This window comes from Zea mays, chromosome 5, assembly GCF_902167145.1.
Source record: "Zea mays cultivar B73 chromosome 5, Zm-B73-REFERENCE-NAM-5.0, whole genome shotgun sequence".
Taxonomy (NCBI): domain Eukaryota; kingdom Viridiplantae; phylum Streptophyta; class Magnoliopsida; order Poales; family Poaceae; genus Zea; species Zea mays.
In genome coordinates this window covers 219,467,807-219,528,754 of record NC_050100.1, presented here as the reverse complement: position 1 = coordinate 219,528,754, position 60,948 = coordinate 219,467,807, and the positions used below count along the sequence as shown (strand labels likewise).

The following is a 60,948-nucleotide window of genomic DNA, read 5'->3' as shown; positions in this document are numbered from 1 at the left end:
ATCTAATTCTGGTCCGCACTCTTTTCCTCCCGGGGGTGAGGTTTTTAACGAGGCGGAGCCATGTAATATATGTCTGAAAAATCCCCCGCAAAAACATGCGTCGAAAAAAGACCGCAACGACGGCCTTCGACATTCGACCAATACGAGGTCACCGCGAGGCTCAGCGCTAGCCACCCTCGCGTGCGACAAATCCGTGCAGAAGTCGCCCAAGGGTGCAGCCGGACTAGCACAACAAGTGCGAAAAAACCGAAGTCTACCGCGAAGACTATACGTGCAGAAGTCGCCTAAGGGTGCAGCCGGACTAGCACAACAAGTGCGAAAAAACCGAAGTCTACCGCGAAGACTATCCGTGCAGAAGTCGCCCAAGGGTGCAGCCGGACTAGCACAACAAGTGCGAAAAACCGAAGTCTACCGCGAAGACTATCCGTGCAGAAGTCGCCCAAGGGTGCAGCCGGACTACCACAAGTGCGAAAAAACCTAAATCTACCGCGAAGACTATCCGTGCATAAGTCGCCCAAGGGTGCAGCCGGACCAGCACAGCATAACAAAACACACCAGACCAAGTACATAACGCCTTCGCAAGCATAGCCAAGTGTGCGGGGGCACACAACCTCATCACACAAGCCTTTACACATGTACAAGCGAGGGCACTACACTCTACATCGGCTCAACCTTAGGAATAATTCCCATCTCCCTATAATTAAATAACATTATCCTAAGCTCCTCACCCGCAAAGAGACTTCGCAATTCCCCCTCACCCATACTCACGGTGGCTGGCAAAGACAACAGTTCCTGCCGGCCAGCCCTACTCACACGAAGCTGATCTCCATCCGCCCCACTCACTCTACGTTTCGCAACCGCCCTTCGCCGCCGGCGCCCGGTGCTCGGACCAGGCACATCACCTGTGTCGGTAGTGCGCGGCGAAGCCTCTGCCGCTGCCACATCCAAGGCCGCAAAATAGTCCAAGTCCTCCTCCGTCGACTCCTCAGTCCACTCAACTGAGCTCCCAGAGTCAGCAAAATCAGAAAACTCAGTTGCAGACCCATCACATTTATTACCACCATCCACGGTCGAAGCCGCCCAAAAATTAGTAGTGGCGGTTGCGTGCGCAGGCCCAAAATCTTGAACCTGCGCAGCAACCAAAATTCAGCAACATATACAAAATTCCCTAACTATCTACACCCACTACGCCACCTGCGAAGACCCAGCCGTTGCGGGAGCCTCCGCCGTTGCCTCCGCTGTCGCCTCCACCGCCATCGTTGCAGGATCTTCAGCCCTCGGCGCAGCGGCTGCGGGGGCATCAGGCGCGCCTTCGGCGGTCTTTGGGAGCAGGTCCCCGCCGGCCGCAGCAGATGCGGGGGCATCCGGAGCGCCTTCCGCAGGCTCCGGGGGCGCCTCCAGGGCGGCCACGGACACAGCTTCCACCGGGATCGACTCCGGGTCGGGCAGCGTGCTGTTCAACGCCCCGAAGTCATCCACTCTCTCGCCACGCGCCGCCTAAGACACAACACACAAATTCAGCGAACCCACACATAGCCCACATCCAGCAAACGCCAAACAAACGCCAAACGTTACCTGAGCCCTCGCCGGCTCGGCCCGCTCCCTGACCACCTCGCAACCGTGCGGACCCCACATCCGGTCATAGATGGCACTGGCGGATTCCTTCACTACGGGGTCTTCAACCTTGTAGATATCTCGCTCAAAGTCTTCATTGGCCTGGTCGAAGACCTCGAAGTGCCGGCACCCTTCGCGGGAGAGCGCGTTCATCGCCCCCTCGCAGGTGACCAGGGAGGCATACGACATGAACCCCTCCACGATAGTGGGGAGCGCCTGTAACTCCTCCTGTACCCACTCCAGGCAGCGAAGTCCGGACTCTCGGTCCGGCACTTCGAAGTCACCAGTCCGCGCGCCCAGCTTATGGTACGAGTCCATAAGCTGCTTGCGCGTCCGTTCGGCCTCCGCGCGCGTCGCGACCTCGGCCCTCTCCACGCGGCTCTCTAGGGCGATGAGCCGCTCCTGCAGCTGCTCGGCGCGCTCCCTGGCAAGATTGCCCTCTGCCCGAGCCAGATTGGCCTCCACCTGCGCAGCCTGCGCCTTGGCGAGGGCCTCGTTGGTCTCCCTCCTCTCTCTCGCCAATTGGCGCCGGAGGTCAGCCTTCTCCCCCTCCAGCGCGGCCACCTTGTCCGCCAGCTTGTGGCACTTGCTGTCGGTGGCCGATTTTTCACGGACAGCGTCCGCATGTTGCGTCCGAAGTCTCTCGACTTCGGCAGACACAACTGCCGTGAGGGCCCCCGACGCCGTGCGGTTGGCGAAGTCAGCCACCTGCAGAACACACGTAAGACCGAGAAAAAAAAGAAAAAAAGAAAAAAAAGAAACGGAGTCTAACTCAGCGGACCTGACTTAGCGCCTCCGTCACCTCCTTCAGCCGGCGGGACGCAGCGCCCGCCTCATCCCTGACGGCCGCCAGTGCCGACATCTCGCCTCCGGCACTAAGAGCACCGCCCTTCGCCTTCGGCACTACGGCAGCCGCCACGGTCGCTGTGGCAGGCGCAACAATAGCAAGCTGGCCCTCGTCCGACCCTGCAACGTTTCAACGAATTAAAAAAAACGAGCCAAGGGCTTACCACCAAGATAGTCCTCCACATTGATATCAGTGGCGAAGTCGGCGACGCGCTTGCCCGACGACGGCAACTCTCGGGCCGCCTTCACGACCTCCGACACCCTGCTGGACGGCGGCACAGCCTTCGGCGCTTTGGAACCACCGGCGCCTGCCGCCGCCTCCGGCGCCTTGCTAGATACAGGGCCGCCCGGCTTCCCCGTCAGCGGCGGCTTGCCTCCGCTAGGGGCAGCAGCCTTCACAGCCCCCCGCTGCCTCTTCGACCGGGCTTCATGAAGCCTGACAACCGCCTGACGCTTTTGTGCAGCTCCCTGGCGATCCTTGTCCATCACTGCCGACACAATAGCAGCAATATTCCGCCCGTAAGGAAACACTTTCCATTCACGAACCATGCGAGATGTAAAAAAGTCTTCGCCGGTCGCGCGGGGGACAGGAACATTCCTAGGCCACCAACCCCCGGTAACCCTCAGCATCCGCGCCGAAGACTCCCAGAGCTCGGGCGAAGACATCCTTCCCCCCGGGGCCGCGCAAGTCCTCATCAGCTCTCTAGCAAAACCATCGGAAACCCCAAGTCCTCCCATAGCAGTACCTAATTTCCTCTTTTTAGAGGATGGGGCGGCCGCCAGCGCAGGATCGTCTCCGACCTCCACCACCGGCTTCTTCCCACGGCGGTCCACATCGTCTTGGCCGGGGTAGCCGCCATACGGCAGTTGATTCAATTCAAAAACCCTGTTCAAACGGTCGTTTGACCCGCGGATATCCCAGCTACATTGGCCCTCTGTCCTCGGCACGTACCGACCAACGAGCCGCACCGCCCCGTCCTCCGCCTCACGCACAAAGGCGGCCGGATCGCGGTTTTGCAGATTCAGTGCGAAGGCAGGACTTCGCACCATCTTCCCACCATGGGAAGGCATCTGGCGAGGGCACACTTCGCCCAACGCCCAGCCATGCGCCAAGGGCCAAATCCAGTACGCCACAAATTCTTCAACCAAATCGCGCCCACTGCTCAGGCCGGCGGCGCACCGAAGGGCCCCTTCGTCCGCATCCCCCTCCGCCACCTCAAAGGACGGGTATGCTGAGTAAAAATGTGAACACATCTCGAACACGGGGAGCCCCTCATGGTCTTCGACGGTACCCTCAGCGACGTAAAACCAAAACTCATTCCAGTTGCCCCATTTGTTGCGGGCGCAAGGAACCAACTCGACTACCTGCATCGTGGTCTTGCCGGTCTTCGGCGTAAACGTACAGGACCCAAACTGGGCAACTTCATCTCCAATCATCCTCTTCTGCCAGTGCAGGCAATAGTACTTCACAAAGACTTCGACTGATGGCTGTCCGCCGTACGAAGTCGTCGCCCAGACATACTTCGACAGAGCCACCACGACATTCGGAGTCAACTGATGTATTTGAACGTTAAACCTCCGCAGTACTTCGCCAACAAACCGGTGTGCAGGCAGGCGGAGACCGGCGGCGAAGAACGCCTCGAACACAACCAACTCGCCCTCCGGCTCGGGGACTTCCTCCGTCCCCGGGACACGAGCGACTCCACCGCCAAAGTAACCCAGCCGCTGCATATCTTGCACGCGGACCGACGACATCCGCGACACGCCAAAATTCACAGAATCGCCGGCGCGCAACTCCTCCGCCACCAAACTACTCTGTGTCTCCTCAGACGAGGCGTATACCGGCGGCGAGGCGTCGGCTGGCGGTGTACCAACAGCAGAAGAAGAGGAGGTCGGCATCGCTACGTACCGTCGACGGCGGCGGGCGGTCTGCTTCACTCGAGCCAGATCTCCGGCGAACAAAAGCAAGGCGGGCAGACGAGCAGTAAGACGGTGGAAAAAGGCGGCTAGGGTTTGCACCGAGCGCGGAAAGTGAAGTTCAAAAAGCACCGACCCCGCCCCCTTTTATAGACAGGGCGCGGCTCTTCGGGAAACCCGCAATCCGACAGGGCGCAGCGCTTCGGGAAACCCGCAATCCAACAGTACGGTGTCAATCAACAGTCATGTCAAAAACCCCCGCGGAACCACTTCAAGCGAGGGCAGCGTCTCCGCCATCTAGCGACGTCTTCGGCACCAGGTGACTTTGTCGAACTGGTCTCTCGGAGGGCAAATGTTGGGGCGAAGGCAAAGACGCCACCCTTCGCTCGAGGCCTTCGCTGCAGTCGCTGGTCCGACGGAGGCAAAGCAGGCCTTCGCTGTCAGTCGCTGGTCCGACGGAGACAAAGCAGGCCTTCGCTGATACGGCGCCAGACGAAGGCCTGCGACATCGTCATCCCACCAAGCGGCCTCGTCCAGCTCAGAGGCCCACGTGTGATCCGGCCCATTGTAACAGGCCCCGCGTGGCCGCTGCGTGTTACAGGCCTAATTTGCAAAGGCATTCCTGTAATTACAGTCTGTAACCCTGCTTTATGGGAATATTCTGGGGATAATCTAGGTATCCGAGGGCACATGCATCCTTAACACAAGGCGCTGGGCGCTCAGACACCTATAAATACCCCCACACAGTGCCCGTGAGGGCGCAGATTAACAGAGCTATTGCCATCTTGCACGAGAACCCTGTTGACGTTATTGTTCCCCCTTGTTGGATCCCCTTGCAACTGAGAGCAAGTTCCAACAGCTAACAAAATGCGAATAGACTCTAGCCTAGCCACAGGAGCAAAAGTCTCCTCGAAATCCAAACCTGTGACTTGGGCATAACCTTTTGCCACAAGTCGAGCCTTGTTCCTTGTCACCACCCCGTGCTCGTCCTGTTTGTTGCGGAACACCCACTTTGTTCCCACAACGTTTTGCTTGGGACGTGGCACCAAGGTCCAAACTTCATTTCGCTTGAAGTTGTTGAGCTCTTCCAGTTAGAAGTTCATACGAGGTCTTTTTGAGGAGGCGATGAAGGTAGACCCGATTTATGGCGTGGCAAGCTGTGTTCACAGCTTCCGACCAAAACCGCTCGGGCATCTTGAATTCTCCAAGCATTGTCCTCGCCATGTTGATAAGCGTCATGTTCTTCCTCTCTACCACATCGTTTTGCTATGGTGTGTAGGGAGTGGAGAACTCATGCTTGATTCCTTCCTCCTCAAGGTACTCCTCCACTTGTAAGTTCTTGAACTCGGACCCGTTGTCGCTTCTTATCTTTTTCACCTTGAGCTCAAATCGTTTTGAGCTCTCCTTAGAAAGCGCTTTAGGGTCCCCTGGGTTTCTGATTTATCCTGCAAAAAGAATACCCAAGTGAAGCGGGAAAAATCATCAACAATAACAAGACCATACTTACTTCCCCCGATGCTAAGGTAGGCGACGGGTCTGAAGAGATCCATATGAAGTAGCTCCAGAGGTCTTGATGTGGTCATCACATTCTTGCTGTGATGAGTACTTCCCACCCGTTTACCTACTTGACAAACTGCACAAGGTCTATCTTTTTCGAAAAATACATTGGTTAGACCTAACACATGTTCTCCCTTTAGAAGTTTATGAAGGTTCTTCATCCCAACATGTGCTAGACGGCGATGCCACAGCCAGCCCATGCTAGTCTTAGCAATTAAGCATGCATCTAGATCGGCCTCCTCTTTCGAAAAATCAACTAAGTAGAGTTTGTCGTCTAGTACACCCTTAAAAGCTAATGAACCATCACTCCTTCTAAAGACAGACACATCTACATTGGTAAATAAACAATTATAACCCATATTACATAGTTGACTGATGGATAATAAATTGTACCCGAGCGATTCAACTAAGAACACATTAGATATGGAATGCTCAGATGAAATAGCTATCTTTCCTAGTCCTTTAACCTTGCCTTGGTTCTCATCTCCACAGATGATCGAATCTTGGGAATATTTGTTCTTGACGTAGGAGGTGAACATCTTCTTCTCCCACGTCATGTGGTTTGTGCATCCGCTGTCGATAATCCAGCTTGAGCCCCCAAATGCATAAACCTGCAAGGCAAATTAGGCTTGGGTTTTAGGTACCCAACTCTTGTTGGGTCCTACAAGGTTAGTTACAATAGCCTTTGGGACCCAAATGCAAGTCTTGTCTCCCTTGCATTTGGACCCCATCTTTCTAGCAACCACTTTTTCATTTTTACATGTAAGTACATACTTAGTGTTGCAAGCATGAAAGACAGTAGTAGGTTTATTATACACTTTCCTAGGAGCATGAGACACAAAATTTCTCCTAGGCCTATCATTGAAATTAGAACATGAAGCAATCATAGCATGTGAGTCAAAAGCATTATAACTCCTATTATAATGAGAATTTCTAGAAAATTTTCTATCATGGTACATGAAAGCATGATTCTTTTGACTACTACTAGACATAGGGGCATTCCCTTTCTCCTTGTTGGAAATGGGAGCCCTTCGACTTGTTAAGTTCTTGGCTTCCTTTCGAAAGCCAAGTCCATCCTTAATTGAGGGATGTCTACCAACGGTGTAGGCATCCCTAGCAAATTTTAATTTATCAAAGTCATTTTTGCAAGTCTTAAGTTGGGCATTAAGACTTGCCACTTCACCATTTAATTTTGTAATAGAAGTAAGGTGCTCAACACATGCATCAACATCAAAATCCTTACACCTATTACAAATCACAACATGCTCTACACATGAACTAGATTTATTAACTACTTCTAGCTTAGCATTTAAATCATCATTAATACTCTTCAAGATGGACACAGTTTCATGACAAGCGGATAATTCAGAAGAAAGCATTTCATTCCTTTTAATCTCTAAAGCAAGAGATTTTTGCACACTAATAAACTTGTCATGCTCTTCATATAAAATATCTTCTTGCTTCTCTAATAATATATTCTTTTCATTTAAAGCATCAATCAATTCATTGATCTTATCAACTTTAGTTCTATCTAAACCTTTGAATAAACTTGTATAATCTACTTCATCATCACTTGAAGTAGTATACTTAGGGGTATCTCGAGCGCTTACCTTTTTCTCCTTTGCCATGAGGCAGGTGTGGCGCTCGTTGGGGAAGAGAGATGACTTGTTGAAGGCCGAGGCAGCGAGTCCTTCGTCGTCGGAGTCGGACAAAGAGCAATCTGAATCCCACTCTTTGCCAAGGTGCGCCTCGCCCTTCGCCTTCTTGTAGGTCTTCTTCTTCTCCCTCTTCCCGCTCTTTTCTTGTTCCTGGTCATTAGCATTATCGGGACAATTTGCTATGAAATGACCAGTCTTACCATAATTAAAACAGGAGCGCTTTCCCTTTGCTTTGCTCTTGTTGGGATGCTCCTTGCATCCTTTTAGCGCCGTCTTGAAGCGCTTGATGATGAAGGTCATCTCGTCTTCGTTTAGCCCGGCAGCCTCAACTTGTGCCACCTTGCTAGGTAGCGCCTCCCTGTTGCTGCTTGTTGCCTTGAGTGCAACGGGCTGGGGCTCATAGATGGGCATTGGGTCGTTCAATGCATCATCAACGTATCTTGCTTCCTTGACCATCATACGCCCGCTAACAAACTTTCCGAGTATTTCCTCGGGCGTCATCTTTGTGTACCTGGGATTTTCACGTATGAGGTTCATAAGATGAGGGTCAATAACAGTGAAAGACCTGATAAGTCGGATGACGTTGTGGTCCGTCCATCTCGTGCTTCCATAGCTCCTCCTCCTGATCTTGTTGACCAGGGTCTTGAGCCTGTTGTACGTTTGCGTTGGCTCCTCTCCCCTGATCATGGCAAACCTTCCTAGCTCGCCTTCCACCAACTCCATTTTGGTGATCATGGTGGCATCGTTCCCCTCATGCGAAATCTTGAGGGTGTCCCATATTTGCTTGGCGTTGTCCAAGCCACTCACCTTGTTATATTCATCCCTGCACAACGATGCTAACAAAACAGTGGTAGCTTGTGCATTTTTATGAATTTGTTCGTTAATGAATACAGGGTTATCCATACTATCAAATTGCATTCCATTCTCAACTATCTCCTAAATACTAGGATGAAGAGAGAAAAGGTGACTACGCATTTTGTGACTCCAAAAAGCGTAGTCCTCTCCATCAAAGTGTGGAGGTTTACCATGAGGAATAGAAAGCAAATGGGCATTGGAATTATACGGAATACGAGAATAATCAAATGAAAAACTTGAGTTAACCGGTTTCTTTTTCTCGTCGTAGTCATCGTCTCTTAGGGAAGAAGAAGACTCGTCGCTGTCGTAGTAGACGATCTTCTTGATGCGCCTCTTCTTCTTCCTGTCCTTCTTCTTATGACTCGAGCCAGAGTCAGTGGGCTTGTTGTCCCTCGGCTCATTGAAGATGGACTCCTTCTCCTTATCATTGACCACCATCCCCTTTCCCTTAGGATCCATCTCTTCGGCCGATTAGTCCCTTTCGTGAAGAGAACGACTCTGATACCAATTGAGAGCACCTAGAGGGGGGGTGAATAGGTGATCCTGTAAAATTCAACAACTAATAGCCACAAAACTTGGTTAAGTGTTAATCCGATAAAACCAATTGGCTAAAGAGTGAGCTCTTGTGAATCACAATAATCACACAGAAAGACAATCACAAGAGACACAGAGTTTTATTCCGTGGTTCGGCCAAGTACAAAACTTGCCTACTTCCATGTTGTGGCGTCCCAATGGACGAGGGTTGCACTCAACCCCTTTCAAGTGATCCAATGGTCAACTTGAATACCACGATATTCTTCTTTGCTTATCTCTTTTCCCATTTGCGAGGAATCTCCACAAGTTGGAGTCTCTCGCCCTTACAACAAATATCAAAGTGAAAGCACAAGAGTAAGGGTGGGAAGCAACACACACAAATCCATAGCAATACGCACACACACAAGCCAAGACTTGAGCTCAAATGAAGCGCAACAAGTTCACCACTAGAACGGAGCTCCAATCACTAACAAAGTCAATCAAGTGCGCGGAGACGGAGTGTGGAAGACTTAAAATGATCAAAGTATGCTTAGGCGACTCTTCCATGCGCCTAGGGGTCCCTTTTATAGCCCTAAGACAGCTAGGAGCCGTTGGAGGCATTCTTGGAAGGCTAATCTTGACTTCTGTCGGGTGGCGCACCGGACAGTCCGGTGCACCACCGGACACCCACTGTAGACGGTCCCAGTGCGGATTTGTTTCCTTTCCTGGCGCAGATGACCGTTGCAGTGCCATGGCAGTTGGCGCACCGGACATTGTCCGGTGCACACCAGACATTGTCCGGTGCACACCAGACAGTCCGGTGCCCCCTGCCGACCGTTGGCGCGCCCACGCGTCGCGCGCGGATTGCGCGGCCGACCGTTGGCGCAGTCGACGTTGGCTCACCGGACGGTCCGGTGAATTTTAGCCGTACGTCGTTGAACATTTTCCGAGAGCGACGACTTCACCGCGGACGACTCACCGGACAGTCTGGTGCACCACCGGACAGTCCGGTGAGTTATAGCCGTATGCCGTCGTCGAGTCCCGAGAGTGGCCTGTTCACCGGAGGCTGGCCTGGCGCACTGGACACTGTCTGGTGCACCACCGGATAGTCCGGTGCACCCAGACCGAGTGGGAGTACAACCAACTCTTCTCCAATCCATTTTCTCCTGTTTCTAGCACTTAAACATAATACATTAGTACTCAAATCAATGTACTAAGTCTAGAAACATACCTTGTTGTATGATTTGCATTTTTTTCCAATCTTTGGCATAAATTAACACTTAGAGAGTATGTGTTGGGCACTTAATCACCAAAACACTTTAGAAATGGCCCAAGGGCACATTTCCCTTTCAAGTAGGAATCTGTCACTTTCTAGATCCTGAGCCCTATGAGCAACTTTATCTTCCTCCACACGTAATTGTAATGATACTCAGATTCTCCCCACAACAAATTCTCCCCACAGCCCGATTTTCAGAAAAGCTGATCAGAAAAAAGCTAAACCAAACAGGCCCAAAGTGTTCCGCTAAAGTCAGTCTAGCCGCCACCCACAGTCGGACAAGCTAGGTGTCTAAAGTTGGGGTAGGCCAGGGGGAAGTTGGTCAGACCAGGTTACCTATTAACGACTTGTCAACAATGCTAGGGCATGTGAAAGCCAGTTTGTCCGAGTATATGCTTGACCTGATTTGTCTAGATTTTGAACTGACCCATTTCTAAAATGGTGTTTTATGTGAGAAATACACAAAACATATTTATTTTCTATTGGGATAAGATCGCCTCACCTCTCCCTATATACAAGAGGATCACGGTCGAAATTGATGTTTCCAACATTCAATCGAATAAAATCAATCTATTATCTCTCTTTTTACCATCGCTTGATCTGACGACCAATGATGGCACTTTGGCCTTGTTGGCCAACCTAGGGTAATCCAACGACATCCTTGCCCCAACAAGCCAGTGCGATCGGTTATCCTTTGGTGATTTGCTCGTAAACCTTTCCATTGTTCCCCATGTAAATGAGATAGAATTGATGCTTTATTTTGTTTGATCAAATCAGGCGGCCAGAGGAGTGAATAGGAGCCAATAACAATTCTTTGCGCTTAGGCAATATTGGATTTCTTCCCATTGTTACACCTTAATCTCCAAAAACTCCAAATGACACACAAGGTATGTGGAAGCACCCACTAGCAATTGAATGTTCTTGGTGATGACCGAAGAACATAGCAAAAAGCTCAAATCGGCTAGCAATAGGTAGAAGGACAATCTTTCACAACCGAAAACTAATCACTTAACCTCAATGGAAATAGAAGAGAATGCTCAAACCAAAAATATAGCAACCAACTTATGAGTGCGTGTTTTGGAAATAATGCTAGGACATACACAAGTCTGACGAAATAAACGAATCACAAAACAGACATCAAAAAGTCCAAAATAACCCAAAACCATGGCTTTTACTCAGGAACAGACTCGGATTGACCTAAAATTTTGCATACACCTTCACAAGGGAGTTTCAAAAAGGTGTCCACAACATGTGAGCTCAAAAAGATTTAAACTTAAAAGTCATATATAACAATATGAATTCGAAACAAGGGTTTCTCAAAATGGTTCAAAGAGTTGGAGAATTGTGCTCTTGTGAATGAGCCCATGCCACTTTGTGGCAATGATCCTAAGAGGTCCTAGCACCTTTCCATCCAGCCCAAATGACTCCAATAACTTAGGTTCTCAAAATCCCTCAAAACATCAAAACGAAGAGCTTGGAAGGAGAAACCAAAGAGAGAACTTTAAGCCATCAAAGATACAAAGAGAGATACTTCATAAATATAAACCACAAGAGGTCATGGTATGGTTACGACCACATTCCTTCAAAATCTAGAATACAAAGATGTTGACCATCAAGGCTTCAAGACATTTAGAGATCTCCTAACAAAAGGAAACGAGGAAATCGAAAGTAAACAAGCTAAATATATGGTTGAATGGTTCAAGCTTTTCCTCCAATCTATAGATGGTTATTACTCTTTCATAAACCATACCCCTAGATATGTAGAGTCTTATCTACTCAACTCTGGTAAAATGGATCAACTCTTTATATGTTGATTTGATGGTCATGCATAGTAGGGCTGCTATCAAGTTGTTATCTTGCCGAATTGCACAAAAGCGAAAGAAACATCGCACGCCTGGCTAGAGCGTCGTTACGAAAAAAAAATTATTTACGAGAACTCATCCGATGTTGAGATCGATGATTTTTATTCGGAATTAAAGGTGTTGCAAGTGAGTTCGCCAAATTATTCGATGTTAATGCCGGAGATTCTGAAGTTTGTTATAGATACAAAATACTATCCAAATGTTTCAGATGCCCATCGAACTCTCTTAACTGTACCTATGACTGTGCTTCGGTTGAAAGAAGTTTCTCAAAAACGAAGTTGTTGAAGAACTATCTGAGATCAAATATGTCGTAAAATTAGTGTGTGTGTATATATATATATGTTATAAATTTTTTATATAGCCGAGAGGACCCATCACGATAAGTTCGTCTCGGGCCTTCAAAATCATAGAACTAGAGATGACTATTACTTGGATGGAACTCAACACACCCTTAGACCTGCAATGGACTGAGCCCGGTAGCATAGGGCTGTCATCGAGCTTGGCCCATACCAACTTTAGGCCCATGTCATGTTTCTAGTTGTTAAACGGCGTGCGAGCGAATCTACCGAACGTCTTTATCTCCATGGTTGGTTGGTTGCTGCTGCTGGAGTAGAAAAAAGAAGCATCGTGTTCTCGGGCGTGGAGCAGTACGAGTTGCCAACTTGCCATTCACCGTGGTGGCGGTGCCATGGTTGTCAACAGCAAGCAGCGCGAGGCAGGCAGGCAACACTTCCGTTGGGACGCACCATTTGGCATCAACTGAGGCCAGCACCTAAGCACGAACGGAGCAGGACCGGGGGATTACGGCGACAGACGAGCGAGCGAGACGACGGACCGAGCGCAAATGAACGAGCCGCCGCGATGCCTGGGACGGAGGAACACCTTATACAGGTCAGGCCAGGCCGGCATTGATGAAGACGAGCTAGCCAACAACGGTTCCAGCTCCCGAACGCCGAAAATATGGGATCGATCGATAATGACGAATTAGGGCGCCCGGCGCCCTGCCCGATCGACGGCGCTGTCGCAACAGCATGGCAAATTGATTGCGCCATTCAATGCCGGAGCATCGCCGTGCTTACACATGCTGGCAAAATAAACCGAAGACGCGTGCACGGCCCGGCCGCCTGAATGAAGCCGATCGAGAGCGACGCACTCCACGTACACACGCACTGATGCGCGGCGCCGGACCCCAGCATCAATTCTAACTTCTATGGCATGCAAGTAGAGAGAGCCGCCACCCGTGGTCTGAATCTGATAGGCCCTTTTTGTTCGTTTACTAGACGCAAACGATGTCCAATCACCTTTAATGTAGGGTCTTTTAAATGGTCTCTAGAGTGTTATTTAAAAAATAAAGTTGGCCTCTATACGACTTTCTATATATATATATATATATATATATATATATATATATATATATATATATATATATATATATATATATATATATATATATAGTATTAGGAGCCCTGGGCTCTCTCTAAGTAGAGAAAGCCCAAACCATCCTATCTGATCGGTCGATCAGATAAACTAGACTCCCACCAAAGAGATTTTACGATTAGTTATGCACACATTTACGCTTATTTTGTATCCGTTTTACACAACAAAAAAACGGTTGAGTTGTGACGCGGCCGGCCTGTCCCACCCACACCCCTCTCGGATCCACCCCATAGTACCCACCCAGCCGCTCACAACCCTAATCTGAACCACCGTCATTGTCTCCCAGATCGCCATCCGCCCTCATCCTCTCGTGCCCAAACCCAACCCTAGCAGATCGCCGTCGTCCCCTACAGAATTGCCATCCGCCTGTATTCCTCCTCGATCGCAAGACCTTCCTCGACTTCCTCCGCTTCGGCCACAACTCCCTCCCATCTGCCGATCCACTCGTCCCCTCCGCCTTCCAGCCATAAGAGCCCCACCTCCACCCAGCTCGCCGCCGGCGGATGACTACATCTGGGAGATGCGAAGTGGAGCACGCTGCGCCACTCAACATCGAGATCCGCTTCTTGGGGCGGCCTTCGATAGCAGTGTGTACCGTGGAGGTATATACGTGAACCTGTAAGCAGTGTGTTTTCAATTTTTAGATGTCTCTGTAGTCTCACATATCTATCGAGTGAATGGATTTATGCCTCTGTAGTTTTAAATTTAGCAAACCTAAAGCAGAGCACGAGCGACGCCCTACCTCTGGGGATGATATTGTGTTGTTGGAATTAATCAACGTGAACAGCTGCGCCGACCAGTACCCCACCAGCTGGTCCCCGTACCTGAGCCACCAGTTGCCCAGCTTCGAGTCCTTCCACACTAGCAGCCTCATGTCGTACTGCGCACCGCCGGCCGACGACACCGGCGAGATGGACGCGCCGATGGCGATGCGGGAGCTCGTCTGCACGAACCCCGGGCACAGCGCGTTGTAGCAACCAGTAGCCTCGCACGTGTCGCTCTGCAGCCATATGTGCATCATGTAGATTGTATGCGATGCAAAAAAACAAGCAGCAGCAGGAGGTACTCACTGTCCAGTACGTGAAGAGCCTCGGCCTGCTGTCCCCGTACAGCTCAGGGCTGACCTGACTAGAAAAATCGTGCACAGCTTCAGATTGAGATACATAACATTAGTGAAGAAGAACGAGGTGAGGGAGGAGTAGGAGGTGAGATTGGGCGCCAATTATTTTTACCATTGTCTTACTAATCAAATTTGGTTCGGTAGCATTCTACTCCAAACAGCCTAGTTATTATGTTCAGTAGTGTTATTATAGGAAACAAAAGAGTGCAATGGTCTTTTAGATCCTTGAGTGTTATGGCTTATTGGTTCAGGATAGATTTGTTTAGCCATCTAGGATATCTGGCTATTAGCTGGTAGTCAACTTACAGTTTACTAACATTGGCTGGCTGTAAAAGTTTGGGCTGGATTGTTTTCTAGTTTAGAATTTTGTGGATCCAGTTGAGAAGTGGGGAACACGTTCATGTCTTGTGGATATCAAGTTCAGTCATTTAGTCATCTGTGTTGTGTCATCTGCTTCATCTAATTTTCTGCATCTCTGTTTGTCAGTTAGATGTGTGCTAACAGTACATCATTAAATTTTTTATTTTTTCTTGTGAATTTATGCAGGGTGAGCAGTAGTGCAGGTAGTATATGTAGTTGCAGGATGCTAATGAATTTCTTTCTTATGCATGTGTACTAACTAAGAACAATATGCGGATGCCAATGAATTTTGGAAATACAATACTATAGTAGTTGCATGTAATATATATTTTATTTTACCTTTGAAAAGGTATTCTTCTGTTACTATTATTGCTTAAATGGTCATCTGGCCATCTGCTACTTTTCACTTTTATTAGGAAAGCATATCAGGACCTCTCAATTATTTTGTAGAAATCCAGTAGGCAGCTTATGTTCTTTTTTATACATATTTTAGATAACTCTTGAATAATTCTGAGAGCGTTTACATCCCTTAGTTATTTGTTGATATATGATATAGTATTTTTCTGCTCTTTTTTAATGCCATATTTATCTTCCAGGCTTGAACCTCCAAGTAACAGCATGGGATTCGCCTTGAAGACTTCCCACGGTCCCACCGATACGGCCTGTTTCAAGAATATGTTCTGGTGAGTCTATGGTATATACGAGTAGTCACTTATGCCTCTACGATATAAGATAACGTTCTATCAGTTTCTACATAATACTTTGCATGCCAGCCATCTCATTGTATCTGTAGTAGTATGGTGTATAAATGCTGCCAGCCATAAACGGTATGATTGGTTGCCTGAGCGACAGGCACATGGCTCGACGAAGCCTGGCCTACCACAAACGAGTATTGGTTGGAAATGGGTAGGCGTGGCACCTTTGTGCCAAAAAAGTGCATTACCATCACTAGTAGCCAATGGATAGTAAGTGAATTTCAGCATCACGAAAAAATTGGAAAAGGGGAAATATTGCTGCTAGAAATGTATAGGGACTTTTTTGCGCTCACAAGCAGTTGATTGGAAGCACATTAAGTCCTTAGCTAGTTTATGGAATATGGAATGCTTCATTTTTTATACGTGTCTTTTGGGAATAAAACATTATTACATTAATTTTCCTAACAGTCTGTTTTTCTTTTTAGGTTTGTGCATCAAGAATACTTTTTATCAGAATTCACTCGAGGAATGCAAGAATTAGGATAGGCCAATTAGATCTTTTTTTTGGTGTATCCTGAGTTTCCTTTGATAAGGATCTTGTGTCACCACTTGGGTCAATTTTATTAAACATTTTTTTGCCACCAGCCTTAAATACATACTACATATGTTGGTTTACGCTAAAATTCGTATCCATTTACGCTGTTTCGGATCACGTTTTACGCTTAAATCCACCTGACCTAGAACCCGAGCACGATCGGAGCGCGATTTTTACGTCGTAATTTAGGTCACATTCGTCGTTACGAAATATATTGATGATGTACGATAAAATTTGTACCCATTTACGTTGTTTGGTTCACGTTTTACGCTGAAATTTGACCAAGCCAAAATTCGTGCACGATCGAACAGTTCGATCAATTTTCACGCCGTAATTTTTGGACCCCATTCGCTGTTACAAAATAGATATATGATTTACGCTAAATTTCGTACTCATTTACGCTGTTTTAGCTCACGTTTTACGCTGTAATCCGCCCGAGCAGAACCCGCGAACTGCGGCTGTAAATTAAAATTTATTTCCTTCTACTAATGCTCTCAAACCGTAACTGTCCCTTTATTTACGCGATTATGCAGCACGTCTTTTCTTATATCAAACCAGTCAAGATTTATATAATGCATGGTTTATGCTATCATGTTACACATCGTTATGCAGTCGTAAACGGTTTATTTACGCATCGTTATGCAGTCGTTAACCGCCGCCAATATCACAGATACGAACGTGGACGAGCGGCTGTAAATGAGAATTTGTTTCCTCCCGTAACTGTGCCTTTATTTACGCGAATGTGGGGCACGTCTTTCCTTATCTCAAACCGGTGGATATTTAAATGTTGCATGGTTTACGCTATCATGTTACACAACGTTATGCAGTCGTAAACGGTGCACACATGACAATATTCGTTCCCGTGATTCGTGGTCCAAAAGATTTCTTCTATGCATGATTTATGCACATTTCTACATATATTTATGCATGCGTATATCGCCTGTCACGTCTCATCCAGGATTCGTGGCTATCATATGCATGGCTGACGCATGCTCGCGTACAGTGGGCCGACCGCGACCTGGTTGACGTCATGGCTGGGACTTCCCCCACTAACGGAAGCCCAGGGCTTCCATTACCTCTTCCCTATATATGTATATATATATATATTGTCTCTTAGCTCCGTATTTATAATTTAAAGATTCCGGGTTATACTATCCTCTCATCCGTCTCTTGTATTTCGAAAACCGATTCAAGGTCTATAGATTGTAGATGCTCTTTCTCTACTACTTTAAAACATCATTTTCATGTGCCATGCATGATGCATCACGTGCAAAGTGTGGGGATATGTTCCTCTTTCCCGTTTCTCGTCTAACAATAGAACGTTACACCACAGAAGAACCTTGAGGAGCCATCTAAGCTCAAATATGACAGGAAGTTACAAACATCAAAGCGCTTCCGTATAGTACCACGTTGCTAGTAGAAGGAGAACAAGCGGCCAAGCAAGCAATAAAAAAAGACCTGGACTCCCTTTTAAATCGTACCTTTCTCAGTTTTTTGACTAAGATAAGCTAATTGTTCTTACCAGTTTAATATCTGATATATGAATCATATTTTCATTATAATATTAAATTTATTTTTAATGGAATCAAATATGATTGTACCGTTATAACGTATGGGTATTGTAATAATAGGCAAAAAAGGTCAGTCGGAATTACCTGCAAGGGGCATCAAGCTAGGGGTGAGCATTTTAAACCGAAAACCGAACCCGAACCTAAATCGAACCCGAATAGACCGAATTGTTGGTCTATTCGGGTTTTCGGGTTCGGTTCCTAAATGTGCTATATTTCGGGGTATGGATTCGAGTTCGGTTCCTAACCTTTTAAAACTCGAATATACCGAATAACCGAAATATAAAAAGCTCTTAATATGTGATGGTATTATTATATGATTTATGAACTTATTAACAAAAAATAATGATATCATCTTAACGATAGTATATATATGTATGCTATTTTTTATAGTCACTTGTTATAATAATAGTACTTCCAATTAATTAATCAGTGTATATATTTTAACAAAAGATATTAGCCTCTCTACTATTCAAGTTTATTCGGTGGACCGAATAGATCGAACCAAAATTGTGAGTCTATTCGGTTCAGTTCATAAAATTATTTTAAAAATTCTGATTCCCATTTTTCTGAACCCAAAATTTCATAAACCTGAGTAGACTAAACCAAATTACTCTAATAGACCGAACGACCATCCCTACATCAAGCAACGCAACCCGTGCATCTATGGCTGTAGCGTCGCTTAAATCTCCCAGGGGAGTGACAACCACCCGGTATTATTAATAGAGAGCATAGATCATTTGCAACGAGTACTCGGGCTGGCTCATATTGTCGCCCTCCGCTGTAGGCTGTAGCGTTGCTTAATTCTGCGAGGCTAATGACAACCACAGGTGATGTTTGGTTCACATAATTATAACATAAGTAATCCATAATGTCAAATCATTTTTATTTAAATTTAACCATAATCAGATCTCAGACTAAAAACTGAGATCGACTTATTCAAACTTATTACGCTGTTACTAAAATGTCAATATATCATTATCATTGCTATTTACGTTCTAGTTTATGAACCAAACAACACCTATCCTAATAGAAAGCAATTGCAAGGGCCGGGAGGAGAGCATATGCATGCATCGCAACGTCGGAATTCAATTCAAGGGCGGACCCTGCGCCCTTGCCCCTGCAGGCAGCCTCTTAATTCTCGACCCTCAACACCACGTACACCGTACACGGTACACCCTCATCTTGCGTTGCGTTGCGTCGCGGACAGATAATAGACACTCCTACATTAGCAGTGGACTGAGCGCTGGCGCAGGAACAATCAAAGCAGTGAGCGAGAGGGATGGAAGAATGAAAAGATACAATCAAAGCAGTGACAGTGGTATTTGTCTTAATTATCTCTACTAAAAAACAAGTAGAACTAATGATCATTGAAGGCTTAACACCATTAGACAGAAGTCAATACCCGAACCATTCATCATCCTCTGCTGCAGACTACAGAATGTGAGACTGCAAAAACTAGGGAGAGGGGGGAGGCACAAATTAAAAGAGCAATGGAATTAATTAACAACCGAGCGTGACGGCAGCAAGAGGAATGAGACGAGCATGGTGCGTTCTTGACTCCTCCGTTTCATGCAAAGCCTCGCGAGCAAGCTTCAAATCCTGTAACAGGAACGGGAAACCTAGATGCTAGAGCAAGAGGAAAAGCTATCATGCATGCATGAGTGGCGGGAAGAGAGAGAGAGAGAGAGAGCTGAATGATCATGGGTGATCGGACGGCGCAGCAACAGCGGCAGGTGAACCCCAAGCGGGCGACACCATGGCAGCAGCCCCGCCTCCATGAATGGCCAGCATTGAAGGCCCCCAACCAACCAAGAACCCCGTCGCGAACCAGCGCCTTGAAGGGAATTCACTCCTCGCAGCAGCCAGCAGGCGAGCGGCAGGCGGCCGGCCGAGGGGAGGAGAAGAGACCTACGCGTGCATGCATGCACGCACGCATCAATTCCATATGGATCCATCGGCCGGGCAGGGCTCCATCAATGGCTGGCGCAATTCAAGGCCGCCTTAATTTGCTCCACAGTGGTGCTGATGAGGCTGTTGACCGTCGCCACCGACTCGGCGTTCAGCTTCGCCGACGGCAGGCTGCTCACCAGGATCTGGAACGCCACCGTCACCAGCGACCCCGCCGACGGCGCCTGGCCGGCCCTCGACGACGACGCGCCGGGCCGCCCGTCGGGCAGGATGGAGAAGCCGGACGGCAGGAGCGGGATCGCGGACGGGTCCTCGCCGCTCATCACCACGTTGGCCGCCGGGATGTCGATCGGCGCGTACACCACCAGCGAGCCTGACGCGTCGGTGCAGCTCTCCTGCAGGATCAGCATGCTGTTCTGGCTCGCGTTCAGGCCCTACACACACATATGCATTGCAACGTTGCATCTCATCAGACACGTTAGCTAATGGTCAATGGAGTAACACCACATCCACATGTATGAAACACGTGCACCAGTGCACGGTACTAGTATACCGTAACCGAATTCGATGAATGCGATGATGCTTACTCTCAGCAAGGAGATGCAGTTTCCAGGGTGAGAGCCGTTGGGGATGCGCGACACCTCCTGCACCGGGTTGCCGTGCGACAGCACGTCCCACTGCAAAAGCAAAGCAAAGCAAAGGAGCAGGAGACGTGAGCGTGCCCTGCGGACGGACAGAAGTCACAGAACGGAACAATGAGAAGAATCCTCGACGACGTGGCGTCGCGGGCGGACCTGGGAGCGCGTATGCTCGTCGCGGACAAAGGCAAACGCCCGGTCGCACGGGACCGGCAGCCAGATGGACGTGGCCGCGCTGAGCACCACGCCGCTGGGCTGCCCCGGGTCCGTGCTGCGGTGCACCATGACGCGGACGCCCACGTCGTTGGGCCCCGACAGCGTCGTCCACCGGTGGAGCTGCGACGCGCTAAGGCTCGCGCAGAAGCTGTTCACCATCCGCTGCGACAGCTTCATCATGCTCCGCTTCCCTTCCGGCGTCACTGCAAGCAGCTCTCGATGAGATATATCTATATATAGGAGTTGTATATATATGCCGACAGATTCATCAGAAACACACCTCCTGCCGCTGCAATGTCCCGGTGCGGCATAATGCCGGCCGTGGCGAGGCACGCGCACCGCTCGCACGCCCTCTGCAGCGCGGCGAGCCAACGGTGCGCGCCGAACGCCGCCCCGCTGAGGACGAGGTCGCGGTAGAGCAGGTGGATGGGAACCCGATCCTCGATCTCCATGTGCTCGACCCAGGTCACCTGATGAATGAATACGCTGACGGAAAATGTCACGCCAGCCACACGATTCCATACCATATATACATACGCGCACGTGCAGCGGAATGCACTTTAGCTACAGTACCTTGGACGAGCCGTCGGCCATGTCGGCGATGAGGCATCCCGACGGGAGGCGGCACGAGCGCGACGGGGGCGCGCCGAACCTCGCGTCGCGCTGCTGCTGGTCCACCGAGATGTCCGCGATCGCCCATAGCCCGTGCTCGATCTGCCTGCAGTAGCGGAGGAAGCAGAACTCGCGCGTCGGGACGACCGGCGACATCACGTGCAGCTCCTCGTACATCTGCACGCGCCGCGCCACAACACGAACATGCACGAAGAACCAGCGGTGAGATCAAGGCAGACGACGGCCCGTGCGAGCGCGACACGAGGGATGGATCAGCTGTTCTACCAGAAGCAAAGACTCGCTCCGCCCGCCCATGCCGTTCACGAGGACGTCGACCGTGCGCGCTTTGGACACGATGGCAGGGAAGAGCTCCGTCCACTTGCTCTGCAAGAACAATGACGACCGTGCACGTCACGATTTACGACGACGTGGTGGTAGGTGCGAACCGTATGTAAATAGTGCTATATATATTTTACTCCTATTAATTGCAGCCCTGAACTTTACCGAGTCCATGAACATGTCGACGAGGCCGATGGCGCTCATGAAGACGAGCCCCGTCTCGCGGGAGCCCTCGACGTGCACGTCCGGGCCGCGGAACGAGCCGTCGGGCTTGGCGAAGATGCTGTCGTACGTGTCGACATTGAGCACCTCGCGGCCGCCCGTCTTGACCCACAGGTGCTCGCCGGCCTGCGCCATCCTGATGAGCTCGTCCATGGCGCGCGTCGCCATCTCGGCCATCATGGGCCGCTCCATCTCCGACACCGCCATCGGGAGGAGGTGGAACGGGGGATACCCCGAGGAGCCGCCGCTGAGGAGGTCGAGGTCCAGCGACGGGCCGCCGAGCCCGCCGACGGACAGGTCCAGCGACGACATGGACAGCGCCTGCGCCGACGGCAGCTGCGTGATGGGCCGCCCCAGGTACTTGGACGTCAGGCTGGACACCCGGTCAAGCTGCACATCACATCACACATGAAACGCGTGCCACGTCGCCGCTTGTGAATGTGAAACTAGAGCGCGGTAAAATGGCGGGCCCGTCGAGAGAGGCCGGACCGGGCGCAAGCGCAATGGTGAACGCGAAACGGCTTGCCTCTTCTTTGAGTCGCGCGTTCTCCATGCGCAGCTTCTGCTCGTCAAAATGGTCGTCGGCGACGGGCGGGCCGCCGCAGGTGGGGCAGATGACGTTCCGGAGCGCCTCCTGCATGGCGATGTTCTCGCACCGGATCTTGTCGTTCTCCGCGCGCAGGAAACAGTTGTCCTGGCGCTCGTGCTGCGCCTGCAGTAGTACGCCCCCCATCCAGCGGCCAAACAAACAATCGACACCAAAGTTAATGGCGGTCATTCAAACAGGAGCACGAATAATCCAATGAAGGACAACACCAACGGAGATAATGAAGAAACGTGAGAAGGATGCCAGCCACGGGACGACGGGTTTACTGTACCTTCATCTGCGTCCGGCGGTTCTGGAACCAGAACTTGATCTGCCGGGGCTCCAGCCCCAGCTCCCTGCTCAGCTGCATCCGCTGGTTCTCGTCCGGGTGCGGGCACTCCTTGAACATCCTGCGGGCGCGCACAGGCACAGACAAGACAGACGCCGCCGCCATTTGAGCAGAGCAGCCAAAACGAGCAAACACGTACAGCTAGCTAACCAAACCAGCCAGTAGATAAGGACGGAAGGGAGGGGGAAATCGGCGCAGGCCTGCCGGCCAGCAGGGTGCACGTACGCCTCGAGCTGCTGAATCTGGCGCGGAGTGTGGCGGTGGTATCTCTTCTTGCGGCGCTGCGCGTCGGAGCCGCCGTCCATGACGTCGTCGCCGAAGTCCATCGCGGCGCGCGCACGCCTCGCCTCGGGCGGCCGCTTGCTTCGAGCGCAATCCGGGCCGGGAGGGCTGGCTGCTTGGACCTGGCAAGCTACTCCAGTGGCCTAGCGGTATATAGCGGGCGGCTCTACTAGTACTAGTACCACGAGGTGTCTAGCTACAGCTAGCTCCTCCTCCGAGGCGCTACATAACCTCGCTGCTACGCAGGTGGTGGTGGTGGTGGTAGCGGAGGGAGGTACAATACGCGGCAGTAATCTCGCTGGTCCAAACGGAGCAGCACACTACAGCTCAGGAGGGAGGCGCCCGCTCGCTGTCTCGCTCTCTCTCGCCAGAAAGAAATGGAGAGAAGCGTGGTGCAGTGGAATCGATCAAAGGCATCCGCTTGTTCCTCCTGGCTGGGCTGGATGGCGCCATTAATTCCTTTCCACCCTTAACTCCCGCCCTCTCGCTCGCTCTCTGATGAGAGTGGACCGAGACAGGCGGCAGCAGGGTATGAGGCTATCCGCAGCGGTTCCCTCTAAATTTTTCCCCCCTATATCACTTTTCTGGGTCACATCATCAATAGTGTATCTCCAACTTTTTCATCTCCCGCAGTGGTTTCCCCTAAATACTCCCCCTATATCCCACTACAATATAAAATATCATTTTCTATACCTACTTTTCATCTACTATCAATTTTCTTCTACTATTAATTGAAGGCGGGCCCACAGGAATAGTGGTAGGGGGGAGCGCGCGCGCGCTGCAGCTGAGGGGAGAGAGAAGAGTCCCGCGCGGTGGAGTGCGCGATAGCGTGCTGCGCTGCGGGCGATAGCGCGTGCGCTGTAGCCGGCATGCAAGCGAGCGCGCGCCGTAGCGTGCGGCGCTGCGGCCAGTCTGACCGGAGACCTCGCTCTCGCTCCCTGGGTCTGCGTTGCTGCGCTGCGCTTTTTGCCTTTGCGCGTCGGAAGTGGGGGACGACGGGGCGGAGGAGCGGTAGGCGGGGTGGAGTAATTAAAAACTGATGCGAATTAAGAACGGGAGGAGTATTGAAATGGGTCCCACCCGTTTGGTTTGAGGCCTGGCCTACTCTGCGTTTCGAGGAAAAATTGTTTTACATTGTATAGTTTGAAATATATATATAGAGCGAGACAAGGGTGGAATAGAGAGGTCGCTGGAGATATATCTTTAGGTTAGGTGTTCCATTTGATTCAGTTCCTTGGATTTTTAGAGAATTCAGTCTACAGAAAACTAGAACTAAAATATATATATCTAGGATGGGTGGAACCAAAAATCACGGTTTTGGTTCTTTCGGTTCTCACCGAACAGACAAAGTTCACCAAAAAAATAGCAAAACAACATAATTTTAGGGCTAGTTTGCAAGTAAAGAGAGCTAAACCCAGTGGAAAAAAGGTCTTCTATAAATAACTAAGGTATCGTTTGGTTCCGAAGTATGGTGGAATGGAGCCGCTTTACTCCATTTTTGTTGTTGTTTGGATTGATTCCATATAAAAAGGAGTGGTTCTGAAAATGGAAAGTTATGCTAAAATGGTGAACCATTTGGCTCCCAAAAATCCTCGTACAGAGCCGTTCTATTCCAACGGGCTCTGGAACCAAACGCTACCTAAATGTCTTATTTAAATGACACCCCATGAGATCGCTCAATCCAGGAAAAGACAGTGATTCCAAAGGGATTTGAGTTTTAACTAACCATTAGAGCTTTAGCAAAAGTGCGTAGATGACCAAACGAAGAATTGGAGTTGGGATGGATTGTTTTGGAGGAATTGTGTGCTTGTATACTTAGTATTTGGAAAGACTATATTGGAACAAGGCTAAAATTCTATTGGTCTAATTATGGTTCTATTATATTTCGTTTTCTCAGTTAATTTGGTTCTCTCAGGTATAGAACCGAAATTAATTTAGTTATTTCGGTTTTTTTAAAACATGGAACCCAAATTACTAATGATCAATTCCATTTCGGTTCCGATTTGATTTCGGTTTATTTTGTGCAGGCCTAGCTGCCTTTCTTGGGTTTGGGTGGGAATACTGGGAACAGCTGGAGTCATATATAGAGGCCCGGTTGAGTTTTCCTGCCACCCGCAAGCAGGCAAGTTCAATTCTAGTTCTAGCACGCTTCTACTGTTTGCGTATGGCGCTTCACAGCACTAGTATTTTTGTGCTGGCTACGGCTGTTAGGCTGTCAGCTCTGTGTTGCGTTCATATACCAGACTACGGGAGTATATATGATGATGGTGCTAACGTGCGGAACCAGATTCTTTGCCAGAAATTTAGGACCTCAACCAAGTACAATAACAGAATGGATCGTTCTAATCGGTCTTTACATCGCCTTTCATCAACCCTTAGAGTTGCTTGCTATGTGTGTGACAGGTTAATTGTAACCTAGGCCGTGTTGTTAGCCCTTGATGATACATGGCTGGATCAATCTCTATCAAGTGTCAACAAGATTTTTATAATGGCATGTAAAATCAAACACAATAAAGAAAAAAAAAACGTCACGCAACGCCGCCGGTTCCGTTTCCTGCGCCTTGCCTTGTTACAAACGGGCCGGATTTCTGCCCGCCCAGATCCGGCGCAGCACTGCAACGCAACCCTGGAATGGAAAGAGACGAACCGGCATTAAATCCTTGGTGAATGTGGGGCACATGCGATAATGGTATATATCGGGATCGATAACCAAAAGACCAAACTGAAGAATTCATTCTACGGGGTTGGGCTAAGCTGGTGGGCTTGGATCCATATGCAAACCGGCATGTTGGCACTTCCATGGCCTCATGACACCCCGATTTGGCGCACAATACTCTCCTACCACTGCACGCGTGCATGGCAGAGCAGTTCGTCATTGGGTGCACCACCAACCCACGGCATGAAGGGTTCAGGTGCTTCCAAAAGATTCTGAAATCTCGAGCCTATAGAGACTGTATTTTTTTTTTTAAAACGAGTTCGGTTGACCATCTTCCTTGGGAGTCTGTTTCCTAAGCCAGAGGCAATTGCTTCTCGCTTTGCTCCCCATGGGGAGGCGTGCCGGATTGACTACTACTCATGGGGATGTGGTACTCCAGAGTAGAAGTAGGAGGATCAGCCTCTCTTTTATGACCAACTACTACTAGAAGTGGCACTGAAACATGGGAGACCGATGCGACGTGCATTGACTTTGGACGGCTATGCATAAATGTACATACGTCATGACAAGCTCCACGAATTTGATTCAAAAAAAAAGGAGTAATCTTATGCATTGATACGTCATTTCCCGGAGGTTCGTGAACTGATAGGTGGAGCCGTGGAGGCCGGAATGGATCAAGTTCTCCCTTTTTATTGTTCTGTTGGCTGGCCTCAGCCCTCAGGTGGAAAGAGAAAAAAAAAGGACGTCCTGTGTAAAAGCGTAGTGCTATGAATGCTTTTTTTTATTACGAATTTATAGATAAATTCTCAAATTTATTAACCGTGCCCCGTTATCAAGTGTCACACATGAATCGAACAGATGTAGCTAGTACTACCGGTGGTACTAGTAGAGATTGACTGTGAAACAACAAAACTAGCGCTGGCTATTCCTTTTTTCTTTATGCTGGCAGCAGCTCATCAGAAGCCTACAGTCTTCATGATCTTATCTCTACATACATGATGCCACGCTGCATCTAGTAGGAGCATTGAAAACTTGTGAGGAGAGGGCAGCAGAGGGAGAGCGAGGCCAGGCGGACGGATGGAAGAGAGAGAGAGAAACGGAGTCGTTGCTGGTGAAGAAGATACCACTCCACATTGAATAGCTACTAGTAACTTAAGCGCGCGTCCCGTGCCCGTAGAAAACATTTAGTAATCCTGTACAGTAATCTTGTGTGGCAAACATTTAGAAAGCTTGCGTATAGAACATTTAGGAAAAAATAGCAATTATGTCTATTTTAAAGAAATAAGCGGTTGAAGTAAGCCTGGTTGAAAAACAAAAAAAAAAACTTAGCAGCATGTAGACCTGTAAGGACAAAATAAAAGTAAGTTAGGTTTAGTGTTACCTTAAAAAAACTTATGCAGCTGGGATTTCATCTCCAAATCAGCTTTTCTATAATCCACTGAGCTATAAAAAAAATAGCACTGACAACTGATTTAAGCACCAAGTTGAGCCCCCTTAATTGCGTAAAGATCTTGGAAAAAATTTATGATGGGTGCGCGTCAAAGGAACGAAGGACACGTTCAGTCAGTCGATGGGGCGGCGGGCGGCGGACCCATCGACAAATTTTGGAGATTTAAGCACCCATCTCTGCCACTAAATACCCATCTCACGGACCCAACGGACGTACCTTCCGCCATGTAGCAGATGCAGTGCGCGTCGGTGTGGCTGGGCACCACGAACGAGCGCGGGTTCGCCTCCAGGACCACCACGCGATAGTCCTGGATGCCGCGGAGGAGCCTGGACACCTCGTCGAACGGCTGGAGCACCCTCAGGGACCCCTGCTCGCTCCGGACCACGCGACGGAAGCTGCACCGGTCGAACACGTACGACTGCCGGTCCTTCTGCTTCTCCTCCTTCTCCTGCTCGCGCTCGCGCTCATCCTCCGACGAGCCCTCGCCGCTGCGGTCGTCGGCCTCGTGCCTGCTCCGCTCTTGCCGCTTCTCCCGCTCCTCCTCCCTGCACTGCTCCAAGCACCGGGGGCGCTGGTGCCAGGGCCGGCCCTCGCACCGCCGCACGTCGTGTGAGGGGGAGCAGGGGAAGGGGATGAGGTGCAGGGAGGAGCGGAGCGCGCGGCGGCGGCTCCCCACGGCGTCGCTGCCCAGAAGGGGGAGAGGAGGCGTCGTATCAGGGGGAAAGGGGATGAGGCGCAGGTTCTGGAAGCGTCGCGGAGGCCAGTTCCGTCCGTAGAGCTTTGAGCGGACAGCTTTGTGAGCGAGAGGAGACATCAACCGGTGATTGACGATCGGACGGTTCAAAAAAATTTTGACGACGTGGATGGCCTCATCATTGTCGTTTCTGTTCGGCTTTAATATTGAATAGCTATTTCTGGTTTCCATTTACTCCAATTAATTAATTCATAGCCCCGGCCTTCTCTTAAATGTTCTTGCTCGCTCTCACATGCACATCCAGTGTGCATATCTCACTCTGATGTGTTGGGTGTGGATCACGGTTTACAAAACCGTTCTGGATGCAAAAACCGCCCCCCACCGGTAACGGTTTACCAACGGTAAACTGGTAAAAACCGACCGGTTTGACAAATTCAAATCAATTTGAATTTGAACCGGTTTACCGGCAAAAACCGGTGAAAAACCGCTCTAAACCGCCGGTTAATCGCGAAGCAAATCGGTTTTGCTGTTTTTTACAGAAAAATGGAAAATTTTGACAAGATTTATTTGTAGTTTGCTCAATTCACATTGCACAGTAAATATTAATTGATCCACACGACATGTGTTTAACAAAATAACATATAACATACATATGCAACCACAAACTCCAGTTCTCATGCAACAAACAATCAGTGAACTTCGCAATACTCAAATACAAGTTCTTTTACAACTCTCCAACGAGGCAACGACACGCAGGTTGACTTATTTCACAATACTCACATGTTTATCTCGAGTCATAGTGATAGTACTCAGGCATGTTGGAAGGATCGTGATATTGTTCTAATCCGTTAGCGATAGTGATAGGTCTATACAAAATATATGAGATACATTAGCGAGAAAACAAGATCGGTAAATAAATATTTATCCACAAAGCAAAAAAACATATCGGTATGTGTGTTCGGTGTTTGTGTATTGCATGTGCACCTAACCAAGTGTTAGACTTTTCTCCTGATCAGCAAATCTTATGAACACATATAGAAGAACTGGAACTAAGGGTTCTATATTGAGTCTTGTCTAGATGGATAGTTATTAGAAGAACTAAAACTACTTGATTTACGGATTCCATCTTGATCAGGAAATGAAATCGAAATTGACCACTAAATGTCTAAACTGGACTTGAGCTATTGGTTTATCTTCAATTCTTCACATATAACATATAACATCTTTACATATAACATATAACAGTAAACAACACTAATATACCTAAATTGACCACTAAATACTCAGTTTTGGTATTAAATCCGATTTTTCGGCAAAAATTGGCGGTTTACCGGTCTCAAATAACGGTTTACCGGTCCCAGAAAACGGTTTACCAGCGGTTTTCGGTTTTTATGATTTTTTTTCAAATTTTTGAATTTAGAATGAATTTTGAAAGAAAAACCGGTGGTTTACCGCCGATTTTTACCGGTTTTGTAAACCTTGGTGTGGATGGATGTATTTATCACGAACCACTACCGAACACAGCTCCTTTGCCGAGTGTCGGGGACCATAATTAGGGGTACCCTCAAGGCTCCTAATTCTCAGCTGGTAACCCCCATCAGCATAAAGCTGCAAAGGCCTGATGGGTGCGATCAAGTCAGGGATCAGTCCATTCGAGGGACTCGATCACGCCTCGCCCGAGCCTAGCCTCGGACAAGGGCAGCCGACCCCGGAGGATCTCCGCCTCGCCCGAGGCCCCCCTCCAGCGGCGAACACGTTCCCGGCTCGCCCGAGGCCCTGTCTTCGCCAAGAAGCAACCCCGACCAAATCGCAGGGGCATTTAATGCAAAGGTGGCCTGACACCTTTATCCTGACGCGCGCCCCTCAGCTGACAGAGCCGAAGTGACCGCCGTCACTTCGCCGCTCCACTGACCGGTCTGACAGAAAGACAGCGCCGCCTGCGCCGCTCCGACTGCGGTGCCACTTGACAGAGTGAGGCTGACAGGCAGTCAGGCCCGGCCGCACGCACCATAGGAAACTCCGCTTCGCCCGACCCAGGGCTCGGACTCGGGCTAAGCCCCGGAAGACGGCGAACTCCGCTCCGCCCGACCCAGGGCTCGGACTCGGGCTAAGCCCCGGAAGACGACGAACTCCGCTCCGCCCGACCCAGGGCTCGGACTCGGGCTAAGCCCCGGAAGACGACGAACTCCGCTCCGCCCGACCCAGGGCTCGGACTTGGGCTCAGCCCCAGAAGATGGCGAACTCCGCTCCGCCCGACCCAGGGCTCGGACTTGGGCTCAGCCCCAGAAGACGACGAACTCCGCTTCGCCCGACCCCAGGACTCAAATTCCGCCCTGGCCTCAACCAACGGCCTCCGCCTCGCCCGACCTAGGGGCTCGGACTCGGCCTCGACCACGGAAGACGGACTCGACCTCGGAGGAGCCTCCACATCGCCCAACCTAGGGCGCGGACCGGCCACGTCAACAGGAGGCGCCACCATTACCCTACTCCAAGTTGACTCAGGCTATGGGGAACAAGACCGGCGTCCCATCTGGCTCGCTCCGCCAGATAGGCGATGATGGCGCCCCGCACGCTCCCTGACAATGGCGGCTCTCGGCCCCCTTACGGAAGCAAGAGGACGTCAGCAAGGACTCGACGGCCCCGACAGCTGTCCCTCCGCCAGGCTCCAGCGCTCCTCCGACGGCCACGACATCACACAAACCGGGCGCCAAAATCTCTCCGGCCGCCACGATGGCGTGTACTTAGGGCGCTAGCTCTCCTCCGCTAGACACGTAGCACTCTGCACCTGGACCCTCTCCTTATGCCTATAAAAGGAAGGACCAGGGCCCTCTTAGAGAGGGTTGGCCGCACGGGGACGAGGACGAGACGGGCGCTCGCGTGAGGCCGCTCGCTCCTTCCCCCGTGTGGACGCTTGTAACCCCCTACTGCAAGCGCACCCGACCTGGGCGCGGGACGAACACGAAGGCCGCGGCATTTCCACCTCTCTCACGCCCATCTCCGGGCACCTCACTTCCCCCCTTCGCGCTCGGCCTCGTGTCGACCCATCTGGGCTGGGGCACGTGGCGACACTTCACTCGTCGGCTCAGGGACCCCCCGGTCTCGAAACGCCGAAAGTTGGCGCGCCAGGTAGGGGCCTGCTGCGTGTTGACGAACAGCTTCCCGTCAAGCTCCAGATGGGTAGTCTCCAGCAACCTCTCCGGCCCGGGACGGTGCTCCGTTTCGGGAGCCTTGAGTTCATGTCCCTCGACGGCAGCTACGACATGATACTCTTTCCACCGCCGGGCGACAGCGACAATGGCGGCCGACAGTCCGCCCGCCGGCGGCGGGATCGACGACGTCTTCCCCGCGTGGTGGAAGAACAACCTTCAAGCTCGCCCCGTCCTCTTCCCCGTCGACGGAGGAGGAGGAGGCGGGGCAACCAAGGCCAAGCAGGAGGCGGCGCCTCGTCGGCCGTCGAGCGAGTCGACAACGCCAGCACTCCAACGGGGGGCGCGCCGGGCATCGGCCTCGCGCTTGAGACGAAGACGAGCGCTGTCTCCCTGCGACACGTCAATCCCGAGCAAACGGACGACGCCAGCACGCTCGCAAAAGGCTTGCTGGGTGTCACCCTCGTACCTGAGACGACGGTGCAGTCAGTCCCCGATGTGACCTCATCACCGCCCGTCGACCAAGAGGTACCGACCGATTCCCATCCCACGCCTCTCAGATTTAGCCTCGACCCGCCTAGCGGCTCCGCTTTGGCGGACGCTTTCGTAGAGGCGAATCCAAACCCTCTGGGGTCTCGTATGCGGTCACCTTGGGACCGGCTGACGGACGTCTCGGCCTACGGGCCCTTTGGGTCTGAGGAAGACGACGAGCCCAGCTTCTGTTGGGATTTCTCTGGACTTGGCAACCCCAGTGCCATGCGGGACCTCATGACCGCATGCGACTACTGCCTTTCCGACTATTTCGACGGTAGCCGTAGCCTTGACGACGAGGACTGCGGCCCGAGCTGCGAATGTTTCCACGTCGATCTAGGGGGTCCCTCTGAAGGCAACCATCTCGGCATGCCGGAGGACGGTGATCTCCCTAGGCCGGTGCCTCGCGTTGGCATCCCGCGGGAGATAGCTGTGGTCCCCGTTCCGGCGGGGGGTCACGACCCACAACTCGAGCAAATCCGTGGGGTGCAGGCCAGGCTCGACGAGGGAGCAGGAGCGCTTGAGCCAATCCGCCGGGACGTCGGGCAGACATGGGCGGGCCAACCTCCGGCCGGAGAAATGCGTCATCTACCCCAGGGCTTCCAGCACCGCATCGCCGACGATGTCAGGGTCAGGCCGCCACCCGCATCCAGTGGGGTCGGCCAGAACCTGGCTGCAACAGCAATGCTCCTCCGCGCGATGCCAGAGCCATCAACCACCGAGGGGCGGCGAATCCAGGGAGAGCTCAAGGATCTCCTGGAAGGCGCCGCGGTCCGGCGGGCCGTGAGCTCCGCCTCCCGAAGGCAGGGGTACCCCTCGGAACATCATGCCGCGACTTCCCGATTCATGCGGGAAGCCTTGGTCTACACTGGGCGCACGCGCAACACAGCGCCTGTGGCCCCGGGTCGCCTCGGCAACGAGCACCATCACCGCGATCGTCGGGCCCACCTCGACGAGAGGGTGCGCCGAGGCTACCACCCCAGGCGTGGGGGACGCTACGACAGCGGGGAGGATCAGAGTCCCTCGCCCGAACCACCCGGTCCGCAGGCCTTCAGCCGGGCCATACGACGGGCGCCGTTCCCGACCCGGTTCCGACCCCCGACTACTATCACAAAGTACTCGGGGGAGACGAGACCGGAACTGTGGCTCGCGGACTACCGTCTGGCCTGCCAACTGGGTGGAACGGACGATGACAACCTCATCATCCGCAACCTCCCCCTGTTCCTCTCCGACACCGCTCGCGCCTGGTTGGAGCACCTGCCTCCGGGGCAGATCTCCAACTGGGACGACCTAGTCCAAGCTTTCGCCGGCAATTTCCAGGGCACGTACGTGCGCCCCGGGAATTCCTGGGACCTCCGAAGCTGCCGACAGCAGCCGGGAGAGTCTCTCCGGGACTACATCCGGCGATTCTCGAAGCAGCGCACCGAGCTGCCCAACATCACCGACTCGGATGTCATCGGCGTGTTCCTCGCCGACACCACCTGCAGCGACCTGGTGAGCAAGCTGGGTCGCAAGACCCCCACCAGGGCGAGCGAGCTGATGGACATCGCCACCAAGTTCGCCTCCGGCCAGGAGGCGGTCGAGGCTATCTTCCGGAAGGACAAGCAGCCCCAGGGCCGCCCATCGGAAGATGCCCCCGAGGCGTCAGCTCAGCGCGGCGCCGAGAGGAAGGGCAAGAAGAAGTCGCAAGCGAAACGCGACGCCGCCGACGCGGACCTTGTCGCCGCCGCCGAGAACAAGAACCCTCGGAAACCCCCCGGAGGTACCAACCTCTTCGACAAGATGCTCAAGGAGACGTGCCCCTATCACCAGGGGCCCGTCAAGCACACCCTTGAGGAGTGCGTCATGCTTCGGCGCCACTTCCACAGGGCCGGGCCACCCGCGGAGGGTGGCAGGGCCCGCGACGACGACAAAAAGGAAGATCACCAGGCAGGAGAGTTCCTCGAGGTCCGCGACTGCTTCATGATCTACGACGGGCAAGCGGCGAACGCCTCGGCTCGGTACCGCAAGCAAGAGCGCCGGGAGGTCTGTTCGGTGAAGGTGGCGGCGCCAGTCTATCTAGACTGGTCTGACAAGCCCATCACCTTCGACCAAGCCGACCACCCTGACCATGTGCCGAGCCCGGGGAAATACCCGCTCGTCGTCGACCCCATCATCGGCAACGTCAGGCTCACCAAGGTCCTCATGGACGGAAGCAGCAGCCTCAACGTCATCTACGCCGATACCCTCGGGCTTCTGCGTATCGATCTGTCCTCAGTCCGGGCGGGCGCTGCGCCTTTCCATGGGATCATCCCCGGGAAGCGCGTCCAGCCCCTCGGATAACTCGATCTTCCCGTCTACTTCGGAACACCCTCCAACTTCCGAAGGGAGACCCTGACGTTCGAGGTGGTCGGGTTCCGAGGAACCTAGCACGCGGTATTGGGGAGGCCCTGCTACACGAAGTTCATGGCCGTCCCCAACTACACCTACCTCAAGCTCAAGATGCCGGGCCCCAACGGGGTCATCACCGTCGGCCCCATGTACAAACACGCGTTCGAATGCGACGTGGAGTACGCCGAGGCCCTCGCCGAGTCCGAGGCCCTCATCGCTGACCTGGAGAGCCTCTCTAAGGAGGTGCCAGACGTGAAGCGTCATGCCGGCAACTTCGAGCTAGCGGAGACGGTTAAGTCCGTCCCCCTCGACCCCAGCAGCGACGCCTCCAAGCAAGTCTGGATCGGCTCCGGGCTCGATCCCAAATAGGAAGCAGTGCTCGTCGACTTTCTCCGCGTGAACACCGACGTCTTCGCGTGGAGTCCCTCGGACATGCCCAGCATACCGAGGGATGTCGTCGAGCACTCGCTGGACATCCGAGCCGGAGCCCGACCCGTCAAGCAGCCTCTGCGCCGATTCGACGAGGAGAAGCGCAGAGCCATAGGCGAGGAGATCCACAAGCTAATGGCGGTAGGGTTCATCAAAGAGGTATTCCATCCCGAATGGCTTGCCAACCCTGTGCTTGTGAGAAAGAAAGGGGGAAATGGCGGATGTGTGTAGACTACACTGGTCTGAACAAAGCATGTCCGAAGGTTCCCTACCCTCTGCCTCGCATCGATCAGATCGTGGATTCCACTGCTGGGTGCGAAACCCTGTCTTTCCTCGATGCCTACTCAGGGTATCACCAAATCAGGATGAAAGAGTCCGACCAGCTCGCGACTTCTTTCATCACACCCTTCGGCATGTACTGTTATGTCACCATGCCGTTCGGCTTGAGGAATGCGGGCGCGACGTACCAGCGGTGCATGAACCATGTGTTCGGCGAGCACATTGGCCGCACGGTCGAGGCCTACGTCGATGACATCGTAGTCAAGACGAGGAAAGCCTCCGACCTCCTTTCCAACCTTGAAGTGACATTTCGATGTCTCAAGGCGAAAGGTGTCAAGCTCAATCCCGAAAAGTGTGTCTTCGGGGTGCCCCGAAGCATGCTCTTGGGGTTCATCGTCTCCGAGCGGGGCATCGAAGCCAACCCGGAGAAGATCGCAGCCATCACCAGCATGGGGCCCATCGAGGACTTGAAAGGCGTACAGAGGGTCATGGGATGTCTCACGGCTCTGAGCCGCTTCATCTCACACCTCGGCGAAAGAGGTCTACCTCTGTACCGCCTCTTAAGGAAGGCCGAGCGCTTCACTTGGACCCCTGAGGCCGAGGAAGCCCTCGGGAACCTGAAGGCGCTCCTCACGAAGGCGCCTATCTTGGTGCCCCCAGCTGCCGGAGAAGCCCTCTTGGTCTACGTCGCCGCGACCACTCAGGTGGTTAGCGCCGCGATTGTGGTCGAGAGGCAAGAAGAGGGGCATGCATTGCCCGTTCAGAGGCCAGTCTACTTCGTCAGCGAGGTACTGTCCGAAACCAAAATCAGCTACCCACAAGTTCAGAAGCTGCTGTACGCGGTGATCCTGACACGACGGAAGTTGCGACACTACTTCGAGTCTCATCCGGTAACTGTGGTGTCATCCTTCCCCCTAGGGGAGATCATCCATTGCCGAGAGGCCTCGGGTAGGATTGCAAAGTGGGCGGTGGAAATCATGGGCGAAACAATCTCGTTCGCCCCTCGGAAGGCCATCAAATCCCAGGTCTTGGCGGACTTCATGGCTGAATGGGTCGACACCCAGCTACCAACAGCTCCGATCCAACCGGAGCTCTGGACCATGTTCTTCGATGGGTCGCTGATGAAGACAGGAGCCGACGCAGGCCTACTCTTCATCTCGCCCCTCGGGAAGCACCTACGCTACGTGCTACGCCTCCACTTCCCGGCGTGCAACAATGTAGCTGAGTACGAGGCTATGGTCAACGGGTTGCGGATTGCCGTCGAGCTAGGGGTCCGACGCCTCGACGCTCGCGGTGACTCGCAGCTCGTCATCGACCAAGTCATGAAGAACTCCTACTGCCGCGACCCGAAGATGGAGGCCTACTGCGATGAGGTTCGGCGCCTGGAAGACAAGTTCTACGGGCTCGAGCTCAACCACATCGCTCGGCGCTACAACGAGACTGCGGATGAGCTGGCTAAAATAGCCTCGGGGCGAACAACGATTCCCCCGGACGTCTTCTCCCGAGATATGCATCAACCCTCCGTCAAGATCGACGACGCGCCCGAGCCTGAGGCACCCTCGGCCCAGCCCGAGGTACCCTCGGCACGGTCCGAGGCACCCTCGGTTCGGCCCGAGGTACCCTCGGCCCCCGAGGGCGAGACGCTGCGCGTCGAGGGGGAGCAAAGCGGGGTCACGCCTGATCAAAACTGGCAGACCCCGTACCTGCAATATCTCCACCGAGGAGAGCTACCCCTTGACCGAGCCGAAGCTCGGCGGTTGGCGCGACGCGCCAAGTCGTTCGTCTTGCTGGGAGAAGGGAAGGAGCTCTACCACCACAGCCCTTCAGGCATCCTCCAGCGATGCATCTCCACCACCGAAGGTCAGGAACTCCTCCGAGAAATACACTCGGGGGCTTGCGACCACCACGCAGCACCTCGAGCCCTTGTCGGAAATGCTTTCCGACAAGGTTTCTACTGGCCAACGGCGGTGGCCGACGCCACTAGAATTGTCCGCGCCTGCGAAGGGTGTCAGTTCTACGCAAGGCAGACCCACCTGCCCGCTCAGGCTCTACAGACAATACCCATCACATGGCCTTTTGCTGTGTGGGGTCTGGACCTTGTCGGCCCCTTGCAAAAGGCACCCGGGGGCTACACGCACCTGTTGGTCACCATCGACAAATTTTCCAAGTGGATCGAGGTCCGACCCCTGAACAGCATCAGGTCCGAGCAGGCGGTGGCGTTCTTCACCAACATCATCCATCGTTTCGGGGTCCCGAACTCCATCATCACCGACAACGGCACCCAGTTCACCGGCAGAAAGTTCCTGGACTTCTGCGAGGATCACCACATCCGCGTGGACTGGGCCGCCGTGGCTCATCCCATGACGAATGGGCAAGTAGAGCGTGCCAACAGCATGATTCTACAAGGACTCAAGCCTCGGATTTACAACGACCTCAACAAGTTCGGCAAGCGATGGATGAAGGAACTCCCCTCGGTGGTCTAGAGCCTGAGGACGACACCGAGCCGAGCCACGGGCTTCACGCCGTTCTTTCTAGTCTATGGGGCCGAGGCCATCTTGCCCACAGACCTGGAATACGGTTCCCCGAGGACGAGGGCCTATGCCGACCAAAGCAACCAAGCTAGTCGAGAAGACTCGCTGGACCAGCTGGAAGAGGCTCGGGACAAGGCCTTACTACACTCGACGCGGTACCAGCAGTCCATGCGACGCTACCACGCCCGAGGGGTCCGGTCCCGAGACCTCCAGGTGGGCGACCTGGTGCTTCGGCTACGATAAGACGCCCGAGGTTGACACAAGCTCACGCCCCCCTGGGAGGGGCCGTTCGTCATCGCCAAAGTTCTAAAACCCGGAACGTACAAGCTGGCCAACAGGCAAGGCGAGGTCTACAGCAACGCTTGGAACATCCAACAGCTACGTCGCTTCTACCCTTAAGATGTTTTCAAGTTGTTCATATACCTTGCTCTCACGCAAAGTTTAGTCGTCAAGGAAGGGTCAGCCTTGCCTCGGCAAAGCCCGACCCTCCCTCGGGGGCTAAAAGGGGGGAACCCCCTCTGCGTCGAAATTTTCCTCGAAAAAAGATCTTTTCTGCCAGAATGTCTTTCGTGCTTTTCGACTACTTTGAAAGTGGATCCTGAAAACGACGGAGTACACGTAAGCAGCCAAGGCTGACCGAGCCGAGGGACTCCTACGCCTCCGAGATACGGATACCTCGCTCATCACCTTCTGCCACAAGTAACTCACGTTCGGATAAGTGATTCCGCGGACCGAACAAGTCTTCACGTTCGGAAGCTCTTCTGTCGGAGCGATTCTTCGAGCCTTCTCAACTGCGTCGGTGACGGAACCCCATGGACGGGTAAGAGTGCACGTAAGCGGCAAGGCCGACCGAGCCGAGGGACTCCTACGCCTCCGGGATACGGATACCTCACTCATCACCTTCCGTGAGAAGCAACTCTCGCTCGCACAAACAGTTCTGTTACCGACAAAAAAAAGTCCAGATACTCGAAACAAGAGGAAAGGAGACGCGGCTTTACAATACGGCGAGGGTGTGTTTCGGCCTCGGCGGCCGCAGAAAACACACGCTACAAGATAATCCGATCCTGCAGGCTCGGATCTTGACGGCTAAAGGGAGCAGCAGCACCCTCGGCGTCGACAACACCTTCGGCGAGGTCTGACCTAGCCTCGGACGGCGACGCGGTCCAAGGGTCTCCGCTCTGAAGGACAACGTCATCACCAAGCCCGGGCCATCGCCGCCAGGGTCTTCTCCAAGAATCCGGCCCGAGCAGGCGGCTCGGCCGGTCACCTCGGGGCCTCGGCTAGCTGTCCCCCAAGGACATCAGCCCGACCCGAGGCCTCGGCAGGTCAATTCCGACGTCGGTCCCGCTAACGGATGACCCAGCCAGGCTCCGGCCGACCTGGTCTTCTTTTCGAACCAACTCTGCCTCTGTTCGCGCTGGCACCGCTACCCCTGGCCTCGGCTCATCGAAGAGCGGCCGAGGGTTTCCTCTAACTAAGCAAGGGACTAAGCAAGGGAAGCCTCGGACAACAAGGCTGACCGAGCCGAGGGACTCCTACGCCTCCGGGATACGGATACCTCACTCGTCACCTTTACACGGGGCGACTCACGCTTGGTGAAGCGGTTCAGACAACCAACAGGCGAGTCTTAGTGCTCGAAAATGGGGAAAAAACACGGCTCCGTGCCGAATTTACATACATGTTCAGGCCTCGACAGCCACAATGAACAAAAACACTGGCATTCGAAGTGCCATTACAAACGGAACTCCGGTTCCACCTCCGCAGGTACGAACAACCCCACACGACTGGGGGGGGGGCCTGCGGAGCAACAGAAGACCGACGAACGGCTCGCCGTCGCCCGCCCCAGCAGCAGCGACGATGAAGACTTCTGCTCCGGGGGGCCGAACAGCAGCAGCGATGACGTCAGGGCGGATGCTGCTGCCAGGAGGCCCCCGCCCGTGCCCAAACTCGTGAGGCAAGGACGGGCAGAAGGCCGTAGAGTTGGAGGTCGGTCCGCGGGTGGCGCCGGCAAGCTCGTCGGCGGCGGAACCTCTTCCAGCTGCCATGGCGGAAGGCGGCACCGGGAGCGGCTCCGAAGCCGCTCGGCTCAGAGAGCCGGGCACGCTGCAGCTGCCAGCGCCACGGACGACTCCCGCCCTTCCCCCCGATCACTGAGGGAAGGAGCGGGCCACCGCACACGCAGGGGCCGACCCCAACTCGGCACACTCCCCTCCCCAGCCCTGGTGATGAAAATCCTTGAGGCTGAGGGAGGGGCAGAGGCCGCGGCCCGGTTCGCTCTCCCCCGCCATCGAACTGGAGGTCACCGTCTTGGGTGACCGCCGACGGAGGGGTGCAGCCGGGCTGCATGATGAAAATCCTTGAAGCCGAACGACGACTGAAAGGTACCAACTCCCGCAGAGTTGCGTTCCTCCAACGACGAAGCGGAAAGACGACGGATATCCCCCATCCGGGGGCTTGGAAGATGGAAAGACACGATGCATAAGGGAGCGCGAAGACACGGTCACCTTCCAAGAGGGTCACCCTCCTTTTAAAGGCGACTCTCCCTACTTGCGTCCCCAGCCGTCGTGGGCTGAGTCTTCTCCAACACGCTCCAAGGTCCTCCCCGTACGGCGCGGGGGCTGGGTCCCACACGTCATGCAAGCCGGCCTAGAGCAGAAGAAGCCAAACCGCCGTGCGCGGTGCGTGCAACCGCCCAGCGGTTACAAGCGGCTCTCCACTTTTGCCCAGACTAGCGGGCGAAAGGGCGGGCAGCCGTGCAGGCGGCATGCAACCGCGCCAAGTGGGCGCGCTTCTCCGACTCCCAACACGCCCGGCATGGAGGCCCAGACCCACGCGTCATGCAACCGGCGCGCCGAATGCTTCGTGCAGGCAACTGCACCGCCACCTGCGCCACCACCACGCCTCCTCGACTGCGGAATCAATACCGTGACTCGAGGCGACCCAGCGCACGACCCAGCGGCTCCAGCCTGGCGCGACGGTCAATGCGGCCGAAAACGGGTTGGCAGTAATGGCGGTGGCAGGCGGGCAGGAGCAGCGGTCACGTCGTCAGCCAAGCTTACGTCCCATCCGGGGGCAGTGAGAGAACCCTCTCTCACGGCGTGAAGACAACGCGCCCGTGTTCCGTTCCTCGAACGGCTCGCGCACGCGCAACGGCTGCCCTGCGAACCACTCGCCCCGTCACATTAACTCCGCGGCAGGACAGGCGGTGCCTCTGGCAGGAGAAGCGAGCGACGCTTCACCTTCGCCATAATGACCGCGTCAAAAAAGGTACGCCGCGTCGTTCGATTTTGTATCCTTTTCCTTTTTTCCTCTTTCTCTCTCTTGCAACAGGGACCGGGAAAGGGGGATACCCCGAAAAGGACCCTTCCCCGTGAAGGAACCAGGCTCCGAGCCTCCCTACTGATCAGAGGTTCGAAGGCTGGCCCCTCGGAAGGGTTCAATAGCCGCCTCAGAGCACGTGGGCTCCACACCCACTACTGGTCAGAGGTTCGAAGGCCAGCCCCTCGGAAGGGTTCAACGGCCGCCTCAGGCTACTCGGGCTCCGCGCCCACTACTGATCAGGGGTTCGAAGGCTAGCCCCCGAAGGGTTCACAGCCGCCTCAGACACAGAGCGAGGGATGACCATGGGTACGTTCGATACATAACCAAGGCTCGGGCTGCGCTCCCGAGGTACCCTAGGACATTTCCGAGACCAGCGGGAACGATCTTGTAATGGAATCCCATCAGAGGGAGGCATCGAGCCCTCGGACCCCGTCGCCAGGGGACCGGGTCCGGCAGATCACCCGCAGGTACTTTTGGGCGCGCCTCTGGGCCTCTAGCCGACCCCTAACGAATGGGGCACGGACGTCCGCTTGGATCACCCGCCTGCAGCTCACCGGAGACACCATGTTCGGCGCCCACCGAGGGCAACATGGCGCTCTCCCCCCTCCTCCTTGCGGAAAGGCGACGCAGGGGCGTATGTAAAAAAGTCGAGTATGTCCGTGATCGCCCTCTCGCCCTACGCAGAGGCTCGGGGGCTGCTCTCGAGTATGTCCGTGATCGCCCTCTCGCCCTACCCAAACCGTTGACAGCGTCAACATACCAGCCCGAGAACTTGGGACCCGACCGTACACCCGGGCTACGGCCAGCTCGCATGAGGGAACGACCAGACCAACCGAAGCATTGCACGAGGCGTTAAGACCTCGGAGGAGTCAAACCACTCCTCCGAGGCCTCGGGGGCTACACGCGGCGGGTGCGCTCGCGCGCACCCACCGGAACAAAACGCAACCGAGAAAGGCTGGTCCCCTTGCAAAAAAGTGCGACGAAAGCCTCCAAGCGAGTGCTAACACTCCCTTCGAGGCTCGGGGGCTACTGTCGGGGACCATAATTAGGGGTACCCTCAAGGCTCCTAATTCTCAGCTGGTATCCCCCATCAGCATAAAGCTGCAAAGGCCTGATGGGTGCGATCAAGTCAGGGATCAGTCCATTCGAGGGACTCGATCACGCCTCGCCCGAGCCTAGCCTCGGACAAGGGCAGCCGACCCCGGAGGATCTCCGCCTCGCCCGAGGCCCCCCTCCAGCGGCGAACACGTTCCCGGCTCGCCCGAGGCCCTGTCTTCGCCAAGAAGCAACCCCGACCAAATCGCAGGGGCATTTAATGCAAAGGTGGCCTGACACCTTTATCCTGACGCGCGCCCCTCAGCTGACAGAGTCGAAGTGACCGCCGTCACTTCGCCGCTCCACCGACCGGTCTGACAGAAAGACAGCGCCGCCTACGCCGCTCCGATTGCGGTGCCACTTGATAGAGTGAGGCTGACAGGCAGTCAGGCCCGGCCGCACGCACCATAGGAAACTCCGCTCCGCCCGACCCAGGGCTCGGACTCGGGCTAAGCCCCGGAAGACGGCGAACTCCGCTCCGCCTGACCCAGGGCTCGGACTCGGGCTAAGCCCCGGAAGACGGCGAACTCCGCTCCGCCCGACCCAGGGCTCGGACTCGGGCTAAGCCCCGGAAGACGGCGAACTCCGCTCCGCCCGACCCAGGGCTCGGACTCGGGCTAAGCCCCGGAAGACGGCGAACTCCGCTCCGCCCGACCCAGGGCTTGGACTTGGGCTCAGCCCCGGAAGATGGCGAACTCCGCTCCGCCCGACCCAGGGCTCGGACTTGGGCTCAACCCCAAAAGACGACGAACTCCGCTCCGCCCGACCCCAGGACTCAAATTCTGCCCTGGCCTCAGCCAACGGCCTCCGCCTCGCCCGACCTAGGGGCTCGGCCTCGGCCTCGGCCACGGAAGACGGACTCGACCTCGACCTCGGAGGAGCCTCCACATCGCCCAACCTAGGGCGCGGACAGGCCACGTCAACAGGAGGCGCCATCATTACCCTACTCCAAGCTGACTCAGGCTATGGGGAACAAGACCGGTGTCCCATCTGGCTCGCTCCGCCAGATAGGCGATGATGGCGCCCCGCATGCTCCCTGACGATGGCGGCTCTCGGCCCCCTTACGGAAGCAAGAGGACGTCAGGAAGGACTCGATGGCCCCGACAGCTGTCCCTCCGCCAGGCTCCAGCGCTCCTCCGACGGCCACGACATCACACAAACTGGGCGCCAAAATCTCTCCGGCCGCCACGATGGCGTGTACTTAGGGCGCTAGCTCTCCTCTGCTAGACACGTAGCACTCTGCTTCACCCCCCATTGTACACCTGGACCCTCTCCTTACGCCTATAAAAGGAAGGACCAGGGCCCTCTTAGAGAGGGTTGGCCGCACGGGGACGAGGACGAGACGGGCGCTCGCGTGAGGCCGCTCGCTCCTTCCCCCATGTGGATGCTTGTAACCCCCTACTGCAAGCGCACCCGACCTGGGCGCGGGACGAACACGAAGGCCGCGGGATTTCCACCTCTCTCACGCCCATCTCCGGCCACCTCACTTCCCCCCTTCGCGCTCGGCCTCGCGTCGACCCATCTGGGCTGGGGCACGCGGCGACACTTCACTCGTCGGCTCAGGGACCCCCCGATCTCGAAACGCCGACAGTGTCTCAGACACTCGACAAAGACTATTTTACACTCGGTAAAGGCTTTGCCGAGTGTAACACTCGGCAAAGAACGCTCGGCGAACTGTACATCAGCAACGGCCTCTTTGCCGATTACTTTTTGTCGGGCACTCGACAAAGAATTTGCCGAGTGCCATTTGGTACTCGGCAAAGAAAAGTCACCGTCATGGCACCAAGTGACGGTGACAGATCCTTTGCCGAGTGTCTTCTTTGGCACTCAGCAAAGAAAAGTCACCGTCACGGCGCCAAGTGACGGTGACAGATCCTTTGCCGAGTGTCTTCTTTGGCACTCAGCAAAGAGGCCAATTTTACCGAGTGTCTGCTATCATGGCCCTCGGCAAAGACGGCTCCAGTGGGCCCCACCGCCAGTCCCTGTGCCGAGAGCTCTCGTAGGCACTCAGCAAAGGATGCTTCTTTGCCGAGTGTCTACTGGACTGGCTCTCGGCAAAGAGTCCTCCAGTGGGCCCCTTTGCCAGTTCCTTTGCCGAGTGTCTATTGGACTGGCTCTCGGCAAAGAGTCCTCCAGTGGGCCCCTTTGCCAGTCCCTTTGCCGAGTGCGCTGGGCGGCACTCGGCAAAGGTAGCTTCTTTGTCGAGTGTCTTGACCACAACACTCGGCAAAGAAGGCTTTACCTGTTCACAAGTGTCCTCGTTTGCCGAGTGCCATGGTCATAGCACTCGGCAAAGATACCCTTTGCCGAGTGTTACACTCGGCAAAGTGACCAGGAAGTCCCTTTTTTATTTGTTTTTGCTGTTCCATCCAAACAAACAAAAGATATATATCATTCACAACACATTATATATCATTCGCATCACAGAATCAACACATTTATCATCAACACCATATATATCACAAATATCACCACATAAATCAGGTTTCACAGCACATAAGTCTCACTAAGTATCTCACAAGACCAAGTATAACTAACATCACCAACACTCACAAATATAAGTCTGGATCATCACAAAACAGGTCATCAACGAGGTGGGCATCTGGACTGGTTCGGCGAAGGGCTGGACGAAGCGTGAGGGTTGTTCGACGCCGCTGATTGACCCTGCACAGAGAAGAGATTGCATGTGTGAGAACATATGAATATATATCATGCAGTACTAAAATTTTGATACTCACAGGAGCAGTGAACTCAGCAGGGTCAGCTGCAGGGAACAACGGAGGTGGTGGAGCATGACCCTGTGCGGCGCCAAGGCTCTGCATGTACGCGAACATCTCCGCCATCCTCTTCTCCAGCTCCTCACGTTGCCTCCTCTCATCATCTAGCTGAGTCTGTAATATTTCGCCCTAATGTTACAATAATGCAAAGAGAAGATATATAATAATCAATGAACGATGAATAGATAAGGAATAACCTGGAGTTGCTGGATACGATGCTGTGAGCTGTCCTGCCGAGGTCGTATGGCTGGGCTCGCGCTCGTGCTCCTTGCTCGCACCTGAGAGAGAGTGGGAGTGGAGGACGAGTCGATTGCCCCGTCGGCAATCCAGTACCGCCCATGCCTCTTGCCTTCTCCGACCCTCATGAGGACATCTCTGTCGATGTCCTCGGTCCTCGGATCGTAATCTGGCCCATGGACCTCCTTGGCCATGGCGGTGTACTCACTAAGGCGGCTGTGGACGGCGAGGTTGGTGTACGCCTTGGGCCCGTCATCCGGGTTGTAGGTGATGTCGGATGTCGCCTTCCCCTTGTGGGCCATAGCATATGCCGAGAATGTGGAGCAAGGCGCGCCACCATGTGCCGCCGACTGCGAGAAAACCAACGAGATGGTTAGAAATTTTGTCTAATCGAAAGTTATATACCTAAATAAAAAAGAGCGCGTACCCATGCTTCCACGTATTTGCCCAGGCTGCGGCTGCCTTGATGGTGGGAGGGACCTTGCATCATCAAACGCCGTTCCTGGCTAGCGTTGTGCGCCTCGTCCCACTCAGCCGAGCACCACCTGTGCACCATCTGCTCCCAGCACTCAGGATGCGCGGCGCACCAATAAGGAATCATCTAAAAAAATACAAGTACACGGTATATCAGAAGATAAAATTAAGCATATTTATTACCAATAATAAAGATTTGTATTTACCTACAAGTACTGGTCCAGAGTCAACGACATGGTTCGGGCGTCCTTCTTGCTCACCTTCTCCCCAAGGACGGAGCCGTGGTAAGTGACGATGGCCTGGATGCGTGCCTCGTAGTGCATGTCCACGACGAGCTTCTTACAGCTCGTGGTAGCCACCACATCCGCCTTGGCCTCGTATCCAGCCTCGCATCTGAAGAAATCCTACATACAAAGACGATGTATCCATACATTATTTCAAGAATATGCAACAAATGCGACTTATTAAACAATATAGTGCGAGGAAGACTTACCCACAGCTCTTGCTTCACCCGCTCCGCCTTGTTGTTGAATTGTCTGTCGTCCCGATCTACTGCATCGGGGGGCGACGACGTAGTGGTCGAAGGTGTATGCTGGTCTCGTCACTCCGGCGTACTTGACAAGTCCAGGGAAGTGTTCCCTGCATAGAAGGCCGAGGATGCCATTGGGGTTGCGGCCGTGACCCCCTGTAGTCTCCAAAACCATCCAAGACCTGTCCAAGTGATTAAGATAAAGTATTAGTTTCTATTATTAATTTGAACATATAATATGAAAAAGCAGCAACAACATCTAAAGTTACCTACCTCTCTCCATCGGGTCGTATCAGCGGACGTCTGTCACGAAGTATGGGTCGCTGAGGGAGACTCGCGGGACCTCGCAGGTAGATGCTCCTCGAACCTGAGGAGCCAGAACCTGAGACGTCCTGCTAAGCGGCGGCGTCGTCGTCGTCCTGCTGCGCCACATCGTCGTTGTCCTGCTGCGCCGCATCGACAGCGGCTTGCTGCTCCACCTGCTGCTGTACGGCGTCGTCCTGCTGCGCCTCCTCCTCCGTCCTACGGGTGCTCCTCCTCCCCCTCCCCCTCCTCGTCCTCGTCCCACCGCCCACCATCTTTGTCCAACAACCTGCAATTAAGAGTAAGCAATTAAGCACAGATAAAAAAATATGTATTTAGAACCATATGCAAAATAAATGAAATATAACATTACATCGATTAAAAATATTCTTCATATGTGTCCGGGTTAGCCGGATCATAAGTGTCATCATCACTATCAACCACTTCGTAGTCAACACCATCTGAAGGCGCAATTTCGTCATTGGCATTGCCTTCAAGCATTTCTAAGTCATTCTCATTTTGCACCTCATCATCCTCCTCATCAACAACCATTTCAATATCTACTTCCATTCCGATCGCTTCGGTTAAGTCTATCTCAAATCGCCCTTCTAGCTCATCTTCTTGGAAGAACTCTCCGTCATATGTGTCCGGGTCTAAGTTATAATCTTCATCGTTTGGAACAGGTAATTTACCGTGCGGTGATACCTTATACACAACATCCCAACCCTTAAGATGTTGTTTTGTTTGGCACGCATATGGAAGATAATACACTTGTGTGGCCTGTTGAGCCACAATATAGACATCGTCTCCTGGTAAGGTGGAATCCTGTCGAATTTCGACTAGCCCAAGATTAGAATGTGTCCGTCTTGTAACTTCAGGGTCAAACCAATAACATTTGAATATCACTGGAGTAAGAGGTTTGGAACCATGAAAATTGAGTTCATATATTTCTTCAATTCTTCCATAATACTCGACCTCGTCAAGGCCGGGCGTAAAGACTCCAGAACACGTGGTTTTTCGATTGGGCGGACTTTGGTCGTAGCTTGTTGTGCGAAAACAGTATCCTTTGACGTCATACCCAGAAAATTTCCTGACCCTGTAGGCAAAGCCATTGGCTACTTGTCTCAACTCGGCACTCATAGACGACTCTCTTTGGCCCTGCAAGTTCAAACACGCTAGATTGTTATATTATTCGCACGTAAGAGCAACTTCAAATGACAAACTAAGCACGTACCTTACGTTTAAACCAGGAAATGAAATCGGGCAATCCATTTCCCGCACCCTTTCTAAGAAGGGTATCATATTCCTGTGGAGTTGGGTCCCTTGATCGACGCCCGAATTCATGAAGAAATTGCTCCATGTATGGCATCACCTCTTCAAGGTTGGTCAATACATATAGCATGATATGGCGCCACTCTCCATTTATGTTTACTGTTTATTTGTAGTGGAAACTAGAAGAAACCCGTCCAACCAAATCATCCCTACACCTATGATCTTCCCTACATCCACCAAATAAATTACACCCATCCATACCATATCATCAAAACTAACGGCTCAGATCGCTAAATAGCTCGTCGCCCCACCTCAACGACCACGTCACCCCTCCCCCTACCAACCCAGCCGCTCCCTCCCCTTCCCCTCAGTCGCGCCGCCATTGGCGGGCCCTCTCTCATGCCGCCATGCCCCCTCCATTATGGACCCCTCGAGAGGAGTCCGTAGAAAATACCATTTTTTATTCTCATGTGATGGTGGTCTTAAACTTTTCTATTTCTTGCTTCTTTCTTTGCATACTAGACTATTACAGCCTCTAGGTTGGGTCTTGGGTATCTTATGCCCGATATTCTTGCCCTCTCGACCTTTCAATATACTTGTGTGAAGCGTTCATATAGGTGAGGTCATGTGTAGAAATTTTCTATCACTGTTTTTTTCTTCGAGCGTTTAGTGGCCAAAAATCACTTTAACAAAGTCTACTTTCAACTTCGCACCAGGCTCAAGTAAACTCTATACATGGCCACAGATCTTTTGGGAAAGTGGGAGCACTAATGCACATCATTAGTCTAGGTCGCACTTCGTCACCTTGTTACGTACCGGAGGCGAGGACGGCGGAGGCGCGGCCGGAGGCGCGGACGGCGGGCGGACGGCGGCGAGCGGGTGGACGGCGGCACGTGGGCGGGTGGACGGTGGGGCGTGGGCGGCGGTGAGGCGGGCGGACGGTGGCGCGTGGGCGGGCGGCGGTGGGGCGCGGGCGGCCGGGCGCGGCCGGCGGTGAGGCGTGGCCGCGGGCGCGGGCGGCGGTGGGGAGGCGCCGGCGGCTTGCCGGAGCGCAGGGCGGGCTGCGGGCGTGGCGGCGGTGAGGCAGAGGGAGAAGCGAAAGGAGAAGGAAAGGAGAAGGAAGAAGAAAGCCGACCACGCGGCCAGTTAAGTCACTTTCTTTGCCGAGTGCCCGCGATCCGGCACTCGGCAAAGATTTTTTTAAAATTTTAAAATAAACTTTGCCGAGTGCCGGATCACGGGCACTCGACAAAGGCTGCTTTGCCGAGTGCTAGCTGTACACCACTCGTCAAAGTTCTGTTCTTTATACTTTGCCGAGTGTCAAAGGGCAGGCACTCAGCAAAGCCGCCTTTGCCGAGTGCTAACTGTGCAACACTCGGCAAAGTATACTTTATTTTTTTATATTTGACAACCAAACTTTTTATGGTGTGTTCCTACACTATTTAGACCTACTAGTACCATTTTGGTACAATTATAAAAGTGTTTTTTTATGACTATTAGATTTAATTCGTTTATTTGAATTTCTTCGGAAAATTCATATTTGAACTGCAGGTCACTCGAAACTTGGGAAACCGTGCATGCAAAAATGATATTCATGTTACTTAGCATAAGTTACGACCGATTCCAGGAGCGGACCGGAAACTTCGAGCAACATGCTCACTAAACATGGCCGTGAACTTGTCATCCACATGTTTAAAAATTGTATAAAACACAAACAAAGTCAGAAAATTATGAAACTTGTCCACATGTCATGATATCATATGTACAGGCTGTGATAAAAAATTGAGAATGTTTGGAGAAAGTTGTGAGACACTATGTGTAGAAACCTAAGAGAACTACACATGAAATCATAGAGTTTCAATTTGGATCTCTTAGGTTTGTACACATAGCGCGTCATAGTTTTATCGAAATTTTTTCAATTTTTTATCACAACCTGTACATATGATATCATGACACGTGGACAAGTTTCATGATTTTCTGACTTTGTTTGTGTTTTATACAATTTTTAAACATGTGGATGGCAAGTTCACGGCCATGTTTAGTGAGCATGTTGCTCGAAGTTTCCGGTCCGCTCCTGGAATCGGTGGTAACTTATGCTAAGTAACATGAATATCATTTTTGTATGCACGGTTTTCCAAGTTTCGAGTGACCTACAGTTCAAATCTGAATTTTCCGAAGAAATTCAAATAAACGAACTAAATCTACTAACGATTGAAAACTCTGTTATAATTGTCCACAAATGATACATATAGGAGTACATAGTGTAGGAACATACCACAAAAAGTTTGAGAGACAAAATAAAAAAAATAAAAATATACTTTGTCGAGTGTCTAGAGAAGACACTCGGCAAAGCGTCCTTTGCCAAGTGCCTAATATTTGGCACTCGACAAAGACTGACGGCCGTCAGCTGTAGACGGCCGCTAACGGCCCTTTGCCGAGAGCCATCTCTGCCGAGTGTTTGACTCTCGGCAAAGCCGTCTTTGCCGAGTGCTTGGCTGTGCCGAGTGTCCTGCACTCGGTAAATAAGATCTTTACCGAGCGTAGGACTTTGCCGAGTGCGGCGCTCGGCAAAGTCGGCTTTGCCGAGTGCCCGATAAAAAGCACTCGGCAAAGCCTCGGATTCCGGTAGTGAACCATATCTCACTCGATCTGATGCAGTTCTAGCTTCTTGGCTTCTTGTACATGCATGACGAAATGATCGAAACCGATCATCGTCAAGCTATTTTCAGTTGATTTTACGACAATTCGTTCACGCTTGTCTCTCTCTCTCGTTCGTCAACAATCGAGCGCGGTCATGCAATATATATGGGCGCGTCAAGGATTTGCAACACGCGAACTTTGACCTACCACGGTCACACGGCCAATGCAAAGACCCAAGGACGTCGACACGTCGTCGTAGCATGATGATTTGGTTCGTTGTTCCAATTCATTTCCAGAGAGACAGTACAATACCAACACACGGTGTGACGGGCGGCGGGGCAGGGCAATTGCCTTCAGCTCGCGTGTACGAGTACGATACGACGCTGTGTCCAGGTTAGATGTCTGAGGCTATCCACAACCGTTATCTCTAAATTTTTCCCCCTATATCACTTTTCCCTCCTATTTTTTCATCTTCCGCAGCGGTTCCCCCTAAATACTCTCATATACCCCACTACAACTATAAAATGTCATTTTCTATATCAACTATAAATTTTTTATCTACTAACAATTACTCGTGGACCCACAGCACAGTGTTTAGGGTGATGAACAGTGACACGCTAGATGTGTGGGGAGAGAGAAGGAGGCCGACACATAGGAGGCGCTGTAGGGGCACCGCTGCAGCCGTGAGGTGCCCCCTACAGCCGGCATGTAAGGGGAGGTGGATGGCTAGCGTTTACCCGCTGCGCACAGCCTCACGGACGCGCGGTGGTTGGTCTGGACAGCGGAGTGTCCACCCGTCACGGGATGGACCTACGTGACGCACGATATGTCATGGCCCATTGGCAGCCGGCATGGGGGAAGCGCTCGCGCCGCTGTTGGTGGGGCGGGCTTGGGTTGTATCTGCGAACAGGGCTGAAGCCTTGTACTACCCTCGCGGGTGGAGGAATTTTAGCGCAGCTATATAGCTTGGGCTTCTTTCTTTTACGTTGGGTTTAGTTCCCTTGACTAGCAAGAGAGAGAAACGGCGGATGACGGTTCCATTTCCCATTGCTTGTAGTGCACTGTGCGAATATTGAAGTCTATAGTGTAGATGGATAAACTTTGCATAATCTGCTGGAGTCGACCTAAGACCGTGCCTAACAATTTGTCCATATGGTCACCCAAAATACTGTTGTACACTGTAGATTGCACTGTTTGCATAGTGGAGTTTGAATATAGGTATGAAGATGGGTAAGCTGCCAGAGATATCCTAAGACCAGCAGCTTACCCCATCCTTATACCCATATTCAAACCCAACCCTGTGAACAGTGTAGTCTACAGTGCAAAACAGAGTTTTGGGTGACCATATGAGTGAACTGTTGGATACAGTCTAACCTCCCCTTCACGTTTGCTTTGCTGCACTACTCTCAGGCCCGTTTGATTTCTTTAGTCACTAAAGTACCCTCAGTGACTAAACCTGACTTAAGAGCATTAATTACTATGTATAAAGACCACTTTACCTCCTATTTAATAAAGCGTGTGGAAGAAGAGGGAGGGCACACAGTAAAAATGTCACTTTACTCACTTTTAGTCATCCCCTTGGTGACTAATGGACTAAACTTTAGTTAGGGTGTTTTAGTCACCATGTTTGATTCTTTAGTGACTAAAAGTAACTAAACATTGTCATTGAACTTTAGTCACCTTAAAGTAAACATGGCCTCAGAGTGGGAACCTATCAAATTTGGACCCTTCGTCCAACGAAGCACTCAATGGAGTTGTGCATTAACCAAGATAAGGTAGGCCAACACTGTCATTATCATTTGTTTACGTCCAAAGGTGTAATTTATGTTGCTCTAGGCTGTTGCAGGTTTTGCAGTAGCGCGTCCGCTGGGAAAAGATGAATCAGACAAGACTCAGGTACTCACCACAGCGATGAGGCCTTTCCCACAAGTACTCGCGTAGACCGAGTGAATTTGAATATGAGAATGGAGATGAGAGATAGCCCAAAGGCGTGTTTATGAGGAAGGGAATTGGAGAGGATTCAGGGCTCCTTTAGGCCTTGTTCGTTTCACATGGATACATTCCAAAGAGGGATACATTTCATGAAGGGATTAAGTTATTCCTCTCCTGTCACTTGTACCCATTGGAGTATATTCCCCTTCAAGGTTGTAATCCCTGGAGACAATAGAAATAGTGGAAGCCCATATAACCAAACAAAAAAGATTCAGTTTTAGCTTGCTGCAAATATTGAGCAAATTCAGCATGTATTTTCAGCAGAACATCTCATCAGTTTTGTCGGGGACCATAATTAGGGGTACCCTCAAGGCTCCTAATTCTCAGCTGGTAACCCCCATCAGCATAAAGCTGCAAAGGCCTGATGGGTGCGATCAAGTCAGGGATCAGTCCATTCAAGGGACTCGATCACGCCTCGCCCGAGCCTAGCCTCGGACAAGGGCAGCCGACCCCGGAGGATCTCCGCCTCACCCGAGGCCCCCCTCCAGCGGCGAACACGTTCCCGGCTCGCCCGAGGCCCTGTCTTCGCCAAGAAGCAACCCCGACCAAATCGCAGGAGCATTTAATGCAAAGGTGGCCTAACACCTTTATCCTGACGCGCACCCCTCAGCTGACAGAGCCGAAGTGACCGCCGTCACTTCGCCGCTCCACTGACCGGTCTAACAGAAAGACAGCGCCGCCTGCGCCGCTCCGATTGTGGTGCCACTTGACAGAGTGAGGCTGACAGGCAGTCAGGCCCGGCCGCACGCACCATAGGAAACTCCGCTCCGCCCGACCCAGGGCTCGGACTCAGGCTAAGGCCCGGAAGACGGTGAACTCCGCTCTGCCCGACCCAGGGCTCAGACTCGGGCTAAACCCCGGAAGACGGCGAACTCCGCTCCGCCCGACCCAGGGCTCGAACTTGGGCTCAGCCCCGGAAGACGGCGAACTCCGCTCCGCCCGACCTAGGGCTCGGACTTGGGCTCAGCCCCAGAAGACGACGAACTCCGCTTCGCCCGACCCCAGGACTCAAATTCCGCCCTGGCCTCAGCCAACGGCCTCCGCCTCGCCCGACCTAGGGGCTCGGACTCGGCCTCGACCACGGAAGATGGACTCGACCTCGACCTCGGAGGAGCCTCCACATCGCCCAACCTAGGGCGCGGACCGGCCACGTCAACAGGAGGCGCCATCATTACCCTACTCCAAGCTGACTCAGGCTATGGGGAACAAGACCGGCGTCCCATCTGGCTCGCTCCGCCAGATAGGCGATGATGGCGCCCCGCACGCTCCCTGACGATGGCGGCTCTCGGCCCCCTTACGGAAGCAAGAGGACGTCAGCAAGGACTCGACGGCCCCGACAGATGTCCCTCCGCCAGGCTCCAGCGCTCCTCCGACGGCCACGACATCACACAAACCGGGCGCCAAAATCTCTTCGGCCGCCACGATGGCGTGTACTTAGGGCGCTAGCTCTCCTCCGCTAGACACGTAGCACTCTGCTACGCCCCCCATTGTACACCTGGACCCTCTCCTTACGCCTATAAAAGGAAGGACCAGGGCCCTCTTAGAGAGGGTTGGCCACACGGGGACGAGGACGAGACGGGCGCTCGCGTGAGGCCGCTCGCTCCTTCCCCCGTGTGGACGCTTGTAACCCCCCTACTGCAAGCGCACCCGACCTGGGCGCGGGACGAACACGAAGGCCGCGGGATTTCCACCTCTCTCACGCCCATCTCCGGCCACCTCACTTCCCCCCTTCGTGCTCGGCCTCGCGTCGACCCATCTGGGCTGGGGCACGCGGCGACACTTCACTCGTCGGCTCAGGGACCCCCCGGTCTCGAAACGCCGACAGTTGGCGCGCCAGGTAGGGGCCTTCTGCGTGTTGACGAACAGCTTACGTCAAGCTCCAGATGGGTAGTCTCCAGCAACCTCTCCGGCCCGGGATGGTGCTCCGTTTCAGGAGCCTTGAGTTCATGTCCCTCGACGGCAGCTACGACATGATACTCTTTCCACCGCTGGGCGACAGCGACAATGGCGGCCGACAGTCCGCCCGCCGGCGGCGGGATCGACGACGTCTTCCCCGCGTGGTGGAAGAACAACCTTCGAGCTCGCCCCGTCCTCTTCACCGTCGATGGAGGAGGAGGAGGCGGGGCAACCAAGGCCAAGCAGGAGGCGGCACCTCGTCGGCCGTCGAGCGAGTCGACAACGCCAGCACTCCAACGGGGGGCGCGCCGGGCATCGGCCTCGCGCTTGAGACGAAGACGAGCGCTGTCTCCCCGTGACACGTCAATCCCGAGCAAACGGACGACGCCAGCACGCTCGCGAAAGGCTTGCTGGGTGTCACCCTCGTACCTGAGACGACGGTGCAGTCAGTCCCCGACGTGACCTCATCACCGCCTGTCGACCAAGAGGTACCGACCGATTCCCATCCCACGCCTCTCGGATTTAGCCTCGACCCACCTAACGGCTCCGCTTTGGCGGACGCTCTCGTAGAGGCGAATCCGAACCCTCTGGGGTTTCGTATGCGGTCACCTTGGGACCGGCTGACGGACGTCTCGACCTACGGGCCCTCTGGGTCCGAGGAAGACGACGAGCCCAACTTTTGTTGGAATTTCTCCGGACTTGGCAACCCCAGTGCCATGCGGGACCTCATGACCGCATGCGACTACTGCCTTTCCGACTGTTCCGACGGTAGCCGTAGCCTCGGCGACGAGGACTGCGGCCCGAGCCGCGAATGTTTCCACGTCGATCTAGGGGGTCCCTCCGAAGGCAACCATCTCGGCATGCCGGAGGACGGTGATCTCCCTAGGCCGGTGCCTCGCGTTGACATCCTGCGGGAGCTAGCTGTGGTCCCCATTCCGGCGGGGGGTCACAACCCACAACTCGAGCAAATCCGCGGGGTGCAGGCTAGGCTCGATGAGGGAGCAGGAGCGCTTGAGCCAATCCGCCGGGACGTCGGGCAGGCATGGGCGGGCCAACCTCCGGCCGGAGAAATGCGTCATCTACCCCAGGGCTTCCAGCACCGCATCGCCGACGATGTCAGGGTCAGGCCGCCACCCGCATCCAGTGGGGTCGGCCAGAACCTGGCTGCAGCAGCAATGCTCCTCCGCGCGATGCCGGAGCCATCAACCACCGAGGGGCGGCGAATCCAGGGAGAGCTCAAGGATCTCCTGGAAGGCGCCGCGGTCCGGCGGGCCGAGAGCTCCGCCTCCCGAAGGCAGGGGTACCCCTCGGAACATCATGCCGCGCCTTCCCGATTCATGCGGGAAGCCTCGGTCTACACCGGGCGCACGCGCAACACAGCGCCTGCGGCCCCGGGTCGCCTCGGCAACGAGCACCATCACCGCGATCGTCGGGCCCACCTCGACGAGAGGGTGCGCCGAGGCTACCACCCTAGGCGTGGGGGACGCTACGACAGTGGGGAGGATCGGAGTCCCTCGCCCGAACCACCCGGTCCGCAGGCCTTCAGCCGGGCCATACGACGGGCGCCGTTCCCGACCCGATTCCGACCCCCGACTACTATCACAAAGTACTCGGGGGAGACGAGACCGGAACTGTGGCTCGCGGACTACCGTCTGGCCTGCCAACTGGGTGGAACGGACGATGACAACCTCATCATCCGCAACCTCCCCCTATTCCTCTCCGACACCGCTCGCGCCTGGTTGGAGCACCTGCCTCCGGGGCAGATCTCCAACTGGGACGACCTAGTCCAAGCTTTCGCCGGCAATTTCCAGGGCACGTACGTGCGCCCCGGGAATTCCTGGGACCTCCAAAGCTGTCGACAGCAGCTGGGAGAGTCTCTCCGGGACTACATTCGGTGATTCTCGAAGCAGCGCACCGAGCTGCCCAACATCACCGACTCGGATGTCATCGATGCGTTCCTCGCCAGCACCACCTGCCGCGACCTGGTGAGCAAGCTGGGTCACAAGACCCCCACCAGGGCGAGCGAGCTGATGGACATCGCCACCAAGTTCGCCTCCGGCCAGGAGGCGGTCGAGGCTATCTTCCGGAAGGACAAGCAGCCCCAGGGCCGCCCATCGGAAGATGCCCCCGAGGCGTCAGCTCAGCGTGGCGCCAGGAAGAAGGGCAAGAAGAAGTCGCAAGCGAAACGCGTTGCCGTCGATGCGGACCTTGTCGCCGCCGCCGAGTACAAGAACCCTCGGAAACCCCCCGGAGGTCCCAACCTCTTCGACAAGATGCTCAAGGAGCCGTGCCCCTATCACCAGGGGCCCGTCAAGCACACCCTTGAGGAGTGCGTCATGTTTCGGCGCCACTTCCACAGGGTCGGGCCACCCGCGGAGGGTGGCAGGGCCCGCGACAACGGCAAGAAGGAAGATCACCAGGTAGGAGAGTTCCCCGAGGTCCGCGACTGCTTCATGATCTACGGCGGGCAAGCGGCGAACGCCTCGGCTCGGCACCGCAAGCAAGAGCGTCGGGAGGTCTGTTCGGTGAAGGTGGCGGCGCCAGTCTACCTAGACTGGTCCGACATGCCCATCACCTTCGACCAAGCCGACCACCCTGACTATGTGCCGAGCCCGGGGAAATACCCGCTCATCGTCGACCCCGTCATCGGCGACGTCAGGCTCACCAAGGTCCTCATGGACGGAGGCAGCAGCCTCAACATCATCTACGCCGAGACCCTCGGGCTTCTGCGTATCGATCTATCCTCGGTCCGGGTGGGCGCTGCGCCTTTCCATGGGATCATCCCCGGGAAGCGCGTCCAGCCCCTCGGACAACTCGATCTTCCCGTCTGCTTCGGAACACCCTCCAACTTCCGAAGGGAGACCCTGACGTTCGAGGTGGTCGGGTTCCGAGGAACCTACCACGCGGTATTGGGGAGGCCCTGCTACGCGAAGTTCATGGCCGTCCCCAACTACACCTACCTCAAGCTCAAGATGCCGGGCCCCAACGGGGTCATCACCGTCGGCCCCACGTACAAACACGCGTTCGAATGCGACGTGGAGTGCGTGGAGTACGCCGAGGCCCTCGCTGAGTCCGAGGCCCTCATCGCCGACCTGGAGAGCCTCTCTAAGGAGGTGCCAGACGTGAAGCGTCATGCCGGCAACTTCGAGCCAGCGGAGACGGTTAAGTCCGTCCCCATCGACCCCAGCAGCGACGCCTCCAAGCAAGTCCGGATCGGCTCCAGGCTCGATCCCAAATAGGAAGCAGTGCTCATCGACTTTCTCCGCGCGAACGCCGACGTCTTCGCGTGGAGTCCCTCGGACATGCCCGACATACCGAGGGATGTCGCCGAGCACTCGCTGGACAACCGAGCCGGAGCCTGACCCGTCAAGCAGCCTCTGCGCCGATTCGACGAGGAGAAGCGCAGAGCCATAGGCGAGGAGATCCACAAGCTAATGGCGGCAGGGTTCATCAAAGAGGTATTCCATCCCGAATGGCTTGCCAACCCTGTGCTTGTGAGAAATAAAGGGGGGAAATGGCGGATGTGTGTAGACTACACTGGTCTGAACAAAGCATGTCCGAAGGTTCCCTACCCTCTGCCTCGCATCGATCAGATCGTGGATTCCACTGCTGGGTGCGAAACCCTGTCTTTCCTCGATGCCTACTCAGGGTATCACCAAATCAGGATGAAAGAGTCCGACCAGCTCGCGACTTCTTTCATCACACCCTTCGGCATGTACTGCTATGTCACCATGCCGTTCGGCTTGAGGAATGCGGGCGCGACGTACCAGCGGTGCATGAACCATGTGTTCGGCGAGCACATTGGCCGCACGGTCGAGGCCTACGTCGATGACATCGTAGTCAAGACGAGGAAAGCCTCCGACCTCCTTTCCGACCTTGAAGTGACATTTCGATGTCTCAAGGCGAAAGGTGTCAAGCTCAATCCCGAAAAGTGTGTCTTCGGGGTGCCCCGAGGCATGCTCTTGGGGTTCATCGTCTCCGAGCGGGGCATCGAAGCCAACTCGGAGAAGATCGCAGCCATCACCAGCATGGGGCCCATCGAGAACTTGAAAGGCATACAGAGGTCATGGGATGTCTCGCGGCTCTGAGCCGCTTCATCTCACGCCTCGGCGAAAGAGGTCTACCTCTGTACCGCCTCTTAAGGAAGGCCGAGCACTTCACTTGGACCCCTGAGGCCGAGGAAGCCCTCGGGAACCTGAAGGCGCTCCTCACGAAGGCGCCTATCTTGGTGCCCCCAGCTGCCGAAGAAGCCCTCTTGGTCTACGTCGCCGCGACCACTCAGGTGGTTAGCGCCGCGATTGTGGTCGAGAGGCAAGAAGAAGGGCATGCATTGCCCGTTCAGAGGCCAGTCTACTTCGTCAGCGAGGTACTGTCCAAAACCAAAATCCGCTACCCACAAGTTCAGAAGCTGTTGTACGCGGTGATCCTGACACGGCGGAAGTTGCGACACTACTTCGAGTCTCATCCGGTAACTGTGGTGTGATCCTTCCCCCTGAGGAGATCATCCATTGCCGAGAGGCCTCGGGTAGGATTGCAAAGTGGGCGGTGGAAATCATGGGCGAAACAATCTCGTTCGCCCCTTGGAAGGCCATCAAATCCCAGGTCTTGGCGAACTTCGTGGCTGAATGGGTCGACACCCAGCTACCAACAGCTCCGATCCAACCAGAGCTCTGGACCATGTTCTTCGATGGGTCGCTGATGAAGACAGGAGCCGGCGCAGGCCTACTCTTCATCTCGCCCCTCGGGAAGCACCTACGCTACGTGCTACGCCTCCACTTCCCGGCGTCCAACAATGTAGCTGAGTACGAGGCTCTGGTCAACGGGTTGCGGATTGCCGTCGAGCTAGGGGTCCGACGCCTCGACGCTCGCGGTGACTCGCAGCTCGTCATCGACCAAGTCATGAAGAACTCCCACTGCCGCGACCCGAAGATGGAGGCCTACTGCGATGAGGTTCGGCGCCTGGAAGACAAGTTCTACGGGCTCGAGCTCAACCACATCACTCGGCGCTACAACGAGACTGCGGATGAGCTGGCTAAAATAGCCTCGGGGCGAACAACGGTTCCCCCGAACGTCTTCTCCCGAGATCTGCATCAACCCTCCGTCAAGATCGACGACGCGCCCGAGCCTGAGGCACCCTCGGCCTAGCCTGAGGTACCCTCGGCACGGTCCGAGGCACCCTCGGTTCGGCCCGAGGTACCCTCGGCCCCCGAGGGCGAGACGCTGTGCATCGAGGGGGAGCAAAGTGGGGTCACACCTACCCCTTGACCGAGCCGAAGCTCGGCGGTTGGCGCGGCACGCCAAGTCGTTTGTCTTGCTGGGAGAAGGGAAGGAGCTCTACCACCGCAGCCCTTCAGGCACCCTCCAGCGATGCATCTCCACCACCGAAGGTCAGGAACTCCTCCGAGAAATACACTCGGGGGCTTGCGGCCACCACGCAGCACCTCAAGCCCTTGTCGGAAATGCTTTCCAACAAGGTTTCTACTAGCCAACGGTGGTGGCCGACGCCACTAGAATTGTCCACGCCTGCGAAGGGTGTGAGTTCTACGCAAGGCAGACCCACCTGCCCGCTTAGGCTCTGCAGACAATACCCATCACATGGCCTTTTGCTGTGTGGGGTCTGGACCTCGTCAGCCCCTTGCAGAAGGCACCCGGGGGCTACACGCACCTGTTGGTCGCCATCGACAAATTTTCCAAGTGGATCGAGGTCCGACCCCTGAACAACATCAGGTCCGAGCAGGCGGTGGCGTTCTTCACCAACATCATCCATCGTTTCGGGGTCCCGAACTCCATCATCACCGACAACGGCACCCAGTTCATCGGCAGAAAGTTCCTGGACTTCTGCGAGGATCACCACATCCGGGTGGACTGGGCCGCCGTGGCTCATCCCATGACGAATGGGCAAGTAGAGCGTGCCAACGGCATGATTCTACAAGGACTCATGCCTCGGATTTACAACGACCTCAACAAGTTCGGCAAGCGATGGATGAAGGAACTCCCCTCGGTGGTCTGGAGCCTGAGGACGACACCGAGCCGAGCCACGGGCTTCACCCCGTTCTTTCTAGTCTATGGGGCCGAGGCCATCTTGCCCACAGACCTGGAATACGGTTCCCCGAGGACGAGGGCCTATGCCGACCAAAGCAACCAAGCTAGTCGAGAAGACTCGCTGGACCAGCTGGAAGAGGCTCGGGACAAGGCCTTACTACACTCGGTGCGGTACCAGCAGTCCATGCGACGCTACCACGCCCGAGGGGTCCGGTCCCGAGACCTCCAGGTGGGCGACCTGGTGCTTCGGCTGCGATAAGACGCCCGAGGTCGACACAAGCTCACGCCCCCCTGGGAGGGGCCGTTCGTCATCGCCAAAGTTCTAAAACCCGGAACGTACAAGCTGGCCAACAGTCAAGGCGAGGTCTACAGCAACGCTTGGAACATCCAACAGCTACGTCGCTTCTACCCTTAAGATGTTTTCAAGTTGTTCATATACCTCGCTCTCACGCAAAGTTTAGTCGTCAAGGAAGGGTCAGCCTTGCCTCGGCAAAGCCCGACCCTCCCTCGGGGGCTAAAAGGGGGGAACCCCCTCTGCGTCAAAATTTTCCTCGAAAAAAGATCTTTTCTGCCAGAATGTCTTTCGTGCTTTTCGACTACTTCGAAAGTGGATCCTGAAAACGACGGAGTACACGTAAGCAGCCAAGGCTGACCGAGCCGAGGGACTCCTACGCCTACGGGATACGGATACCTCGCTCATCACCTTCTGCCACAAGTAACTCACGTTCGGATAAGTGATTCCGCGGACCGAACAAGTCTTCACGTTTGGAAGCTCTTCTGCCGGAGCGATTCTTCGAGCCTTCTCGACTGCGTCGGTGACAGAACCCCACGGACGGGTAAGAGTGCGCGTAAGCGGCAAGGCCGACCGAGCCGAGGGACTCCTACGCCTCCGGGATACGGATACCTCACTCATCACCTTCCGTGAGAAGCAACTCTCGCTCCCACAAACAGTTCTGTTACCGACAAAAAAAGTCCAGATACTCGAAACAAGAGGAAAGGAGAAGCGGCTTTACAATACGACGAGGGTGTGTTTCGGCCTCGGCGGCCGCAGAAAACACACGCTACAAGATAATCCGATCACGCAGGCTCGGATCTTGACGACTAAAGGGAGCAGCAGCACCCTCGGCGTCGACAACACCTTCGGCGAGGTCCGACCTAGCCTCGGACGGCGACGCGGTCCAAGGGTCTCCGCTCTGAAGGACAACGTCATCACCAAGCCCGGGCCATCGCCGCCAGGGTCTTCTCCAAGAATCCGG

At 53.9% G+C, this 60,948-nt stretch overlaps 2 protein-coding genes across 2 annotated transcripts; both read right to left on the bottom strand.

Moving 5' to 3' along the window:
• Window positions 1-19,213: 19,213 nt before the first annotated feature.
• On the bottom strand, window positions 19,214-23,408 carry LOC100502181 (uncharacterized). The gene is made up of 10 exons (NM_001323626.1): window positions 22,972-23,408; window positions 22,690-22,807; window positions 22,338-22,523; window positions 21,755-22,201; window positions 21,536-21,634; window positions 21,212-21,427; window positions 20,919-21,108; window positions 20,579-20,841; window positions 20,372-20,461; window positions 19,214-20,218 (listed from the first exon to the last, which is right to left on the bottom strand). The coding sequence occupies exons 1-10, from the start codon at window positions 23,070-23,072 to the stop codon at window positions 19,850-19,852; spliced, it is 2,079 nt and encodes a 692-aa protein (NP_001310555.1). The 5' UTR covers window positions 23,073-23,408; the 3' UTR covers window positions 19,214-19,849.
• Window positions 23,409-26,957: 3,549 nt separating this feature from the next.
• LOC103628882 (globulin-1-like) lies at window positions 26,958-27,948 on the bottom strand. Its single transcript, XM_020538264.1, has 2 exons — window positions 27,351-27,948; window positions 26,958-27,025 (listed from the first exon to the last, which is right to left on the bottom strand). The coding sequence occupies exons 1-2, from the start codon at window positions 27,946-27,948 to the stop codon at window positions 26,958-26,960; spliced, it is 666 nt and encodes a 221-aa protein (XP_020393853.1).
• Between the last annotated feature and the right edge of the window lie 33,000 nt (window positions 27,949-60,948).

What these genes read in the sequence shown, in the direction of transcription:
- LOC100502181 (NM_001323626.1), bottom strand. Translation starts at nt 23,072, where the DNA reads ATGGACTTCGGCGACGACGTCATGGACGGCGGCTCCGACGCGCAGCGC. An exon ending in TGGCCGACGGCTCGTCCAAG is followed by an intron (nt 21,109 to 21,211) that starts GTACTGTAGCTA and finishes TTCATTCATCAG; the next exon opens with GTGACCTGGGTCGAGCACAT. An exon ending in ACGAGCATACGCGCTCCCAG is followed by an intron (nt 20,462 to 20,578) that starts GTCCGCCCGCGA and finishes TTGCTTTTGCAG; the next exon opens with TGGGACGTGCTGTCGCACGG.
- LOC103628882 (XM_020538264.1), bottom strand. Translation starts at nt 27,948, where the DNA reads ATGTCTCCTCTCGCTCACAAAGCTGTCCGCTCAAAGCTCTACGGACGG. An exon ending in CATCTGCTACATGGCGGAAG is followed by an intron (nt 27,026 to 27,350) that starts GTACGTCCGTTG and finishes TTGTCCTTACAG; the next exon opens with GTCTACATGCTGCTAAGTTT.